The sequence below is a fragment of the Monodelphis domestica genome, chromosome 2 (genome assembly GCF_027887165.1).
Source record: "Monodelphis domestica isolate mMonDom1 chromosome 2, mMonDom1.pri, whole genome shotgun sequence".
Lineage (NCBI taxonomy): Eukaryota > Metazoa > Chordata > Mammalia > Didelphimorphia > Didelphidae > Monodelphis > Monodelphis domestica.
This window is the reverse complement of record NC_077228.1, coordinates 489,817,085-489,889,173: the sequence shown is the minus strand read 5'-3', so window position 1 is coordinate 489,889,173 and position 72,089 is coordinate 489,817,085. Positions and strand designations below refer to the sequence as shown.

Genomic DNA, 72,089 nt, shown 5'->3' with positions numbered 1-72,089 from the left:
AGGAAATCTAGGATTCTCAAACTCAAAAGAGTATCTGCAAACCTGGATCCAGCCACCTCAAGAATCTTTTCTCAGGAAACAAAACACAAGGGGTGAAGGCAGATAAGGCACCATGCACAAGACTCAATGGTTGAGTCTATCCTCCATTTGGGAGTGATAATGGAGCTTGGGGTGGGTTGGGCGGGAAGTGGGGCAGGAGGAACATAGCCTTTATCTTTCCCTAATTGTAAAGCACTTAGTATAGTGCCTGGCTCTTAGAAAAGAAAATGCTATAGAAATGTTAGCTATTATTAAAGTTGTTATTATTATCTCCCTCACTAAGACAAAGCATATTATTTGCTACATGAGGGAATCAAAGCAAAGATGGAGTCAAATGCTTAGCTCTCCTTTTAAAAGGTCCCTCTGAGTCATGAATTCCCCTTCCTTAGAAGCAAATGAGGGCATTAAACCAACATTTAATGCATGCTTGTCCTTTGGTACTACTATATGGCTATGAGCAGCCAAGGACTTTCCCATTTTCAATATGGTCGACCATTAAGTTATCACAAACTATCCTCAGAACCAGAGCCAGGAAGGGCAACTTTGAGCCTGCTCCCTAGGATGGCCATCAGTAGGCACACAATCATGCTTTCCAAAGAATATAGGTGGAATTATTTGTATTCACTGGGAAGATGTAATAAAATCTCATCATATAAAAGTACTACTGAATTAAAAAAAAACATAATTCAAGTACAGTATAATGATTCCAAGTAAAAAAAAAAAGATTTAAATTAATAATAGCTAAGACTGCTATTTGTGGCACATTGTGTAAAATAGACCTACTGTGAAAAGCCCCTTTTTCCTGGAATTTGCCTCATTTTTTATATTATTAATTTGTCTTTTTTTTTCTATTTAGATCTTGAAGTTTGCTAGTCTAGGGAGCTTGCAGTGAGGAAATCCTCTCTCCTAAGTAGAGAATTAATTGTGCTTCAATTTCTTGACTTAAATTTCTGTGGGAAACTGAGATAATCTCTCAGCAATTTATTTGGAATCCCAGAGAGAGAGTACTTGAACCCAGATCTTGCTGACACCAAGGAGGTCTCTATCAGGCAAATCTTATCTATAGGGTAATCTGAAAGTTATAAAATTAAATTTATTTTTAAAATATTCTCTAATTGGACTATCCACAAAGCCAGATATTGATTCCCTCCAACTCTCAGCTTCACAAATTCCATTTCACCTCCGTTATTTATGGCTGAATCTAAGAATGAGAGGGACCTTGGAGTCACCTCCATTCTTTATGGCTGAATCTAAGAATAAGAGAGGGACCTTGGAGATCAACAATTCTCCCTGGACAAGAATCCCCAACATCACACTTCTCCAGCAAGTCATTATCCATCCAAAGCTGGCCCTGAGCCAAGCTCTAAGACCTACAGAGAAGGAGAATGTACTAGATCCAGAGATAGCTCAAGACTATGAGCACCTTGAGAACAGAGAGTGTCCTCTGCCTTTCTTTTATCCCTAAATCTTAGCCCAGTGCTTGGAACAGTAGTTGGTGCTTAATAAATACTCGTTGCTTGGCAATAGACTGACATTTCGATAGCTCTAATTATTATTTACACATCAAACAAAACTAAAGCTGCCTTTGCAATGCCTAGCTATTGCTCCAAGTTCTCTCCTGTGGAGCCAAGTAGAATTGCCCTTTTACATGATAGCCCTTCAAATAATTGAAGAGAATATTTATATTCTCCTTAAATCTTCTCTCCAGGTTAATATCCTCAGCTAATAGGATCATAGATACAAAATTGTAAGGAATTTTATTGATCATTGATTTTTACCCCCTCAGTTTACAGAAGAAGATTCTGAGGTCCAGAGAGGGAGTAAAGGTGGATTGGAACAAGTATTTATTAAGTGTCTATTATGTGCCACAGACTATGTTTATCACTTTCCAAATATTATCTCATTTGTCCCTTACAGAAACCCTGGCAAATTAGATCCTATTATTATCCCATTTTATAACTGAGGAAACTGAGGCAAGCAGTGGTTAAGTGACTTGCCCAGGGTCACACAACAGTAAGTAACTTGTGACTCAATTTGAACTCAGGTCTTCCTTACTCCAGGACTAGCACTGTATCCATTGCATACCCTAGATGCCTAAAAATTATCTCCTTTTATCCTTATGGTACTATTATTATTACCATTTTATAGTTGAGGAAACTGAGGCAGGCAGTGGCTAAGGGACTTGCCTGGGTTCATACAATAAATATCTGTGATAGAATTTGAACCAAGTAGTTCCTGACTGGAGCATTGATTGCCCAATAAGCTTTATTATGCTCTAGGCACTGGGATAAGCAGTGGGAATATTTAAAAAAAAAAAAAAGGAAGGTAGTGGGGTGGCAAAAGCTATCCCTTCCTATCCTCAGGGATATTACATTTTGATAGGAAAGACAGAATATCCATATGAGATTCTAAGTCTAGACTCTTATCCACTATGCCACTGGGACCAGCAATTCCTTCAATTGATCCCCATCTAAACAGTCCCAGGGCTTTTCACCATCCTCTTTGCCCTTCTTTGGGTACTTTCTAGCTTATTGGTGTCTTTCTTATAAGAGGTAGCACCAGAACTGAACATGATACTTGAGATGTACTCTGACAAGGGCAATGTGTATCAAAACCATAACCTCCTTTGTCCTAGACATTGTCCCTTCTCAGTGCAGGCAAAATCACATTAGATTGGGGGAGAGGAGAAGGAAAATGGTGGAAGAACTTCCCTATCATCCTTTTGACTCACATTCTACTTGGTTTACCAAACCCCACCCTTCCATTGCCCTAATCTCTTTCAGAAAAACAATGTTCTAGTCATACCTTCCTGATTTTTTAATTGAGCCCATACTCTAGCTTGTTGAGATTTTTTCAGATTCTCTTTCTAAATCATCCAGTGGATTAGCTACTCCTCCTCACTCTGTGTCATCTGGAAATAAGCATTCCATCTGTATTTTAATCCAAGTCATTAATAAAAATATGAAACAATAAAAGCCAGTTCAGAGATGAGACTTCCAAGAAATGGATTTGGTCAATGCCATCACTGTATCAAGCTAGGCAAAGGCACTGGGGACCAGCTACAGACATGGCTCTTTTCCCTCTACCTCCTTTGCCCTCCTACTTAGACTACTGTAATTTCTTCTTTCTTTCTTTCTTTCTTTCTTTCTTTCTTTCTTTCTTTCTTTCTTTCTTTCTTTCTTTCTTTCTTTCTTTCTTTCTCTTTCTTTCTTTCTCTCTTTCTTTCTTTCTCTTTCTTTCTTTCTTTCTTTCTTTCTTTCTTTCTTTCTTTCTTTCTTTCTTTCTTTCTTTCTTTCTTTCTTTCTTTCTTTCTTTCTTTCTTTCTTTCTTTCTCTCTTCTTTCTTTCCTTTTCTTCCTTCCTTCCTTCCCTCCTTTCTCTTTCTTTCTTTCTTTCTTTGTTTCTTTCTTCCTTCCCTTTCTTTCTTTCTTTCTTTCTTTCTTTCTTTCTTTCTTTCTTTTTCTTTCTTTCTTTCTTTCTTTCTTTCTCTTTCTTTCTTTCTTTCTCTTTCTTTCTTTCTCTCTTTCTTTCTTTCTTTCTTTCTTTCTCTTTCTTTCTTTCTTTCTTTCTTTCTTTCTTTCTCTCTTCTTTCTTTCCTTTTCTTCCTTCCTTCCTTCCCTCCTTTCTCTTTCTTTCTTTCTTTGTTTCTTTCTTCCTTCTCTTTCTTTCTTTCTTTCTTTCTTTCTTTCTTTCTTTCTTTCTTTCTTTCTTTCTTTCTTTCTTTCTTTCTTTCTTTCTTTCTTTCTTTCTTTCTTTCTTTCTTTCTTTCTTTCTTTCTTTCTTTCTTTCTTTCTTTCTTTCTTTCTTTCTTTCCTTCTATCTTAAAATTGTTACTAGGTATCAGTTCCAAGGCAGAAGAGAGGTAAGGCTAAGCAATTGGGATCAAGTGACTTGGTGGAGCCATAGAACTAGGAAGTGTCTGAAGCCAGATTTTAACCCAGGATCTCCTATCTCCAGGCCTGGCTTTCTTCCGCTGAGCCACCTAGCTACCCTGAGATAGTTTTGTAATTGGTGTCCCTTTCTCAAGTCTCTTCCCCACTCTGACTGATCCTTCACTTCCAATACACCTCGCCTATTCCTCAAAAGGATTGATAAATCTGAGCATGTCATCCCTCTAATTGACAAACTCCAGGGGTTCAAGGGTTACCTCAAGGAACAAATATAAACTCCTCTGTGGTGGAATTGAAAATCCTTCATAATCTGAATCCCACCTGTCTTTCTAAATATATTACACATTACATCCCTGTATGTACCCTTATCCAGGGAAACTGGATTTCTTCATGTTTCTCAGATAGCATTGTATCTCTGGTACCTGTACTTTTGCCCGGCCCAGCCCCTATGCCTGCAACACACCTCCTTATTCCCATCACTTAAAACCCTGAATATCCCCAAGACTCACCTCAAAGACAGTAGGACCTCATTTTATACAACCAATACATTCAAATTGAAAATCACACATAGAGTGAACCCCATCTTGAAGTATTTCTTATACTTATACCTAGGCACTTAACAACTTTTCTTAGACTCATCAAAGCTGCCAGTATCACTACTCTTGTTCTTCAGGGCCATTATCAATAACTAAATACCATGAATGAAACAAAAAGAAGCAGCTCTGACTCCCACATGACTTGATACAAGAGAGAACTCTGGACAAAGACTGACATGGGAGTTAATGTTTGGTTTCTTAGAGCAAGAATGACTATAATTGGGTGGACTGCTGTGAGACTTTACACCATTTATCATAAGAGCAGTCATAGAATCATCAGTTTAGAGCTAGAAGGAATCCTAGAGGAATTCAACATGTTCAAAACAGAACTCATTCATTTTCCCCTTACCCCAATAAAATCTACTCTTTTCCCAACTTCCCTATTATGATTAAGAGCACTTCCATCATCCAAGCTTCCAACATGGAGGCCATCCTCATCTCTTCACTCTCATTCATCCCACATATTCAACCCATTGTCAAATCTTCTCATTTATATACTTACATGCTTCCCATTCATCTTCTTCTCTCCTTTGACTTTGTTCAGACATGCATCATCTCTTGCCTGGACTATTAGAATAGCCCTTAGAAAAAAAAGACTCTTACATTCTTTGAATCAATATTGTGTATTGGTTCCAAAGCAGAAAAGCAGTAAGGGTTAGCCAATGGGAGCTAAGTGACTTGCCTAGGGTCAAATAGCTAGGAAGTATCTGAGACCACATTTGAACCCAAGATCTCCCATCCTTAGGCCTGGCTCTCAATCCACAAAGCTATCTAACTTCCCCCTAGGACAGCCTTCTAATTGGCCTACCTTGCCTCAAGTCTCTCTCTAGTCCATCCTCCACTCAGCTGCCAAAGTGATTTACCTAAAGTGCCCTTGGACTCTTCACTGCAGTCTTCCCAATATCACCATCCCTGTCTATTCAATAAATGTTAGGGATTCCTGTTATCGCTAGGACCAAACATACTTTGTCATTTAAAGCTTTATAACCTGGCCTTTTCCTCCTGTAGTGCTGATTCTGGGATTCCAGGGGTAGCCAGGAGGGGTTAGGCTTGGTATCCAACATTATCAATCAGGAGGCTCCACTCCCCCAGTGGACATGCCTCAGTGCCTTCCTTAATTATCAGTTGATATCAATTAGCCAATCAGAGATCATTCATATTTAGAAACATGGGGTAGTATAATAAGAACAATGGGTATAAGAATCTCTCAACGCCTCCCCAAATTAGAACCCATTCTCCCATAATTATATGGAGAGTGCAAGGGAAAGTGGGCTTAGAAATAGAGAGCAATGTGGCAAGGGGGTAGGTCATGGAGATGGAAGTCCTTTTCTCTCTTCCTCCAGTCCTTATGAAGTTTTGAATTCATCCACTCAACCTACTAAGCACTTTGACTGCATTGGCTCAGGGCTCTCCTGAGCTCTCTTCTTTTTCTACACTCAGTAACCTCAGCAGCTTCCATGGATTCCATTTTCACCTCTATAAAAATGATTCCTAAATCTACTTACAGAGACTCATCTCTCTCCTAAACTCCACTCCCAAATCTCTGCCTGCTGGACCCCATTTCTCTCTGGATGTCCCTCATGACATCACCTAGGAAATTTAACATATTCAATCTGTCTATCAGTTAATAAACATTTATTAGGTACTGACTATGTGCCAGACACTGTGCTAAACACTGGAAATACAAAGAAAGGGAAAAGACCGTCCCTGTTCTCAAGAAGCATAAAGTCTAATGGAGGAGACTAGTGGATCAGTGGATAGAGAGCAAGTCCTGGAGTAAGAAAGATGAGTTCAAATCTTGCTTCACATACTTGCGAGATGTGTGACCCTAGGCAAGACATTTGACTTAAATTTCCTTACTTGTAAAATGGGGATAATAATAAGACCTCCCTAAGAGGGTTGTTTTGAAGATCAAATGAGATATTTAATTTTTTTTAAGGCTGAAGAAAGGATTTACTATTTGATCATGGAGGTGATAGGGAGCCACAGGAATTAATTGAGTTCAGGAGTAATATAGTAACATAGGGGAGTAACAATGCTTTAGGAAGACCAGGCAAAGAGATTAAAAAAACAGACTTTTTCCCACTTAAATGGTAACAGACTTCGAATTTTATTTTGTTTTTGTTTTTGTTTTTTGTCATCCAATTACATGTAAAAATAGTTTCCAACATTTTTAAATCAAATTCTCTTCCTCTCTCCCTGCCCCCAACCCCCTGACTTCTTGAGATAGTAAGCTATCTCATGTAGATTTTACATGTGCGATCATATGAAATGTTTTTTACATATTAATCCTTTTGTGGAAGGAAATTCAAAGAAAAAAATTAAGAAAGTGAAAAGCTTGCTGTGGTCTGGATTCAGGATCAATTCTTTTTCCCTGGAAGAAGATGACTAGTCCTTTGGGATAGTTTTGGATCATTGTACTACTGAGAATAGCTATTATACACAGTTATTCATTGTAAAGTATTCCTGTCACTGTACAATGTTCTTCTGGGAAAACATGACTTATCATTTGTTTATATGGGTATATGATTTGGGGTTTTGGTATTAAAAGATTATTACAAAAATGAATAATACAGAAATAGATATTCATATAACTCACTGGAAGGGCTTACTGACCCCAGGAGGGGGAAGGAAAGAAAATGAATCATGTAATATGGAAAATAATTTTAAATAAATAAAAATTTAAAATTAAAAAAAAATCTTCTTTTGGTTCTGTTTATTGCCCTCTGCTTCAGTTTGTGTGTGTGTGTGTGTTTTTTAGTTCCTTCTGCCTGTCATTTCTTATAGCATAATAGTATTCCATTACAATCATATACTATAACTTAGTCATTCCCAAATTGATGGATATCCCCCTTGCTTTCCAAATCTTTCCCCCACTAAAAAGAGCTGCCTTAAATATTTTTGTATATATAGGTGTATGGGGTGTGTGGGGTGCTCAGGGAGGGGTAGTATCTCTGGTATGGAGGGCTTGTCATGCCCTCTTAGGTCAGCTCTCCAGCCTCTGACTCTCACCTGACACCCAGCTCTCACTTGTGGCTCCTAGTAGCTGCTAGCATGTGGCAGCAGCCACACCCCGGGCAACGGCTTCGACAGGCCGGCTAAACCTTGTGAGGGTAGCCATCGGGTCGTTGACCCCTGGTAAACCAGGGCTTTGCTCACCCAGCATGTGAAGACTGCTTCGGCTGAACAGACGGAAGAAACCAATAATAAGGTTCAATGGCTGAGATGGCGACGCAGCAAAGCACTGTGGAGTGCTTAGTGCATGTTGGAGCACAAAGGACAACACGGCCATCCAATGCAGCTGAGGAAGTCTCCAGGTGTAACGATTTTTCGTGTCACTGGACCCAGGCTTCCAACGTCAAGAGAGTGGGACTGTCTCTGTGCATCGACTTTTCCACTTAAATCTCCTTCACGTACAAGTGTCTTTGTGCACACTCATCTATACACCATAGATGAAACCGCACAAAAACAATCGTCATCCTCGGTTACCGAGAGACTACTACTATATATAGGTCCTTCCCCTTTTGTGTTATTTTTTTAAATTTCTTTGGGATACAAACCTAATAATGGTATTGCTGGGTTAAACAGAATATACTTTTTTAGAGCACTGTGGGGATATGTCCAAATTATTTTCCTGAATGATTGAATCAGTTCACAACTTCCCCAACAATGCATTCATGTCACAGCTGTCCCATAATCCCGTCAAGTTTTGTCATTTTCCTTTTCTGTCTTAATAGCCAATCTGATAGATGTGGTTTGGTAACTCAGAGTTGTTTTAATTTGCATTACCCTACTTAATAGTGATTTGGAGCATTTTTTGTTGTTGTTGTTGCAAGACTATACAGAGCTTTAATTACTTTGAGAACTGCCTGTTCATATCCTTTGAGTATTTATCAACTGGGAAACAACTTGAATTCTGATTTATTCAACTCATTTCTCCATGTATTTCAGAAATGAGGCCTTTGTTAGAGAGTTGTAAGTTTTTTTACACCATTATGATTATTGTGTATTGCTTTCCATTATATTTCCCTATTTAGTTTCAGATCTTCACCTCCCCCAATTTTCCTTCTTTTCTATCAGCCCCACCCCCTTGTCTAATTCCCTTGCCCTCCCATTTTCCTGGAGGGTAAGATAGCTTTCCAAACCCAATTGATTATGCATATTCTTTCCTCATTGAACCAATTCCAATGAGAGTAAAGTTCACATACTCTCCTTCCTACCTCTGTCATTCTTCCCCTCCATTGTATATGCTCCTTTATGCCTCTTTTATGTGCAATGATTTGCCCCCATTCTATTTTTCCCTTCCCCCTCCTACCAATACTTTCCCCCTTCTCATGCCTTAATTTATTTTTTTCTATATTGTACCATCATATTCAACTCACGTTCTCACCCTCTGTCTATGTATATGCCTTCTAACTCTTCTAATAATGAATGTTCTTTGACAAACAAGTACAAAAGTCAAACAAGCAAAATCAAAACAGCAAATAACATCAAACAAAAGATGAACATAACTTCCATGCAAATATCAAACTTAAAATACTCATCAGCTAATACAAAACATTGTACTAGGGGGCAGCTGGGTAGCTCAGTGGATTGAGAACAGTTCAAATCTGGCCTCAGCCACTTCCCAGCTGTGTGACCCTGGGCAAGTCACTTGACCCCCATTGCCTAGCCCTTACCACTCTTCTGCCTTGGAACCAATACACAGTATTGACTCCAAGACGGAAGGTAAGGGTTTAAAAAAAAAAATTGTACTACTATTGCAGTACATTAACATTAAACTTAGAGAAAAATTTTTGAAAATTACAATAAACACAAAATTGCATAACTTTTACAATGAAAATCAAACCAAACATTAAACTCACTTATGCAAATACATGCAACAATATTAGTGAGCTACATGCATAATTTACATATATAACACATACACACAATATATGCATATATATACACTTATGTACACTTCATATTTACACAGTTTACATATCAACATACACTATAATACAATTTACAATCCTGTTATACACCCTATTTACATATATTTACATATTCATTTATAATTTTGTTTGATATGTGATGTCATATGTCATTTGTGTTGTGTAATATATGATGTAGTACAAGTCAGTATCTAATTTTCTTATCTTACTTAATTTACCTAACTAATCTTTATCTTCAAAATATTTCTCTTAATTAAATTTCTCTACCTAAACTAAATCTAAGTATGTAACTACATTTTGTTAGTAAATAACATATCTATAGCTAATCATAACACTGTTAGTACCCTAACTATACATTGTTTCACTAATTTAAGTAGTGATTCAATGTAACCTAAGCATGTTTATGTTTTATTATGTTGTTACTTTTGCTATTTTGTCAGTGCTACTGTCATGTAAGAGTTATGTTACCGTTGTATGCAACATACTTACCCCTACTTCGGATCTTTCTTTCTCTTCTCACCTCCTCTTTGAATATCCTTCTGCAATTCCATAGTAGTAAATACATTTGCGTTGGTATGTGAATAAGTGCTATGTTATTAGTTACTATAATCCATTACCCCAAAGTATAAATTCATTAGCCCATTTATCCTATAATCCTCTTCATTGTAAATTTCACAAAGTCTTTTAAATTTATAAATCTTCAGCTTTTTAACAATGTACATCAATTCCTGAATTCTCCTCTTCATCTGCATTGCCCTCTTCTATCCTCTTCCACTGGAATGGTCCTCTCCTTACTGATCTTGACTGCAGTGTCAATTTGACTGATGATTCTATCTTTCTGCAATCTTTTCTTCATTTTCTTCTTCTTCAATGATTTGTACATTTTCATTATTAATACCATGTACTAATTTTATATGTGAACAATGAAACCTGGAATCTCTACCCAAAACTTTTACTGAAGATAGAGAAACTAACACAATAGTGTAAGGACCTAACCAATTTTCTTGTGTTGCTGATGTTTTAGCAAAAAATTTTACATATACCATATCTCCTGGTTCATAATTATGAAGAGAGTAATCCAAAGGACCAGTTTGAATTAATACTCCCATAATGATATTTCTTTTAGTCTTTGTTGTAAAGCACTTAAGAAGCAAGTTGACAATCTCCTCCTCAGAGAGATATATAGATTGTCTTACAAGTTTTTGCTTGTAGTGGAGCATGTCCAAAGAGCATTTCATAGGATGATATATGTAAATTTGCTCTTGGCCTCCTACATAGGTAAAACAAAGCTATGAGAAGAATATCTGGCCATTTGAGATGAGTTTCAGCACAGATCTTCCCCACCATTGTCTTGAGTTCCCTATTTATGTGCTCCACTTGCCCTGAACTTTGTGGAGGATAAGGCACATGATCTTTTGGTGTTATTCCTAGATTTTCATAGACTCTTTTGAGGATGTCATGAGTAAAATGGGATCCTTTATCAGAGTCTATTGTTAATGGTGCTCCAAATCTAGGTATAATTTCCTTAATCAACACTTTCACCATAAAGCTCGCTGTATTTGTATTTGATGGAAAAGCTTCAGGCCATTTGGTTAATCTATCAACAATTACCAAGCAAAACTTGTATCTTCCAGCTTTTGGCATGCTGATGTAATCAATCTGCAGACTCTCAAATGGACAATATGCTAAAGTTCTACCACCTAAAACTTTCTGTCTGAATGCTCCTTGATTGAATTTTTGGCAAACAGAACAGCTTGAGCAGATCTTATTTGCTATAGTACTTATTCCAGGAGCAACTCATTGTCTCTTTACAGTGTCAATTACAAAATGACTTTTTGTGTGAATGGCTTGACACAAATAGGTAGACAGGTCTTTTGGTAACAGCAACTTTCCTATATCTGTTAACCATATACCATATTCTTTTCTTGCTCCAAACTTCTCTTTCCATTTTTGTATTTCTGAGTCTACATAAGCTTTTTCTAGATCATCAGATTATATAATTGATAAGTTCATAATATACACTGGGGCATTTCTGGCAGCAATTTTTGCAGTTATATCAGCTCTATGATTTCCTTTAGCAACTGAATCTCTTCTATTAGTATGACTTCTGCAATGGATTATCGCTAGCTGTTTAGGCTTCTGGAAACCATCCAACAACTCAGTTATTATTTCTGCATGAGCAATTGGTTTTCCAAATGCAGTAACAAAACCTCATTGTTTCCAGATTTTTCCTATAGCATGACAAACAGAAAAAGCATAATGAAAGTCTGTGTAAATGTTAGCACTTTTGCCAGAAGCCAGAAGACTTGCTTGCTTTAAAGTGATCAAATCTGCACTTTGAGCACTAAGGTTACTAGGTAATGATCCATACCACAGTGTCTCAAATTCCGTGACAACTGCAGCACCTGTACATCTAATTCCATTACACAAATATGAAGAACCATCTGTGAATAAAACCAAATCTGGATTTTCATTCAGAGTATCTTTTAAATCCATCCTTCGCATATCCACTAGATCTACTACTTCTAAACATTCATGTAATGGTTTGTCATTCTTTGGCAAATCAGGAAGTATAGCTGGGTTTAATACACTATACTTTTTCAACATGATGTTTTCACTACCTAGAAGTATAATTTCATACTTAGATATTCATTTGTCTGAATATGCTTGAGTATGAAATTTCCTCATTAGTGCTACTAATTGATGTGAACAAAATGCCATCAATGGACATCCCAAAACTAAGCCTGATGACTTCTGAATTAACACAGCTGAAGCAGCTATACCCTTTAAATAAGGAACTGTACTTGAAGCAATTAGATCTAGCTGACAACTATAGTATCCAGTTGGATGATAACTTTGTCCTAAAGTCTGTGTCAGTTCACCAGATGCAATTCCTTTTCATATTGAGAAGATTTAGTATAGTCTGGTATTCCAAGAGCTGGTGCAGATAAAATCACTTCCTTAAGCTTACTTAAGGCTTGAAGATGTTCAGGTTTGAGTTTCAAAGGTTCTGGTTCTATATTCCTGGTTAGATCTGTTAAACATTTAGTAATTTAACTATACCCAGGTATCCGTTGTCTACAAAAATCAGTTGTTCCAAGAACAGCTCTGAGTTGCTTCTTGGTCTTAGGTGCACTCAGTTTCTGGATACCAACTATTCTTTTCTTAGTGATACTTCTGGAACCCTCTGATAATACAAAACCAAGATATTCAATGTGAGGCAAAACCCACTGAAGTTTTGCTTTAGAGATTTTATCCACGTTTATATAATTCAATAAAAAAGAATCTTGCTATCTCTTAAGCACACTTTAGCAGATGGAAATGCTAGGAGGATATCATCTACAAAATGTACTATTTTACTTTCCTTGAATGTTATTGTTTTAAGGTCTCTGTTCAAAATTTGAGAGAATTGGCTTGGGTTATCACAGAAACCTTGTGGAAGATGAGTGAAAATTCACTGGGCACTGTCCCATGTGAAAGCAAAGATCTTTTGAGAATCCTCATGAATCAATAAAAATGCTGAACATAAATCTACCAGGGTGAAATATCTTGCTTGACTTGGAATGGATGAGATTATAGCAGCTGTACTTGGTACTATAGGATGAGTCTTTATTACATGATCATTTACACCTCTCAAAGCCAGTATGAATCTATAGACAATTCTGCCATCTTGATTGAGCTTTTGTTTTTTTATTGGCAGTATGGTAGTATTGTAATCTCAGAAACTTGGTATTATGATCCCTTGTTGAATTAGGGACTCAATAATAAGTCTTATTCCACCTATAGACTCTTTACTCAAACGGTATTGAGGAACACAAGGAACTGGTCCTTCCTTGGTTCTCACTATTACTGGAGTAGCTGATTTCAATAGGCCAACCTATGTGGAAGACTTTGTGCCCATAAATCTTCTGGTATATCGTATATCCTCAGGAATAGGATAGATGGAATTCAACTTATTCTCTACACTGACTGAATCTAAGAACAGCAATGGAAAAGCTTTCAGAGATTCTTCTGGGAGTTGTAATGATATATCCGCTGTGTCAGTACATTGCATTGTTGCTCGTAATTTACAAAGCAAGCCTCTCCTGAGAAGGTTTATTGGACATTCTGGCGTACAAAGAAATGCATGCTCCACAGTCAGTGTTCCTAAAGTAATCATTTTAGGTTGTAGTTTTGCCACTCTCTCTGATTTTACAGTAGATCCAATCACTTCTATAGAATCAACAGCTTTACAATCTTTAGAAATCTTTTGCAAAACTGATTTACTGGCTCCAGTATCCACTTAAAGATTGTATATCTGATCCCCTATAGTTACAGACACATAGGATTCAGTACTATTTGGAGGTAGGAAGGTTTCAAGAATTGGTGCAAGCACAGTAACATCAGTACAAATCTCAGTCATTTCCTGTCCATTCAAGTCTACATCTGCTTGAATTATAAGACTTTTCCAGGATTTTGCATCATCAGCTTTTATATTACTCTCATTGGTCCTTAAATTCTCCATCTCAGTATCATTGTTCCCATTTACAATTTCATTATTATTTAGTTTATATTCTTCATTAATTTCTCTTATTCTACAATTCATTAGTATTTTCTATTAAATTTATATTACAATGTTCCTTCTCTGTACAATTATTTACACTAATTGTATCCTCCTTTGATTCAATTAATTCATTTGTATCATCATGTATTTTATTTACATTACTCCCAATTTCATTAATCCCCAACTCATTTTAAATTCCTTGATTCATTTTCCTGTGTTCCTAGAGGAAGACTTCATAAGGCACTAGTGTTCTTACTCTGGTCACCCTTCACTACTTGACTGTATTTAGATCTAGCTCCAGCATTTACCCAAGACTGCATAGTATTTAAATCTGGTGCTTGTTGTCCCTGGCAACAGGCATTCTGACATTGATTTGCATACCTATTTTGATTATTGTTATTATTATTTTTATTAGTGTTCCATCTGTTATTATAATTATTATTACTACTTCAATTATTGTATTTATTAAAGCCATTATTTAATTGTCTTCTAATCTGATTCCTGAATCTGCAGTCCCTGTACAGATGTCCAATATGATCACAAAGGAAACAGCGCCTAGGGCCTGATCTCCTCTCATTGGGTTATATAATTGTTATTATTATAGCTTGACTGTACACATCTAAATGCAGACACAGTCTTTATTTCTTTAATTTCACTGTCTTTAGCCTTCATTTCAGCTTCCTTTAATTTCCTTTTGAAGTCCTCAACAATGATATCTCTCTCATCATTTTTATCCTATAAGTCATTTGTCAAATATGTGGCTTTTCTCCTTAAGTCATCAAGATCTAACTCTTCTCAGTTGGGGTAATTTGTTTTAAAAAATTGTCTGACATTTGGGAGTGCATTCTTTACAAAGACCCTTTTGATGTGTACGATTGAGTTTTCTTCCAATGAATCCATCCCTAATAAAGTTTTAGCTGCCTCAGTTATCCTTTCCAGGAAAACCACAGGAGCTTCAGAGATCTTCTGATTTATAGCCTCAAATTTTGACTATGAATTGGGCCTTTTAGTATATTTCTGCATTATCTCTAGGATGGCATCATTAGCTTCTATTAATGTATCATAAACCCCTTCACCTGACGTATCCAGCTTTAAGTCCTCAGGCCAAGATTGTAATAAAGGATCTGTTCTTGTCTCCTGTATTAATTTTGTTCTCTCTCTCTCTCTTTGTCAAGACCTCCTTCATCAATAGGGCAAAATCATTGAAATTAGGATCATATAAATCAATTGCCCTACACATCTCTTTATTTACTTTATTTGGTTCATCATTGAAATTTGGGGTCCTCCTTTTGATGGATTCAAGGTCCTCTGGGGAAAATCTCTTATGCATCTTTACCTTATGTATCTCATTTTGCTTAACCACTGGCATATCTCTTAATGGGCATAAATTAACTATTCCTGCTTCTTCTTCTTTTTCTAGTCTTTTTAGATTTTCCCTTTTCCCCTTTAATTTGTTATTATCATGTGCATAGCCTTGATTCATATTCATGTTTATAAATTGCTCCAATGTATCCAGTTGAGTTTTCATTTGTATAACCATCAGCTTTAAGTCAGAATCCATTCTGAACCAGGTTACCAGATCTTTAAGATGATTTACACAAAGGCACACAGAGGCATGGGACTTATATACAATACACCCACAGATCACAGTAAGGGGTACATATGCCATAATATCACAGAGCTTTAAGTCCATCAATGGCTTCATACAGTCCATAGTAAAAACATAATGTCAGTAACTAAGGAATGACACAAATACAAAATATGGAATATACATAAAATAGTTGAAAAACATCACTAGCATATTGCTAAACATGTCTATTGACATGCCAGCTTCCATTGTCAAATTATTAGAAAAAACAATATTATTACCCTGTAACTTGTACATATAACAAAGAAAACAAACAAAAAGTACATTTAAAAATTTAAAAACTGTTTTTCCCAAGATGGCTGCTGGTGGTCTGTGGTGCAGCTTCACTAACCCCCTTTAGCAAGCCAAGTCCTTAGAATTCTATTTTAAGAAATATCTATACAATAAACAGACTCTTTAACCTAGCTGGCTCAGCCAAACTGTTATGGTAGGATTTGGGGTGAGGAAAGAACAAGAGGGAAACATAAATAAATTCTGATTTATTGTTTGAGAAGGGTAGGAAGGAATAAGGGTTTAGGAATAAACTTTTACTTAATTTAAAAGCTAATATCTACAACTAACTAAACTATATTACTAAGCTAAACATTAACTTCCCAATATCCAAGCCTCATACCAGGAGTTCAATTCAAATAGGACCAGGATCTTAAGTTGATAGATGTCCAAGTAGGTCCAGGGATCTTCTCACTGATGCTGCCAGCAGAACAGACTCAGAAAACCTCTTTCCTCTGTTGATCACAGGAGAAAATCCTCTTCCAGCCTTAATCTCAAATCCTTCAGGAGAGAAGACTCTGAGATGAAGCAACCATTGGGCAAATATAATTTTCTCAGATCCCAAGGCTCAGGTTCCCATGTGACCCTAAAGCACATGCTCCTGTCAATCATTCTCTAAGGTTTGCATCTCTCAGTTTTTGCAAACCTTTCATCCTTTATCACAATTGAATACCCATTTTTTCCTCTGAAGGATTATGTTCAGTTTTGCTGGGTAAGTGATTCTTGGTTGAAGTCCTAGCTATTCTGTGCCCTTTGGAATATCATATTCCAGCCCCTCCAGTCCTTTAATGTAGGAGTTGCTAAGTCTCGTGTTATCCTGACTATGAATTCATGATATGTAGATTGTTTCTTTCTAGCTGCTTTCAATATTTTCTGCTTGACCTGGGAGTTTCAGAATTTGGCTCTAATATTCCTGGTACACTAGATCCCTTGTGCTGGTCTTTGTCAACTTGAAATCTGAAGACCCCAATTCTGCCTGGTCCCCTGAGAACTCACCCCAAGGGAAGTCCCAGACTCACCCATTTCAGACTGAACAATAGACCTTAAAGTACTTGATGATCCCAACTTAGATGGGGCTAACAGACCTAAACAGATCACAAACAAATGCTGAGCACCATTTTAGTCTTAGAAGTTTTCCCCATTGTATCAAAGATCTATTTCCAAGAAGACCAACACCTGTGTAGGAACCCTCCTCTTAGTATCCATTGTAAGTAGATCACTCCTGGATACTTCAGGCTCTGGCTATAGCCTCTTTCCCAAGCCTGCTTACAACCTGTCAGTATATGTTTGATGCCTTAAGTTCCCCAAAAGGTATAAAAAATTTCTATGTTCTATTGTTTCTTAGGAGAATCTTCTAGCATGTTGATCCTTCCAGAGATACTGTCCCCAGAGCACCAGGGTTTTGATTCTACATAGTATTTGGTGGTTGGCTCTGTGTTGATTATTATGGACCTATTTCCTTCCCAATTAAATACTTGGTTTTTCTGACTACTTTAGTAGTTCTGTGTTTTTCCAAATTGACACTTACTAAGTTGTTTTGGGCTGAAAATGTATTTTACCTTATCTTTTTGTGGCTTATATTGTTCTAGAATTCATTTTGAGGAGTTATATCATTATTTTTTGGAGAGTGATCTGTTAGAAATCAGATGGGTCCCTGTACCTTCTCTACCATTTTGGCTCCATCTCCTCCATTGAAATAGGTTATTTCAATGGTTCAAATATGAAGTGATGATGGCAAACAGCAGAGATGACCATGGCAGAAAAGAAATATATGTGAGAGAGAGAAGAAATGCTCTTTAAATAAAATAAACAGACCTGGGCAATAGATGATCTTTTCCCCTAAATGTCTCCCTCTTCCTAACCCCAATTGCTATGGAAGGTCCCTCGGTCAACCTTGGGGTCATCCTCAACTTTGTACTTTCCCTCACTTCCATAACCAATCAATTGCTAAATCTCATCAATCCCACCCCCTTGATACTTCTCACATTATTCTCCTCATTTATCCTCACACAACTGTTCCAGTTTAAACCCTAATCAATTTTTGTCTGGATCCATGCAACATAATCCTAAATGATCTCTCTCCTCATTTTGACCCCTTTCTCCAGTGGATCCCTCATACAACTGCTGACCTGGTCTTCCTAATGTGTGGGACTGACCAGATCAGAAGCTTCAGTGACTGCTCTTTGGACTTAAGAACAGGATACAAATTCCTCTGCTTGCCACTTAAATTCCTTTACAATCTGGCTCCAGCCTATCTTTCCAGGCTGATTACCCACTATTATTGCTTTTTCTATACTCTGCTCAAGCCCTCTGAGCCTACTTTGCTGTTCCCCTTCAATGTCATCTCTTTTCTCATCTCCCCACTTTTGTAGGGGGCTATTTGTTTCTCCTTCTTTGAATGCTTCTTGGAATCACTGGCTCTCTTCAAACCAATTAATAAATGTTTATTAAATAGGTGCCAGTTACTATACACAGTCCTGCTCTCTAGATATTTGTGATCTAAAAGGAGAAGACAACACAGAAAAGGAAGCTGGAAACTGAGGCAAAGTGTGTGTGGGGGGGGAGATACCAGGGGTTACCTACCTGGTGGGGAACATCTTATGGAGTTGAAAACAAGTAGGGCTGCAGATAGAGAACAGACTCCATCTTCAAGGCTTAGCTCAAGTGCTTTCTCCTTCAAGAAGTTTTTTCCTGATTCTCCTAGTTTTTAGTCAGCCATCCCCCCCCCCCACCTCCATCACAGTATAAAGAAAGCTAAGCAGTACAGTGGATAAAGCACCAGGCCTGGAGTCAGGAAGACCTGAATTCAAATGCAGGCTCAGATATATATTAACTGTGTAACCCTGGGCAAGTCATTTTAAGCTGGAGAAGGAAATGGCAAATCACTCCATGATCTTTGCTAAGAAAATCCCAAATGGGGTCACGGAGAGTCAGACATGACTGAAACAACTGAACAACCAAGCAACATCACAATACAATTATTTCATATATACTCTATATCTATGAACATGCAATATTCCACTCCATTCTCTCAAGAATCTAAGCCCCTTGAGAGGAGGGATCATCTCACTTCTGTATTTATTTCCCCAGTGTCTAGCAACCTTTAGTCTTAAAAAGTTGTTTTGGGTAAGAGAGAAAGAAAGGGTAAGGGAGAAAGAGGGAAAGAAGGAGAAAGAGAGAAGGGGGAAAGACAGAGAGAGAAGGGAGAGAGACAGAGAGAGAAGGAGGAGAACAGAGAAGAGGAGAGATAGAGAGAAGGGAGAGAGGAGAGAGAAGGGAGAGGGTGAGAAACAGAAAGAGAGATGGGGAGAAAGAGAGGAGAGGGAGAGAGAGAGAAGGGAAGAGAGAGACAGAGAGAAAGAGAAGAGGAGAGAGAGAGAGAAACAGAGGAGGCGGGGGAGAGAGAGAGAGAGAGAGAGAGAGAGAGAGAGAGAGAGAGAGAGAGAGAGAGAGAGAGAGAGAGAGAGAGAGAGAGAGAGAGAGATCAACTCTTTTGTAGAGGGAACTAGGAAGTTTGGGGCTACCTCTTTGGTACAGTCCAGACATGGTTTCCAAATTGCCCCGCACCCCAGGTTTACCTGTGCACATTCTTGAATACACAGGGGATAAAGTAGAGATAGTATCAGCTCAGATAGTGTTTGATATTCAATATTAATGGGTTCCATCCTGTGAGCAGCTCTGGGCCAGGTAGGTAAGCCCCCAAAGTATGTAACTCAGTATTTCATGGACACTTATGGAAAGGGTCAATTTCCATAAGCAAAGGGATTGCCAACTGCTAGGAAGATAGCTCTCCATGGAGCACATCTTCAGAGTGTGTCCCCTTGTACCAAAGAATCACATCTTGCCTCTTGCTGGTTGAGTTCTAATAGGGTCCCAAGGGGCAGGTTGTCCACTTATCTGTGCTTCCAGAAGAGGAGAAACTTAGCAGGCTAGCCAAAGGCTTCATTTAGCCTTATCACACATACCAGGTCTTCTAGTAACTTCTGCAAAAGTTCACTAATATGCTGGCAAGCTTGAATGTGCTCATGTCTTAGTCATGTTTGGTTTTCATATTTCTTATTTTTCAACAATTCCCCTAATTGTCACAGGATTCCAAATATTAGGATGGCTCCATAGTTTTTTTTTTTTAAAAACTCTTACCTTATGACTTAGAAAAGATATTAAATATCAGTTCCAAGGCAGAAGAACCCTAAGGGCTAGGCAAATAAGTGACTTGCCCAGGATTGCATAACGAGGGAGTGTCCAAGGATAGATTTGAACCCAGGAACTCCTATCTTCAGCCACCTAGCTGCCCCTGAGATGGCCCCATTTAGTCACTGTTCCAAGTACCGTCTTTGGATTCCTGCTACATCTTGCGTCCTTTACAGGTACAAAAATAAAATAAGACATAAACTCTATTCAAGAAATGCCCAATCTAATTAGGGATAGGTTCATTCATCAGTGGATTGGCCAAAAAGTGATTCATTGGTTGGCTCAAGTAACTCCTATGAACCATCTTCTCTACTAAATCACAAAGTTGTGATATATGTTGATGGAGGGAGTACCAGTACCAGGAAGATTACTTATCCTGTAAGTACTATTTATGAAGAAAAAATATATAAATATATAGAGAGATATAATTAAAAGGATGGATCATCTTCCAATGCTTTCTAATGGCATAGAAGCAGAAATTATAAACAAACCAAAAACTTCCCTGGTCCAGACTAGGTCTTCACCTTTTACACTATTCTATTTACCTCTTGTTCCTTAGGCCTAGAATGACCCATGATTTCCTCACAACCTTCGAAGTCCATTCCTTCATGGGATGCTCACAAAAATGTCCTAGAAAAGGATACCTAGTGCCAAACTGGGATTGGTTCCTACGTGGGTCCACCCAACAATCCAAGATCACTCAGCCAATCAGAAAGTTTCCTCATTGTAAATCAGGTATTGTGCCCAGATTCTCTTTATAATCACTGAGTTAATTTTTACTTCTCTCCCGTGGTGTGGGATTAGGAATGGGGAAGAAGGGTCAGTTTGTACAGCCTTTAAGGTACAAACAAGGAAACCCAACTAGGGAAATTAGATAACATTCCTAGCACTCCCCAAATCATAACAATTTGACCTAATACACAGCTGGCAACCGCACAGGACAGAGTTCCTTTACATGAGTTGAGGAGCCTGGAGAGGAAGGAAAAAAGGCTAGTAATACAATAAATAACAGAAATTTTATTTATCCTTGGATGACTTAAATGAGCAGCTGTTATATACCAGTGATTCTATAGTATAGTATATATTTGTATTTCTCGGCCTCGGTTTCCTCATCTATAATGTGGATAAAATTGTGTAGTACATAGATTTGTTCTGAGGCTCAAAAGAGATAATAGGTGTAAAGTGCTTTTGAAAACCTTAAAACACCATATAAATGTTAGCTGTTATTATTTGATAGTATCCTTCCTGTCTTGTAACTAAGGATTCGTGACTACAATAAGTCTGCTAGGGAGATGACTGAGTTCTCCATAGCTATGCCAGTGGAATACAAGGAATACCTCTGGAAGGTTTTACCATCAATCATTTTTATATCCTTAGCACCTAACATGATGCCTGGCACATAATATTTATTTAGCACCTATTGTGTTATATAGCCAGGCATCATGTTAGGTGCTAAGGATATAAAAGCAAAAATGAAACCAGTTCTTGTTTTAAAGGAGTGTGTGTACATTAAATCATTCTGGGAAAAAATGCGAGATTAGAGATGGATCGTTGACCAAGTGAAGGTCTATTGTCCAAGAACCAATCTCAGATAGATGTAGAAAGGCTCATTTCCAGATGGTTACATACAAGTGATCTTTTTTTGTTCAGTCACAGTAACTTACAAAATATGCAAAGGTTTCAGTCTCTCTCTATTTCTATGTAAGGAGTGCCCACAAGGAGGATGGAATCAAGGCTCTTTCAAAGTCTTAAAGATTGCTAACGTAGGGATCAAATAATAGTGGTGTGTGTGTGTGTGTGTGTGTGTGTGTGTGTGTGTGTGTGTGTGGAGAGAAGGAGGAGTGTCCTGAGCTATAATCAGCTGTTTTCCTATTTCAAGGTCCCTGAGTCACAAAGGTCACTATGGCATTGTCCAGTAATTGCCTGGGCAACAGTGGTCAGCTCTGCACCAAGATGTCTTAAGCCATAAATGATTAGCTCTGGGGAAGGATATTAAATAACATCTCAGTTCAAGAACCAGCATCTCATTAAGGCCATGTGACCTATCCAAGGTCTTCTGACCCCTAGCCTCATTATTGCTCATTCAACTTTCAGATGATATAAAATGGAACCCATGAAAAACAGGTGACTTTTTTCCCCAATAAAGTGAGCACTTCCTTTCCAACTATAACCCATTTTATTTCCCCTTCCTTCCCATAATTTCACTTTTACTCTAATTTTCTTTACTAATCCTCTGTACCACTCTATCCTAAACCTTTCGAACCCTTAGGGGTAGAAACCCAGATACTGTGCTTCTCTCCTCTCTTCTCTTCTCCTCTCCTCTCCTTCCTTCTCTCCTTTCTGTCCATCATAGCTTCAGTTCTGTGATTCTCTGCTGGCCGGGGATCTAGCCAATGAAGAAGTAAATAGCACCTTTGTTTAAGCTGACCTCCTTTTTGACACAGGAAAATGCCTTACCAGGTTGGCAGTGTATTTAGCCGGAGACCAGATTTTTCATGTTAATGCAAACTTCTTAAACTATGGCATTTTTTTTTATCTGCTTCAGGGGTTGCTGTGGTCACAAAGCAGGTTTCCAAGATGATCTGTATGCCAAGGAATGGTGTAAAAGGCATCATGCAATGTGATGAGAAAGGAATTGGACTGGTCATGGAATGAGAAAGAGAAGTGACAGATGGATAGCTCCAGTGGCACACAGGTATTTCTGAGATGTTAGAAGAACCCAAGGGAAATCTCCAAAGCATAAGATGGATCCCCTATGGAGGACTAACGGGAAGACATGGCTAAGAATTACATGGGATGGAGAGCTACAGAAGTTATGGTCTGAACTAGTGGGGTGAAGTTCCCACATGGATTCCCCAAGGCAACAAAGAACCAAAACCAAAGGGTAAGACATCTCCCATTGATATTGATGAAGGAAAGTAGGTTGGAATCTTTTTTTTCCTAGAATTATAATGAAAATAATGAAAACAGATTGGAGTCTATTTTCTTGGAGTCCCCCGTTACTGCATAATTATAATACTCCTGGCAAAGCTGAAAAAGAAGACCAGGGGAATAGAATATAATGTGTGATGAGCAGGGCACTAAATTCAAGCTTGAAAATCCTGAGTGGCCCGTCTCCCCAGGTACATTTGTGGCAACTCTTTGAGTTGGTGTTTCACACTTCAAGCAACCATAAAATCTTAGAAACAAAAGAGACCTTAGCAGTCATTTTCTATACATTCCTACTTAAAAAACAAACAAACAAATATACTTACAATTAGAATCAATACTATGTATTGGCTTCTAGGCAGAAGAGTGGTAAGGGTTAGGCAAAAAGGGTTAAGTGACTCACCCAGGGTCACACAGATAGGAAGTATCTGAGGCCACATTTGAACCCAGAGGCACCCTCCCCCCCCATCTCTGGACCTGCCTCTCAAAACACTGAGCCACCTATATGGCCCCTATATCTCCCTACTTTGAACAAGAATTCCTTCTACAATACTCCAATAAGATGCTTATCCAGCCACTTTCTGCGTATTTCCAGGGATGGGGAAGACACTACTTACCAAGAACAGTCATTCCATTTATGAAGAACACTAATTATTAACAAGCACTTCCTTATAATCAGGCCAAAATCTACTTAGTGATCCTAGTTCTGATCTTTTAAGGGACGAGCGTTTTGAAAGGCAGGGTCTTTTAAGTGAGACAGTGCCAGACTTAGGCCTGGAAGCCCTGGGTTGGAGACCCACCTTCAACAGTTACAACTTACATGACTTAGGGCAAGTCACAACTCTTTTTAAAAAAGAGCTTGGACTCAAATGATCTCAAAGGACTTTTCTGCCTCTAAATCTACATTCCTATGATCCTACAAGGAGAGCTGAAATGGAAGGTTCATGGGATCTGAAGTCAGAAGATTTGATTCAGGTCCTGATTGAGCCATGGCCGGTCACTTCCTCTGAGGCTCAGTTGGCTCATCAGTACAAGAGGAACGACAAAACCTCCATTATCAACATCATGGAGGAGGAGGGGTGTTAGGAGGAGGATCAAGTGAAATATTGTAGGTAAAGAGCTGTTTGCCTGCAGAATGCAGCATAAAGGTAAATTATTACACAGCCTAAGCTAACTGTCCCTCTTCTCCTTGACAGCTCTTTGCATATCTGATGCCACAGATCATGCTCATGTTCTCTTTTCTAAATTAAATAATCTCAGTTCCTGTAATCATTCCTAATATGACATGGTTTACAGATGAGCTTAGAGTGGAACTAATACCTTTCTTCACCTAGATGCACCATATTTCTGTTGCTGCAGTGTTTTTGCAGCAGTCATATTAGTTTTTTGCTTATTTGGAGCTAGAAGTGATCTAAACTAATCACTTGAGTCTTTTATGTATTCCCATTAATCTATACCTTCTCCATCTATCCTGTATTTGTGAGACTGGTTTTTTTTAACCCTTACCTTTGGTCTTAGTAACAATTCCAAAGGAAAAAAAGGCAAGGTTTAGGTAAATGGGTAAGTGACTCATCCAGCGTCACATAGCTAGGAAGTATCTGAGTACAGATTTGAGCCCAGGTCCTCCTAACTCTAACCCTGGCATTCTATCCACTGTGCCACCTAGCTGGTCCCTGTGTAAATGATATTTAAAAACTACATCTGGCCTCATACACATCCTAGCTGTGTGACTCTAGGCAAGTCACTTATTCCCAATTGCCTAGCCTTTGCCACTTTTTTCATAGAATTGATACTAAGAGGGAGGGTGCAGGTAGATGACTCAATGGATTGAGAGCCAGGCCTAGAGATGGGAGATCCTGGGATCAAATCTGACCTCAGACTCTTCTTAGCTATGTGACCCTAGGCCAGTCACTTAATTCCCATTGACTAGTCCTCACCACTCTTCTGCCTTGGAACCAATTGACTATATTGATTCCAAGATGGATGGAAGGAAGGAAGGAAGGAAGGAAGGAAGGAAGGAAGGAAGGAAGGAAGGAAGGAAGGAAGGAAGGAAGGAAGGAAGGAAGGGAGAAAACTTCTTAAATATGTGATCCTGGGCCAATCACTTAATCCCCATTGACTAGCCCTCCCCACTCTTCTGCCTTGGAACCAATCAACTATATTGATTCCAAGATGGAAGGTGTGTGTGTGAGAGAGAGAGAGAGAGATCCACAAATCAGCCAGTTAGGCTGGACTGTAGGATTCATTAGGGAGACCTTCAGCTAACCTGAAAAAGTGAGCTGACATCACATTGTGAAAGGTTATTTAGATTCTGGGTGGAGACTGGATTCTATTCTGGAGGTAAGGAGGAGACATCAGCAATTCCTGATTAGTGGAATGATTGCTTTAAGAATATCAAATTGGAGGCCATGTGGAAGATGAATAGGAGAGGGGAAAGGAAGGAGACCAATCAGGAAATTATTGCCAGAATTTTGGCTAGAGATGCTGAAGGCATGAACTAGGGCAGTGATAGAGTTAAGGAAGAAGAGGAAGCAAATTCTATCAGAGGGGGAATCTGAGGTGGAGGTAGAATTAGCAACATTTGGGAACTGATTGGATAAGAGAGGTAGTGCCAAATGAAAAGTTGAGTATGATCCTGGGGGAGTATACCTGGTAACTAGAAAGATAATAGCCCCTGGGAAGAACAAGGAAGCAATGAAGATTGGAGGATTCATCACAATGTTTTCATCCTATCGTTTTAGCTGGTTATAAAAATTTTTAATCTTTTTTTTTTAAACCCTTACCTTCCATCTTGGAGTCAATACTGTGTATTGGCTCCAAGGCAGAAGAGTGGTAAGGGCTAGGCAATGGGGGTCAAGTGACTTGCCCAGGGTCACACAGCTGGGAAGTGTCTGAGGCCAGATTTGAACCTAGGACCTCCCATCTCTAGGCCTGGCTCTCAATCCACTGAACTACCCAGCTGCCCCCAAAATTTTTTAATCTTAATCATCACTTCATCTATTTCAGCTTGGTGCCATCTGCAGATTTGGTGAGAATATTTTATTTTCATCCAAATCATTTTCAAAAATGCTTAATGGAAAAGAGACAAATATAGAGCACTTTTAGGGGAACTAAAAAGTTTCTGCTAGTTAGACACCAATCCATTTAATCATCAATCATTGGATATCAATCACTATTTTTGTTTTTTAAAAATCCTTACCTTCCATCTTGGAGTCAATACTGTGTATTGGCTCCAAGGCAGAAGAGTGGTAAGGGCTAGGCAATGGGGGTCAAGTGACTTGCCCAGGGTCACACAGCTAGGAAGTGGCTGAGGCCAGATTTGAACCTAGGACCTCCCATCTCTAGGCCTGGTTTTCAATCCACTGAGCTACCCAGCTGCCCCCACAATCACTATTTCTATTAATAGGAGATAGCATTTATATAATACCTTATGAATGTTATCTCTTTTGATCCTCACAACAACTTGAGAAGTAGGTGCTATTATTATCTTCATTTAACAGTTGAGGAAACTGAGGCAGGCAATGATTAAGTGACTTGCTGAGGCTGGATTTGAACTCATCTTCCTGACTCTAGACCTAGTGCTTTATCCATTGTGTCACCTGGTTGTTACACCTGAGGATGATGCCAGGAAGAGGAAGTAACCTCTTCAAGATTCCACCAACACCACCACTACCCCCTTTACTCACTTCCTTCAGGAGCTTGAGACTTAACCTGTGTATGATGGGTCTGTCAAGAACACCAGAATGAAGAAGGGGATGGGGGAGGGAGAGAAGGAGAAGTGTACAAGTCTGTGTGTGGTCATAGATCAGAGGCAGAGTAGGTGGCTCAGTGGTAGAATTCTCACTTGGAACACTTTGGTTAAATTCCTGGCCAGTTTACACATGTCTTTATTATATAACCAAGTCCACCTCTCTCCGTCTTGTTCAAAAGGATTTTTTAAAAAGAGATTTTGCCCAAAGCCTTACTAAATCCACATATACTGTGTTACTCCAACTTATTAATATAGAAAACTTATCAAAAAAGGAAATGAGGTTGGTTTGAGAAGATGGCTTCTTAGAGAGCCAAACTGGCCTAGCAATCATATCTTTTCAAAGTGTTCACAAATTTAATAACTTAATTATCCATCTTATAATTTTCTCCAGAGATCAACAGAAAGCCTTATTGTCTTTTTTAAATTGGTTCATTTGAACTTTTTCAAATCCTCCAACTTTCCTATTCATCATAATTTCTTTTTTTATCTACAAGTGTCCTTGCCCCTCTCCCTGCTCCCTACATCACAGAAGGCATTATCCGGGAGACAGGCATGTTCATACAAATTAAGTCTTTCTTCCACCTTTCGGTTCACTCTCTGGAGGTAATTCACAATTTACTCAAGTATTAAATCTGCAGCTGTGTACGATGCTCTCTTGGTTCTATTCATTATCCTGTGTAGTTCTTTCCAACATGGGTTTGGTTTTGTTTTGTTTTTTACTAACACTGGTTTTAAAATTTCCTCTAAGGTCTTTGGGCGCCCTGGGAAGTTTGTATCTGGGCCCAAAGATCTGAATATATTGAAAGCTGTTTTTCCTATTATCTCCCCATCTAACTTTGATTTTGATGACTACTTCTTTGTATTTTCTCGAACCTTCCAAGTTTGAAGATTGGTTTCCTTTATTGAGAAGTCTTAAAACAAGAAACTAAGTAAGTACTTCTGCTTTTTATTATCTATTAATATAGCATCCAAACAAAAGGCCCATCCCTTCCTTATTTTTCTTGGTCTGGACATTTTGTCATCTTTACTATATTCAAAAGATACAATTTGTTCTGAGTTTTAGCTTTCCTATATTCTTCTTAAAGATATATGTCATTATTTCCTATTACCATTAACTATACATTTCTGTTTCCTTCCATTGTACGTATCCCGTACAATCACAAACTCCTCTTAATCCTACTTCCCCATGGCTTTCAAAAAATATTATAATTTCTATGATTTTTTGAAAATTACTTTGGCTAAAATCAAAAATAGATGCCACACCATATGTCAGGTTCTCTTCTTTGACTTCAGCATGTCCATTTTTCCTAAAGTCATCCCCATTGCTTCTCTATTTAATTCAATTAATACATATTACTTACAATGTGCAAGACAATACTTGTATACCCAAAGGTTCTTAATCCTTGGTAATCTGCAGAAGCCAATAGACCCCTTCCCCCTTCTGTCTGTTTTTTTTTTTTTTTTTTTAACTTTTTTCTGTCTTAGTAACAACTAGGACAAAAGGGCAAAGGCTAGGCAAATAGGGGTGACTGGCCCAGGACTACATAGCTAGGAAGTGTCTGATGTCAAATTTGAACCCAGGTCCTCCCAACTCCAACCCTAGTTCTCTTAGCTGCCCGCTTCTTCCCTATTTGTAAACATATAAAATAAAATACCGAGGATTACATAGAAAATCAATTATATTGAAATAATTATTGAAATTTTTAAAAATAAGTTCATAGATGCTAAGTTAAGGATCTCCATTCTAATGCCTTCATTCAGCAGGCTCTCAAAAATGTATGTTGATTATGATAATTAAAGGGGGATTGTGATAATTATAGTATTTGTATTAAATTATGAATTATAGTTATTATTAAAGGAGATCAATATGGTCCTATATGGACTGGATGGAGGTTTTTTCCTCTCCAGGATCCTTCATCTTTGGGAAGCAGGAGGCTGTCCAAAGAACAGCCGTCATGGACCTTGCAGAAGGAAAGGCTCATTGCCTTTCCAGGAGCCTCTTGAAGAAGTCTCCAGTTGGGTAGGGCTTGTCACAGTATTTTTGATCTTCCATGTACTACTCTGCCAGACATTGCCAGGGGCAGCAGAAAGTGGGAGACAAGAAATAAATAAAATAGTTGCCCTCAAGTAGTTTATAATCTGGAGTTGAGGACAAATGAATTGGATACTGTGTTATACTCTCAATAGAGCATCCCTTCCTATTCCTCCTTTTCACCACTGATAATTGCCCTTATTTTCATTTCAAAGTAATAAACTAAAAAGGAATGGGAGACTGGGGTGTCTTGAAAACATGTTTAATAACAGGAAAAAGAAAAAAGCATCACACAAGTTTAATCCTACATTTTTAACATTTTCTCTATTGATTTCTTTTCTATTTTTAATAAACCTTTACCTTCCATCTTAGAATCAATACTATACATTTGATTCCAAGGCAGAAGGGTGGTAAAGGCTAGGCAAGGGGATGAAGTGACTTGCCAAGGGTCACACGTCTGCAACATGTCTGAGGTTAAATTTGAACCCAGGTCCCCTCATCTCTAAACCTGACTCTCAATCCATTAAACCACCACACTACCCCCTCCTCCATCACTCTCTTAAGCCTGAGCAATCAACAAAACAGTAAATCAAGCCTGATTTGTAGCATTTGCTAATTCTGTTCGGCGTAAATGCTGACACTGAACATTTAACAGTTCTCTAAAAGCTGGCTCCGACTCACCACCGATGATGGGAGGTTAAAAGGAGAAACAATCTTTTTCAAAAACCTCCCTCCAGTTCTTGATAAGGATCCTGATCTGAGACTAGAAGATCTTCCAACCTGAATCTGGGATTTCACTGTGCTCTAACTGCCTAACTACCACCTTGGCTCTTCGGACAGCTGATCAGCCACAGTAGGGAGCTAAAAGGCTTACTTCTGGCTCTGAAGTAGGCAGTTGTGCTCTGGTATTTGACTTGAGGCTGCAAAGAGGAAGGAGACACTGACCATTGAACTTTGAGGAGGAAATAGTCTTGCCAAATGCAAAGCAATGGTTGTTTGCTGTTGCCATTATTAGAAATGTACATTTGAAAGCAAAGGCTGCTGGTCACAGAATCACTGAGTCCATCACACAGATCAGTGGAGTGCAGTGTTTTTGCAACATGTCAATTGTACTCTTGGCAAAGGAAAGTTGTTCCGCAAAAGAAAAAAAAGAATAAATGACCCTACTGTATTCCGTCTATCCTGGCCCAAAACAATATCCTCCATTTGATCTTTGTTGCAGTTACTGCTGCTAGCCTTGAAGAAGTAAGCTTACCTAAGGACTGGGAAGCAGCAGGAAGCACCTCTCCAGCGGTGTCCATAATGGCTGTCACACTTCCTCTGACCAATGAGGAATGTTGCCTCCTGCCAGGAACAGAACTTGAACCATGATAGCAGACAGCTCTGACAGCTCTGACGCATGTGGCTCTCAGCCTCAACAAGGACAAGCATTGTGTGCACCCCAACCCAGATCATTGCTCCAGGTTTGATACTGGCTAACCCTAAGTAGATCTCTTTCTTTCCAGATGGACGATAGTGTTTAGGAGATTGAACCATATAATTGAGAGCTTCCATATTTATTATCTTATATGTCAATGTGATAGTATAGTGGCTACAAGAGTTGGATTTAAGAGTTTCAGAGACCTGGATTTGAATCTACCTTAGACATGACATTAATTGGGTACTCGATGACAAACCAATTCTCTGAAGCCTGGGGTTGGGAGGAAGGAGGAGGGAATAACACCTACCACATAGATTGTTGTGAGATCAAATGACAAGGACAGATAGATAGCATTTGTAGAGCACTTTTAAGTGCATAGAGCTTTACAGGTTATCTCACTTATATGCATTATCTCAAAGGAGAGGAGGCCAAGTGCTTTACAAACTTTAAAACTTCACATAAAGTGTGCTTCATTATTACTGTTTCCCTGCCTACATGAGTGTTTCTTTAGGGACACAGATGATGTCACGTTCTCTAGGATCTCCACAACCACACGCTGTAATGTAACAGGAGGAGCTCAGTAACTTTAGAACTGCTTGACCCAAGATCTGTGAACTCTCAAATGAAGAGAGCATACTGGAAGTGCCATTCAAGCAACTAATGTTCGCCAAGCACTAAGTCCAAGTTCCAGGAAAGTCGTGTCACCAAAATGTAAGTTGTGGCTAGAAGGGCTTGGAATGCAAACCCAAGTAGTCAACTAGACCATAAGTGTACATTTGGAGAAGCAGCTCCTCCCCCAGCCTGGAAACATTTGGTAGCATTTGACCTCTCCTTTTAGATTGTAAAATCCTAGAGGGCAGGGTCTTTTTTTTTTTAACCCTTACCTTCTGTCTTAGAATCAAAACTGTGTATTGGTTCCAAGACAGAAGAGCAGTAAAGGCTATGAAATGAGGAGCTAGGAAGTGTTGGAGGTCAAATTTGAACCCAAGACCTAAGTCTCTAAACCTGGCTCCCAGGACACTTAGCCACCTAGCTGCCACACAGGGATTGTCCTTTGTTTCTTATGTATCTTCAGCTTTAACACAGTGTTTACTGAATGAATATCTCGAAAGGGTTGGCCCCAAATTGGTAGCTCTTTTTATGAGAGTGGAGGGAGGAGGTTTAGCAACTCATTAAATCATCTGGAGGGGTTTCAAATTGCAAAGGAGAAAGAAGTATTCGCTCTAATGAAATCAAGAACCCTAGAAGGAAATGGATCTTTTAGAGTGATTTGTAAGGAAAAGCTTTGTAAGTCTTTAAGTGATGGGAAATGAGACCTCACCTGCCATGTTGCTTTCCAGCCTCCAGCACTACTACCATAATTCTGCTTGCACTCTACTGTATGTACATTTGCTGAAATAAGATCATGGGATCAAATAGTTAAGAGCTGGCCAGTCTATCTAGTCCAGCGCCTTCATTCTACAAATGGGAAAACAGAGGCCCAAAGAAACTAAGTGGCTGGTCTAGAGACACACAGGTCATATGTATCGGAGTTGTGACAGATCCATCCAGAACAGCGAAAATTCTGGAGGCAAAATCAAATATGGAATAACTTTTTTGGAAACAGCAAAACGACAATGTAAAAAAGTCATCTAGGAAGTGAGAACAAAAGAAACTTAAGAAAAAAAGGACCTTGACTTGACCACATTTGAATCATGTGAAGGTCAAAGAAACCAATATTTCATAAGGGGGGAAGGAAGGAAAGCTTGACAGTGAGCTGGCTCTATGGCCCAAATCCAAGGGAGAATTTTTAAACAGTGAAAGTTTGGCATGAGAACTTTTTTTTTTTAGAATTTGTAAACTCTTACCTCCCATCGTAGAATCAATATTGTGTTTTGGTTCCAAGGCAGAAGAGACATAAGGGTCAAATGGCTTGCTCAGGATCGCCTTATAGCTTATGGTGCCTCTGATATTTCCTAGCTGGGTGACCCTGGACAAGTCACTTTGGCCCCCATTGCCTAGCCTTTATGTCTCTTCTGCCTTGGAACCAAACACAATATTGAAGAATAGGTCCTTTAGCACGTGTCCTTCAATGTCTTTAAATATTGAGCTCTGCCACTGACTCCTGAAGTGCTTTAGTTCTGTTTAAACCTTAAAGGAGTTGTCTGGTTTCCTCCTTCCCATCCCAGCCTATGGAGACTGACGGAGCTTTTCCAGAAGCGACAATTGTTAGAGGAGATTGTTGGTCTATGAAAGGAATTCATATCATGCCAAGGGAATCTGTTCTATTTTACGTGCATTAGTGGTCATTTCATTCTCTAATCAGCAGAGGCCTCATATAAACCATGTTACTCTGGGAATGGATTAAAGTCCAGGAGTTTCGATACCGCCGAATTGGGGACTGGGAGGAGGGGGATGCACTGGTAGATACGGACGTTTATTTCTCTCACAGGACTATCAGAATGTCAATCTGAGAGACTAAAAGAAAGTGCCCAGATAAGCATTTAGAACGAACAGGCAGATGCTGTACCTGCTCTGCTTTAGGGCAGTCTGAACAACACAGGTTTGGATGATAAAGACAGCCCCTTCTCAGAACTGTCAAGCAATAACTGGGACTTCATCTGCCCTTTTTATCATGGAGGTACAGGAAAAAGAATACTATGGGTTAGAATAAGTTTGTTACAGTCTCCATTTCAGTTCATCTGTAAAATGGAAATAATGCTATACTACTACCTTACAAGATGGGGTGAGGATCTCAGAATTCTAAGAGTCTCCTCTGCACATTCTATCTTCTGTTATCCATCCAACTCCTGCATCTTCACTCTGCAAATGTGCATTTTCCCCAAATGTATTCATTTCTTGCTTTCAAGGGTCAACAGACCAAAAGGGACAAGAAAATCACCATGCTCTCAAAGCTTCATAGTGTAGCAGCTAGGGGTTCAGTGGAGTCAGACCCAGTGATGGGAATCTTGAGTTCAAATTTGACCTCAGATACTTTCTAGCTGTGCGACTCTTGACAAGTCACTTAACCCCCATTGCCTATCCTAACCCTTACCACTCTTCCACTTTGGAACTTACCTTCTATCTTAGAATTGATACTAAATGTAAGAGTTGTTTTTTTTAAATGAGGAAATCATAGTGATGACAATTGGCATTTAGGTAGCACTGTAGCGTCTTTGTATCTACATCATCTTATTTTTGTCAAGAAAAGTTATTATAGTGACATCCTTTAAGCTTATGCCTATTTTTCCTAAACAGGATGTAGAGGTTCAGGACAACACCAATAACCAGACAAAACAAACTTTGAGGAGGATTTCTCCTGCTGCCATTAGCAAGTCAGTTTGAAGGTGGTAAGAAGGTATAATTATTTTAGTTGGGGAATATTTGGAATAATGGCTTCTAGGAGTATGATCTCCAAGTTTCCAAGTGGCCAGCTATGGGTCTGTTCTCCCTTCATCTCATGCCAATGAAAGACAGTCGAGAACTTTAAACTCCCCAATACAATGAGAATTGGCTGTTGGGTGAAGAGTACTACACAGTAGAAACAAGTAGGCTATCACCATAGTCTACACAGTGGTAAGAAAAGGGCTAACAAAAATGTAGCCACAGAATTGGTAGCTGGAATAGAGGTCAGAACAGTTGCATATAAAAGCTTTTGTAACCAGCTGTTGTTAATCTTCTGCCAGGACATAAGCAACAGTTCACTGCAGCAAGTTTCCCAGCAACACTTAGGTACTTATTAACAGTCAAAGGATTTGTTTCTGCCAGCCAAAGTAGGAGGCACTTGAGATGTATACAATACCTAGAATCCAAACTGTTGTATCCCAATAACACCAGTCAGTGCCTTCCTTACTAGCTACATGATTCCATGAGGCACATAGTCTTCCTGATTTAGAATAATGTCTATTCACAATAAAAATGCTTCTTAGTATTTGCCCATTATATTCACATCAGTTAAAAACACAACTGACAAGTCTTTAAAATATATCTTTATTTCTCAATAAACTCAAAGCTTTTTTTTTTATAAAGTTTTAACACATTTTGCATTGACAAAAGAAAGTGATTTCATCCACATTGACTGAGAAGGCTAGTGACCATTAATAAAGAAGTAATCCTACACATCTTGAATTGCCAAAAAATCAAAAATTCCAATGGCTAAATGCTACGCAAATTTAGAAAACTGAAAAGAATTTCCTGTTTTGTCTAATAGACTAAAGGTGGGTTTTTTCTGTATATATATTAATTTGGAAAGAAAAGTTTAAAAAAACTACTTTTAAAAAGTTAGGAGTTTCTTCATCCTTAAATAAGATAAGTTTTAGACAAAAAGAAAACCCACACAAACCCACATCATTTAATTTATCTACTTCATTAGTGAATGGTCTTTTAACCTTCCCATTCATACACAGGTGTAGATGAGTGCTCTGAACCTTGGTTTGTTCCAACTATCACATTTGGCTTTTTTTTTTTTAATTAGAAAAATAAGAGAAACAGGATTTAGGCACTTGAAATATTTGGTTTTAGCAATAGTAGCCTTTCTTCTTGCTAATTTGCTCTATTACCCCTCTGGAAACATTTTCTAGTATCTTGGCCCGGTTTCCCCTTGGTCCTCTAAATGTTAATTAGGTGAACTGAATTTGTTCCAAAGCCAGCCATGACCAGAGTAGATACTATATTCTGGCCTTTGCCAGCTTAAGGATATCTGGCTTTAAGCTTGGAAATCTGAGTGTTTCTTTTCTCAACTTCTAAGAAAGGATGTTTATACCTAAAATAGGTTTATACACACACCAGTAGATTCTTTCAGGTTCAGAGTCAAAAATCAACTGCAAGTGGTAATGGCTCATAATATATACTTTCTTCCACTCTGTGGTAACATTTTAATTATGTCTTAACATCACCCAATGGAAGAAAGGGTTAGAAGAATCTAAACTTGGGCCCCAAACAAAGACATTATATAGTCCATGGGGGGGGGGGGGGGGAGGGAAGCACTAGTCAAAAGGGAATTATTGTTCCTAAAAGGAAGGGAATATCTGATACCTTGAGTGGCACTCCTCTAGCTAAAAACAAAGTGATACTAGCAAAACTCCTATCCAACTATTACTATTACTACTGCTACTACTACTACTACTAACTGCTGTTGCTACTACTACTACTACTACAAAAGTAAATACCAGATGTAGGTGTAAGGAGGCTACCACAGTGGAGGAGAATGAATTCAATTCAGGCCTTTGGCCACTGGACTTATAGATAACCATGAAAAGCAAAGATTCAGAAGAAAGTCAAGTTCAAAATTTAATGCTCCAACAGCAAGCTGCCCAATTGCTTCTGTACCACAATCCAAGCAACATCTCTTCTTTTCTACACCCATAAATGGAAGTCTATCTCTTATAGGTTGGGAACCATACCCAGTTTCTCCACATTGTGCCCAATTAGATTGAGAGGGTAGAGTGTTCCTGTGAAATGTTTTGTCAATGAATTTGAAGTATTTGCCAAAGACTTTGAATGTGAGATAACAATTTCCAAAGTAAGATTTAAAGGAGATCTGAAAGCTTGTGGCCGAGAATCTGGTGCAGATGCCTCTGTCAACATGAAGAAAAAGGTAAAATTCTTGGGCTAATCACTCAACTCATAGCACACAAAACACTACATGTTTTCAAAAAACAAACAAAAAAATCTTAGGGACCCAATGTAAATGAAGTACTATTTAAATTTAGAATTTATACTTGAACTTTAATTCCCTCTGTGACTACTACATTTCATATTACTCCACACTAGAAAGAAAAAAAAAATACAGATCATCATGCCTAGTTCTATGGCACACCAAAGGCACATTTTAAGTAGAATGTCTAGATACCTGAATTTAGAGGTTATTTCACATATCATCAAACTGGTTCAGGGCTATCTTAGCAGGCAACTGCATAACTGAGCCAGGGATTAGGTTTTAGTGACCCACTTTTGCTCTCCACTATCCAAACAATCTGCACCACATGGCGCACTTAACTTGGAGTGGGTGGGCTGCAGCCTATGCAGCTTTGCTAGCTCCTGAACAAACATCTACTTGTAACTACAAAAGACGTTGGGTATGATCTCAGGTAAGATATTCCACAAGGGGGGCCCCCAATGTGTTTTGGGGGTGGGGTGATGAGAAAGAGGAGCCAAAAGCTCCAGAAATGTTCTTAACAGGGTCCCTTGTGGCCTCTCCAAGACTCCTACTACGAGAGCACCAGTTGAGACAGAAGACAAGAGTGCACAATGGCTAGCTGTAAGTTTTCTCCTCATATAAAGTCCTACACATTCTAGATTATCTGACATGGCACCACTGCACACATTTTGGATGATCTAAGATGGCAGTACTCCCTCAAGGAGCCAGAATAAAAAGCAAACTTGCAGAAGGGTTAGAAGAAGTGGTCCTCTGTCCACTCACCCCCCACCCAAACTACCCTGCAGTCAGGACATTAATCAATACTAGAGAGAAATAAGAGGTATAAGCAGAATGAGCTTTCAAAAAAGACAAACTGGGAATTTAATTATTTTAACTACAAGTGTAGTCCTGAGGTTTCCCACCACCACCATCAGCCCTAAACTTATCTGCAAGCAAATTGAAACCAGCCACTGCTTATTTTTGATTTGATACTTCCAAAGCTTTGCTTAACATTCTGCCATAAATGAATAATTTTAGGGCAGAAATGTTGACATCCAAGTCTCAGACAATCAAGTGGCTGGATAAATTCATATTCAGCCTGTTATACCTGAAATGCAAAGGGATCTCAAAGCAATCCCATTCACACAGAGAACTAAGCATTGATTTAAAAACAAGAAATTCAACATAATTTTTCAAGGTCTTCTAAAGAAGTAAATGCAAATTATACTGCTAAGGTGTTTTTTTTTATTCACTAAAGTTAACACATGAGCGACACCCAAGGGGGAAAACAAAACCAACCTCACCCATCTGTTTCACTTTAAAAAGAGACTAAGATATCACATTCCAAACAGAGCATACCTAAAAATCTCTTAGATAGAGAAGTCATTGATTTTCAAGTATTCTTTCATTAAGTTAAGTTTTGTCAGGGCCCAGAATTTCTATGGCCCTATAGCACAGTGTCAGATTCAGGAACTTGGATTTGAATAAATTCCTTTCAAATCTGCCAACTGGGCTATTATCATTTTCCTAATCAACTAAAATTGTTTCTCTGAAGTGGGAGGCCTTATAAAAAGCTGCAATATGTAATTCCTTGTCCAACAGAGAATGCAGGAAACAATCTGCAGTGGTCTCTACACCTAGATGATCCTAGAACTTTTAACTAAGTTGCACAACAACTCACTAAACTTATTTTTAAAGATAAACACTGTCTTTCCCTAAAGTGCAGATACAAGATAAGAATGGTCAAGTCAACAAAATGGCAAAGGAACATCCAGGAGCTCTACATTCTCTAAGCCAGTTCCTAACTGGGAACTTCCTTTACAAAACATTACCCAAATTAGGAGTCTTCGCCACTGCCATGCTAGACTTCTTACTAAACTAAGCCTTCATCCAGAGGTAATTGCAGCCTCAAGAAAAAAAAGACTCAGAATAGCAGTCTAAATTCTATTGCAATTCCTTGAAGCCATAAGCATCTACTTACTTAAAGCAGCCTGTCCCCACATTATTTGGAATTACAAATGAAGCTATCCTACTAGCCCCAATTCCAAGCCAAGTAAGCATCCTGAACTCATTTGCTGTGAATAGAAAGTTTAAGGGAATAGTTACACTATTGAAATTTTTCAGGAGGAAAAAACATTAACATTCAACATATTTCAAATAAAGAAATAAACTGTCACATTTGGCTTGTGATCAAAAAGGGTATCTCATCCTACTACAACAAAGACATGGGTAAGTCTGCATAGGTCATAAGACTGCCCAACTTAAGTTTTAAAAACTGGACAACAAAAGTCAGCCATGAGAAAAAGACGAATGGGGGGGAACAACCAAAAGTTCCATTCATTAAGAATGCCTTAAAGAAAGTGTCATTTGAACATTAATTCTCTAGTCACAACCATCACCCACCACCACCATTTTTTTTCTACTTTAACATTGTCTTGCATTTTATTTTGTTTTTAAGTTACATTTCCAAGAAACCTTTTAGGTCATGCTTTAGTAGTAACCTCTCACATTTCTTTGGGATAGCACAGAATCTTAGCCACATATGCCACTTCTTACCAGACCTCAATTCTGAAGCTCTTGGCTTTGATTTAATCGATGAAGGAAACCTTCAGCTCTGCTGAAAGGGGATAAGTCAGCAAACATAAGCAATTTAGCCTTTACTCAAAATCCCCTTGGAACAAGAACAAAAGCACCCAAGAAGACCCTCACCTTTGTCATTCTGAATGGATTCAAGAAAACAGTTTTGCCCAAGCGTTAGCTGCTAAGGACTCTGGACTAGGGCTAAAACACAGCCTAGTTTAGATGCAAGATTGAAGTGAGAAGACAGTTGGCTTAAGGCTTCTCATACACAGCCCAAGCTATTTCCCATTCTAAGTTACTGCACGGGGCTCAAATCCACAAGTGCATAAGGTTCGGGACCATGAAGTGTTAAGTGTGTTTTGGATAGGTCAGTTTCCAAAGTGGCACTGTAATAAGGGTCCCTTTAAAAGTTTTCTCATGCTAGACTGTAGACCCATTCGATGGGTACACAAAGAAAATAAGCAGAATCAGAGCTGAGTTCCCCTTTAAAAGCCAAACACCTGCATCTAGAAAGGCATCCCTACCTCCTGTAAGTCCTTGCCCTTTTGAGGTTTCCTTTCAGAAATCCTCAAGTCAAGAGATGAGTTAATTACAGGGCAGCCAGGTGGGATACGGCTGGCTGTAGGGCATTGGAGTATTAGCGACATAGTAGTTGTTGAAGTTGCCATCACTGACGTAGGGAGCGGGCTGGTAGTAGCATGTAACATTGGTGGCATTCGGGATGATGTTCTGCTCTGCCAGCACACGCAGGGCCAGGAGGGAGATGAGGTTGAGTGTCTGCCTCCGTTCATGTCCCATGAGGCACACAGTGCTCTCATTCACGACCCGACGAAGGATCATGAGGTAGTCGTACTTGCTTCTCTCCTCTTCAGCGAAGTGGTTCTGGAGGTAGGTCTCCAATTTTCTCTGCTGCTCCAGAATGTCTGGAAAGTCGATGAAGAACCTGGAACACATGTAACGCTCTAGGGTCTTGATTTCTTCTTGGTCTGTGGGTCTGAAATCCCGTACCAGAAGGTTACTATACTTCAGGAGTCCCCCGCCCCTGATTTCTTCTGGGTTCTTGGTAGCAATCAGTCTGTTCTGGAGGTGGTCAAAGGCTGCCTCGAAGTCGCCGTACACACTCTCCCCAATCACAGTGGGGTGGAAGTGTTCAGACATGGGATTGCTTGAACAGTCATAGTACAAAAGCAAAGAGTCCAGAATGATTTGGAAGGAGTCCACGCTAAACTCAAACTGACGGCGAATGGAATCTACAAACTTCAATTCCACATTCCTTCCATTCTTGTTGGAGAGGGAGATCAAACTCCAACGGTCAGTATCTGTGCAGACCTTTACCAGCTTCTGGACATAGGCCTCCTTAAGAGTCACTGGACTGATTTTTAGCTTGTTGACTCCCTCGGGCAAGAAGTTCAGAAGAGAACACAGAACAACATCTCGGACAAGCTGAAACTCTGCCTCTGTTGGAAGAGCCACATGAAAAATTAGGTCCAGGTCTTTACAACCCAAGCCATTGTCTTTGACCAAGACGTGACCGGCTGCAGAGCCATTCAGTCGAACATCCTGCACCTTGATTCCTGCCTCCTCCAGCCTGTTTCGGACAGTCTGAACAATATCCTTCAGTGTGATCTTCAGGGTAGGAAAGTTGCCCCGTCCATGGATTGGTACAACTTCAGTCAAAACTTCATTCAGCCGACTGACCTGATCCCAGTTCAGCACACTGAAGGACATGCAATCCCTGGTGTTTGTCTCATCTGCCATCTTGGGGTTTAGTCTTTCCAGGGAAACTGAAAGGAGGGGTGAGAAATGAAAGTTAGCATTCATTTCCATGCAGCAAAAAAGCTCAAATACACTTAATAGTTGGTCATGACACATTCATCTCCTTCTGACACTATCTTAAATTGAGATTATTTCCTCAGGGATGGAGAGCAATGAATGGGGAGTGGCAACTTAAGAGGTTAAGAAAACTACGCATACATTAACTAGAACCTCAGCAAATAAGATGGCTCATTGCCATCCTTTCCCTCTTTTCTCATGAAACAAAAAAGTTCCCAGGAGTGACCTTGCACTTCTCCCACTAAAAGGTCAATTCTATTCCTCTACTGTTCTGGCCCACCAAATCCTTATCTTCTTATGTTATATTCTGAAATAGTAGGTAACTTGGCTATAACCTCTCCAGGCTATTTTAGAGCAATTAGAGAAAAACAGGGTCACACGTCGACTCTTACTTGGGTATAAGCCAGCATAAGAATTAGAGTCAGAGACCTGGGTTCAAAATCTGGACCATATAACCTCTTGGGAACTCAAGTCTCCTCATCTGTCAAATAGATATAACACTATTTTCTCTTATTTGCAAGTGCCTCCTCCAACATCTTTCCTTACAATCTTCCCTTCTAATCAATCCTATATATGCCATCTATATATTATGATGAGGGTAGTACTTGTTAAAAAGTGCTGATTCTAGAATCAATGGACTTATCATCAAATCCCACTTATGACCAGGAATTGCCATTGCTTGGACAAATCACAACCTCCCAGGATCATAGTTTCTTCATCTATTTAAAAACAATGGGACAGTTAGAGTAAACTGATATCCCATCCAAAATCCAGATGTGTGATCCAGTTAGAGCCTGGGAATGGTGGTCAACTCAATCAAGTATTCTTGTTAACTGTTGGTCATCGATCCATGTACAAAGTCAAATTTCCATATCAAGAATCCTCTACCATAAAAGGTCCAGTACTTTTGGTGCCACTGAGGTATGACTATCACAGAATGATTCTGTTTGATCTTCTAACTATTATTTTGAGAAATTATAGAAATTAAAAGGTAAATTTGTCTCTAGGAATTAAGCAGAATGGATCTAGAAAGAAAATGAAGGTTATTCTCCCAAAACTGTGCATAGAAAATTCCACTACTCACTAAAAAATGACAAGTTATTTAAAAAATAAGCTCAAGATGGTTCTGAAAAAAAACAGTGAGGAACTGCAAAAAACTTGGTAAAGTAGTATTAAAGTAATTAATGGTTTAAAAAAACAGTAAATCTCATATTGCCTCTATATATCTCAGCTTGCTGAATAATCCTTGACTATCAAATCAGCAAATAGGTTATAGTGTATGTAGCTAATCTGACCTGCAAATACCTTATAATGATTTTACTATACTTGCTGTGAACAACAGAGAGTAAGTTTCCCACCCTGCTCAGTCTAATTTAGGGTTCAACTGATAATATGCAAAACCTTTCCAGGATTTCTAAAACATTTTATTTTTCCTTTTGTTGGAATCCTGTGACTAAGTATCAATCTTCAGGTTAAGGTTATCTCAAACTGTTTACTCTGACCATGGTGCTACTTATTCTGATTTTGAAAATGGCTATGAAGCAAATGAAATGATGACTGGAGTATACCTATATTCTCCATGAGACACTGTTTTAGGTATCCTATGAATATAAAGTCTTACAAGAGGGGGCCTCTGCCTCAAAGAATTTACCATATGACAGCACAGAGGGTACATGCTTATCAGCAACATGAAATTATATATGACAAATGCCATGAGTGACACAAAATTAATGAAAAAGAAAAGTATTTCCAGCTGGGGTGGTCAGAAAAAGCAAGGTGAAAATAGCAGCATTTGGGATTGGCTGGAAAAGATGAGAGGGAAGGGCAATTAGTGATGTAGAAGAGCAACACATGTTGAGAGGATTCCTTGAGGAGTGGAAGATAAATCCAGAAAGGTAGGTTGCTACCAAATTATGTTTTGGCATGAGGGAGGTCTCAAATGCCAGCCTAAATTATTTGGACTTTAATTCAGTTGGCAATGAAGGGAAAGCTGATGAAGATTTTTGAACAAGGGAATACCATTATCAGAATCATGCTTCAAGATCATCTGAAAGCAGATGAATTTATCAAGGTTTAAAAAAAGTGAAATTTCTCTAGAATGTTTTGTTTTATAACTGTTTTTAATGAAACCTGGATCATCCAAAATCATCAGTATCATACCCTTCCCCCCCCAAAAAAAACCCTTTAATTATAAAGGAGCCAACGAAAATATCAAATATTTAGCTATTTAAAACAAATCAATGTATTTTCTTTTTACTATAGGCACAAGATTGTAACAAGAGAACCACTACTGTTATTAAAAATATATACAAAACTATATTATTCTCCAGTTTGTTTTTGGTGTCATATCTAAGATCTGATGGCAAGTCACTAGTGAGGAATCCATAGGCAGAACACTAACCACAAGTCATTACTATCTTCCTATCCATTTCATACCAATTTCTAGGATGGTGTTAAAATTTAAAGTAGGGATTTGCCATTTACCTCAATTTCTTGGGATGATTATGCCAAGGATCAATGAAGAAAAGAACAGCTTACTCCTGCCCAACAGACTCCACTTGGCTATTCTTTGTATGATCATATTCCTGCCCTCCATAAGTCCCATCAGGGCAGGAACTTGGTCTAATCAGTGCTTCACACTCAAGTACTCTGCTGAAGTAAGTATGTTTTAAATGTCTAGTGAAAAGGTATTTAAATAAGGCAGGTAGGTACCTCAGTGGATAGAGAGAGCCAGGCCTGGAGTTGAGAAGACCTGTTTTCAAACCTTGCCTGAGACACTTTCTAACTGTGTGATCCTGGACAAATCACTTAACCACAATTTCCTAGCCCTTACTGCTCTTCTGCCTTGGAATTGATAGTATTGAGTCTAAGAGAGGAGAGAAGGAAGGAGGGAAAGAAGGAGAGAGAGAGAGAGAGAGAGAGAGAGAGAGAGAGAGAGAGAGAGAGAGAGAGAGAGAGAGAGAGAGAGAGAGAGAGAGAGAGAGAGAGAAAGAGAGAGAGAGAAAGAGAGAGAGAGAACTTAAAAGAATTCAAAATGTTAAACACATCATGGATTTAGTTCTAATCTCCCCACTGAGGAATAGAAACACTGAGACTTTGTACATCCTAATGCCTTTGGAGAGAAAGCAGTATAGTATAATAGAAAGAACTTGGGACTTATAGGAAGATGGACATTTTATTTCTGGCTCTACCTCTAGGTCTGGTGACCCTGGATTAACGTCATGGAAGGAAGGAGGCATTCACCTAATACACAATCCACTTCAGTACTCTAATGCCGCAAATTAAGATTACACTAAAAAAAAAAAAAAAACACCTGAGTAATAATTTTAGAGCAGAAACTATCTGAAGAGGTGGCGTACCATCAGAGGCTTAAGAAAATATTTAATAAGTAACTTCAGTGCTGGGATTCAAGGCCTTTCCCTTCTAAAATCAACTAGAAAGACCTCCTTTGGGCTTCTTTGAAGTGTTTGATACTACTGAACAGCCTTCTCACCTTATTCTCCTCTTTCATCATTTTCTTAAGGTTTATCCTACTAGCCTAGAAGGTTGGATAAAGAGGAAACAAGAGAAGGAATGTGGAAGCCGCATAGTCTTTTCAATAATCTCTCTAGATGGTTACATTCACTTGCATGATTTCCAACAGTCACTACAGATGGCTCTCACATGTAGTTAAGACTCCTCCATCAGTAATATTTTTAACTGTTTGCTTGACAATTTAAAAACTATATTTGAAAAAAAAAGCTAAGTTCCAAATTCTGTCTCCCTATAGGCTCCTCCCCCCTTACCCACTAAAAAGATTTGCTTGACATTAATAGAATGTTGCCCTACATAGTCAAACTCAAACTTTAACCCAAATCCCAACTTTCCTATTTTTGTTGATGGTATGTACATATCAATTTCCTATCCCAGCATCCTCTTTCACACATCCCACATCTAATCAGTTGCTAAGCCTTTTCCATTTTAATTGCAGAATACCTTTTCTCTTTCCCACCTTTTCATTTGCTGCCACTACCAATCACCCTAGTCTAAGCCTCCAACTCCTTGCCTTTTGTAATAGTCTCCTAATTTGTCTGTCTTCTCCAATCTATCCTTCACAGAACTGACAAACTAATCTTCCTAATACAAAAATCTTACTATGTTACCTTCCTGTACTTTAAAATCCTTCATGTATAGGATGCATAAAATACTCCATTCCTCAGCCTGGCATTTAAGGTCTTTTAATATACTGCAACCTACTTTTCCAGCCAAACTGGACTACTAGCTATTTCTTATCTTATCCTGTACAAGATTATCCCTCTACTTCCCTCCCCACCCCCATACTTGGGATAATGTGCCTTCTACATCTCAACAAGCATTATTTCAAACCAATATAAGCATTTGATAAATGCCAACTACATGCACAGTACACTGATGAGCTTTAAAGACCCAAAGACAAAATTACAGCCACTCCATTCCCCATTCACAGAGCTCCTCTTTCAAGGTCCTTGACTGATAGTAATATAGCCTCCACAAAGCCTTCCTGGCCTTTTTGTGTCCTCCCTCCCCACACTTCCACATTAGCCTTAAGTGCTTGCTCCAAATTTCTACAGCACTGTAAGTCTCCTCCCTCACCCCCTCATTTGCTCCCTAATAAAACTTTGGGTACATATGTATTTCCTTTACCACTTCCTCTCTCATGGGGAGGAAAAGACCAGAACCTTTAATGCCTAAATGTTTTTTACTGAAATGCTATCTTTTTGAAGAAAGAGACCATTTATCTTTGTATCTAGTATAGGACCTAAAACATAGCTTGGGTTGTAATGTATGTGGGACTGAATTTCCTATTCCCACACTTCATAACAAATAGATTACTTGCTCTCACACTGATCCCCTCCACACACACACCAAATAATTATTTGGGGTCAAAATTCTTTTTTAACCAGAATGGTCTCTGATCAAGTTTTCATTTGTGTATTCAATACTGCTTTTAAAGCAAGATACCTTCTTTTTTATTAAAACAATACAAAACAAAACAACCAACAACCTTTACCTTCCATCTTAGAATCAATTCTGTGTATTGGTTCCAAGGCAGGATGGTAAGGACTAGGCAATGGAGGTTAAGTGACTTGCCCGGGGTCACACAGATAGGAAGTGTGTGAGGGCAGATTTGAGCCCAGGACCTCCTGGCTCTCTGTCCAGCTAGCTCTCCCTCACCTTTTCTCTTTTATCTACCTTGTTTTTTTAAACTCTTAACTTCCATCTTGGAATCAATACTGTGTATTAGTTCCAAGGCAGAAGGATGGTAAGGACTAGGCAATGGAGGTTAACTGACTTGCCCAGGGTCACACAGATAGGAAGTGTGTGAGGGCAGATTTGAACCCAGGGCCTCCCATGTCTAGGTGTGACTCTCAATCCACTGAGCCACCCAGCTGGCCCCTTTTGTGAATATTTTTAAAGAGTCATTTTTCAATGAAAGAATAAGCTATCTCACAGGTACTAATAAATTGTTATGGGTATATTAAGGGTAAAGGGACAAGAACACTGGACCTCAAGAGTTCAGATACTTACCAGCTGTGTGAACTCCTAAGTCACTTAAACCTCTGTTTGCCACAATTTTCTCAAGAGTAAAAATGGGGATGATAACAGCACCTACATAACAGGGTGGTTATGACGATCAAATTAGATTAATATTTGTAAAGCACTCAGCATAGTGCCTGGCACACAATAGACACTGAATAATAATACTGTTCAAATGAAATTCTATTTATTAGAGGATAAATGGTTCCAAGATGGCTTCTTTTGATTCCCAAAGAATGATTTTGCAGGTCATAGCTAACCTTTCATAACTATATTACTAATAAGAGTATAAGTAGCTTCTAACCACTGTCAAGTTGCCTTTCCTAGTTTCTCATCATTGCCAAGAAGTATTTACAGTCCAAAAGCTGCTCAAGAATTAAGGTTGCATCCCACTAAGCTATTAACTTAATCTTACTATTGTTACTATAGTATTAATTATTACTAATAATACAATTAACAATTATTAACTCATCTCCACAAGGAGAAAAATTATTTCTCTAATAATATCCATTCTCCCCCCTCACCGTATGGTAAAATTTCACATTAGGGCAATAAAGATAAATTTAGGGTAGATTTTAGGATACATGTCAAAGAACTGAATTTATTTGACAGTTTTGGTTCTAACTACTTTAGGTCAACACTTAAATAATCCCTACATAAAAGAGTTATGTGAAGCACTCCAATACTCCCAACCCATAAATAGTTCTGTTCACTAATAGGGGAATTCCAATGAGCAGGATTAATATTTGAAATTAGTGACCAGATTAAGAGTCTGAAGTCAAGTAGATTCACATGAACCAAAATGTCCACTGCTATTTCCATGCTGTTTAAAAGAATATTTAAAGAATATCCATAATCAAATTAAAAATACACTTCAAATTACTCCCAATAAGGTGGGAAGAAGGAGAGGCCATTGATTCAATTCATGGATCTTTACTAGATATAGCATCTTTCTCTTATAAAGTCAGAATCACTCACCAAGCTTCAAGCTCAGTGGTCAAATAACCATAGATCCTACCAGAGTTGATACTACTCTGGGTGAATTTGTTTAGGCAGAAGTCAGGCAGTTTGGAGTTCAAATCCAGCCTCAGACACTTACTAGCTGGGTAACCCTGATAAAGTCATTAATCTCTGACTGCCTCAGTTTATTCACATGTAATAATGGCATCCACCTCCAAATATTGTGCTGATAAAATGAGATGTTTGTAAAGCACTTAATATAAGTCCTGGAATGTACTAGGTACTTAGTAAGTGCTTATTTCTTTCCTTCCTCTCTGTCCTCTTGCATAATTGTACCATCACTTCCCCTCACTCATTTAGTATCGCCCTCCTATGGTAGTAAAGCAAATTATCATATATAAGAGATTTAGCCACAAAAAAAGTAGGAGTAGGTTTTCTGGCTTTAGAAAGAGCCTTTGTAGGGGGTACTATGACATTTTCCCCACTATTTGTCCTTAAAATCTGAATATAAACTTTATAAGTTTTAAGGGGATTACACAGGGATAGAAAGGATAGAGAGGATTGAGATGCAAGATGGCAGGTGTTAATAATGTATAAATCCTTCAATCAGGAGACTAGATCCAGTCAAAAAGTATTTGAGTAGCATCTACTGTCAATCAAATACTTTGGATGATAAAAGAGAGGGGGGGTGGTCTTTGCAGCCATTATACTATTACATACAAATACTATTATATAACATTTTATTAGATTTTTTATTGTATGTATATGTGTCTTTTATAATGACCTGAGCAATATGGAAATAGGCATTGCATGGAAGTACATCTGACCTAGAGCAGACTGTTTCTCTCCTAAGATGGTGGGGGGGGGAGTAAATAGGGAGAAAATCTGAATTCTAAAATGTCATAAAGCAGTTGTCAAAGATTATTTCTACATGTTACTGAAAAGATAAACATTTATTTTTAAAATAACAAGAGAGAAGATCCATCCATGTACATGAAATCAGAAAGAGTATATAAACCCTTGATTTCACAGATTCTAAATTATGCTACAGGAATTTAGTCTCTGATTATAGCTCAGGGATGAGACAAGTTTATACTGGCAATAAAGCTGTTTCAGAATATTCAGTTACATCAGCAACTAAAGGGTTCAATAAATCTTTTTATATTTTTAATCAATGCAAACATACACATAACAAACATCCACCATATGTTCAACACTGTATCAGATGCTTCATTGGTCATAGAAAGAAGATATAAACCTTTTCAGAAGGAACTTACGGTCTAGTAGAGAACACTAAGCATGAGTAGAAAATACTTAAGACACAAATATAAGCACCAGTTTCTACATAAAGGAGCTTAGAAGGCTAGATCACAAAATCACTGAGATCCCTAGTGATCAGAGAGGACTTATTAAAGAAGTGGTATTTGAATCAAGCCAGTCAAATTTTGGAGAGGTAGGGAATGGGAACATTCTAGGTCTAAATGGGAACAAGGAAGAATGAATTCTGTAACAAACTAGGGTGCAAGTGAAGATGGGAAAGTATTTTCTAAGCTTTAAATAAACCTACATGTAAATTGATAATAATGAGCATAATGACAATACTAGTAAAATGAAAAGACAAACTCATCTGTGAGAGGGTTTGTATAAGGAAAGAATAGGGAAAACAGAGTTAAATAAGGATACTAAGGTCATACTATGGAGAGGGCTTTAAAAACCAGGTAGAGCAGCTGAGATTTGATACTGTAGATAACAGGAAGCTATTGAAAGTTTCAAAGAGCTCCTTCCCCCCATAGTAAAAAAAAAATTCTCTTCTAAGAACAAAACAAAACACAAGATCTGGGGGCATATCCAGTCTAGCTGGAGCCAGAAAATTTGACTATAATTAGAAATAGAGATGTGAGTCAGGTCTCAAAACCTAAGTCCCTTTAAAAGAACATATGAGAAACCCCAAAAAGAGCAGCAAATCATTCAGGAAAGTTCATTTAAAAGACTTTAGGGCTCTTTTAGAGACAATGGGCTCAGTAAGAAGCAAGAGAAGGGGTCCAGGATGACCAGATAATGAACAAAGGGGCAGGGATAATTTGCCTTCTATGAAAGCAATCAGAAAGAAAACAAAGCTCAGAGAAATTTGGGGATTAAGATGGATTGATTAGATTATTTGTGGAAAATGAGTAAGGTGCTATGAGTTCTAAATAAGAAAGTAAGAATTATTATGGGTACAATCTTTGAGACACCCAATACCAGCTGAATTAGAGTATTTATCTGAGGTAAAGGTAATGGACCTAAGGCCTAAATAGAAAATGACCCTAAATCAGAGGCAAGAGGAAACAGATTCAACCAGAGTATTATTCAACTTGAATCATTAAGAATGAACAGGGAACCCAAAGGTGACAGCTAATGGAAAACCAACTATAAAATGAAAATAAAGGGAGTTTAGAGGAGACTACTGAATACTTTAAATTGCATGAAGTTAAACAGATGAGATTATATATCTATAACTCACTTCACACATTATTATATAGTTTTTACTATAAACTATATGAGAAACCCTCATATGACAGTAAAATTAAGCATATACTTGAAAAATGTTGTAGAATAAATAGGGGCTTGGGGATGAAGATAGAAAGATTACTCTATAGGAAAAATAAGCCAGACCAGATTCAGTCCCTAGACTAAGTTCACTCCTTTTAAGAACCTTATATGGTGATTGCTAAAAGTTATCTATAGGGAGGTAATAGCAGAAGAAATGTTTCTGCTTTTAAAGGCTGCCCTGGTGCCCATCCCTACCCTCATGGCTTTAGTACCACATTGCAAACCAAACTCCACCTCCACATACCCCCCACCCAGTCTTACTTATATTGTACAGGCTATATAATCATGCTCTTGTTAAGAGATTAAGGCTCCCTTACTATTTATTCAACTTGTTATTCCCATATATCCTGTGGATTGACAGGAATAAGAGCTATACACTAGAACAGTGATGAACTTATGGCACACATGACAGAGGGGGGCACTCAGAGCCCTGTTGGTGGGTACATGTGCCATCAAACCAGCACAGAGTTTGCCAGCGTTCATTAGTAGAAAGCCAGAGGGACGTGGGTCCAAGATGCTCCCCTCCCCCTCTCCAGAGGCACCTGACCGTAACTACACTAGGAGAAATATCATTGGAAAACAAGAGATTCTCTTTTTTTCCCCCCTCTCATTTTCACACTTCCAGTCACTGCTCATAGAGATCTCATTCCAAAAGCCATCAATTCTTCCTCCCTTTCCCTATTCTTTTTTTCTTTTTAAATCTAAAAAGGAGGGGGCAGCTGGGTTGCTCAGTGGATTGAGAGCCAGGCCTAGAGACGGGAGGTCCTAGGTTCAAATCTGACCTCAGACACTTCCCAGCTGGGTGACCCTGGGCAAGTCACTTGACCCCCATTGCCTAGCCCTTACCACTCTTCTGCCTTGGAGCCAATACATAGTAATGACTCCAAGACAGAAGGTAAGGATTTAAAAATAAATAATCTAAAAAAGGTCCACTCAGGGTAAGTGGATGATCAGGAGTCTTCCTCCAAAAATTATTTGCTGTGTTCTCTAGCCCCACCTATCTGAGGAATCTGGGGGTTAGTCACCCCTTAGTGCTATAGAAATAACTCCCTAGAGTCCAGTGAAAAAGGGGAGGAAAATGGAATCTGGGAATGGAAGTGGTGACTCTGGGGACAGAGAAGACACAGAAAGCAATAGGCCTAAAGTTCCAAACTCTGGCATCCAAGCCTTCAATTTGGAAAATAAGGATAGTGATAGAGAAGGTGGTAGTTGATGTTATTGTTTTTTAGCCCATGCTGAGGGCAAGTGTAGGCAGAGCACAAAAGTTTACACTTGCTACTTGGGCTGAGATATCTATCCAGCTTGTGGTGGTGACAACAGGGTGATCTTTGCAAAACATTATGAGAATGCTGTGACTAGGAGAGGAAGTGGGGAACAAGGAAGAGGATGAAAAGTCTTGATTTCCCTATTCTGTTCGTTGGGGGGAAGGGTTAAGGGGAAGGGAGAGTTGGCAAAACATTTTTTCCAAAGCATATCTCCCTGATTCCTCTCCTCACTTCTACCCCTACCGACATACTTTTTATACTTCAAATTCCCAATTTCTCTGACTTTTAAACTTGCATTGCCTGCTTCTGTGGCAGAAGTTAATAACAACAATTATAGCCAACATTTATATGGTGCTTACTAAATGTCTAACACTGTGCTAAAAAAGGCTTTACAATTATCTCACTGAGATTATTTGCCTTTAGTAAAAGAGATTTCTTCCCAATAACTTTTTAGTATTGTGTTTTTACTTAAATTACTGTCAGTATATAAGTTCAATGCTTTTTTTTTCTTTCAGAAAAGTCATTTTAGGGAGTGTAGCCTATTAGTCATACCAATTTAGTATCTGACTAATCTCTGCCCCCCCCAGCCCCCACCCCTGCCAATTCACCTATAGTCTTCAATAGTTTTAGTGACTGCAATGAACACTAAATTTCTAGTATGAGTGACTTGGGGATATAATGCTAGCCTTTTTATATACAACAAGACAAAGTATTTTGATTATCAGAATTAAAGGAGCAAAAATAGCACACTAGGTACCCCTCCCTCCACTATACTTTTTAAAAAATTAACTGACCCATTCTGAATGAAAATTCCTCACCACTGTTTTCCAGGAAGCTCATATTTCACAGTTACCCACCTGAATGTCTTAAACTCACGTTCTACAACCACAGGAAGCAGTTCTTCATATTATAAAGCAATGCATTACGGAAAGAAAAAAAAGGTCTACCTAAAGGACAGGCCACAGATGGTCCTTTTCTCACTCAAACCTTTTACGGAATTCAGTCATCAGTCAATTTTCTCAGACTTATCAGACTTTCTTCCACCATTTAATATCAATGTGTACTGAAGAGTCAAACAAGTCAGTTACATTCCCATAGCAATTGAGATACTGCCTGGTTTCATGGAGGATTCTATGCCAGAACTAAATCCAGCCAGTTGGACCCAAAAGTGGTATAATTTTATCTGTTCAAAGTTAGAGGAGTTGGCTAAGCAATGTCAAATGTAGTAGATGAAATGACTTATTTCACACAGAACTAGTTGGATCTTAAAAGTTCTAGCAAAGAATATTTGTGTTTGTGTATGTGTTTTTAAACTGTTGGAACCACACCCTCTACAGAGATACCCTAGAAGGCCTCTTAGCCAGCTTAGAGTTGTGTTCCACTAAGTTCTAAAATGGTATCTAACCAGTCCCTCAAAATACCATGCCCAAAGTAACATGGTAAAAGAGATAAGACTGGAAGGAATTTCAGCACTGTGGGCTGTAGGATGTCGATTTGGGGTGCATTCTGAGGAATGAAAACAGAATCAGCAACAAATCCAGCAACATGATTGAGTGACACTACAGAAATTAAAGTGCTCAGATTAGCTTTTCCAGGTTTCAAATTAGCTGCTAGTCAATAAACATTTATCAAGCACCTACTAAGTTGCCAAGGACTGTGCTAAATAAATACTGAGCATTCAAAGAGACAGATCCTACACTCAACGAGCTCAGTCTAATGGAAGCAAAAGCATGCAAAACAACTATGTTCAATTTTGCTATATTCAAGATAAATAAGACAAAATCAACAGGCACTAGATCCAAGGAGCATCAGGAAAAGGTTCCTGGGGAAGGTGAGATTTTAGCTGGAACTTTAAGAAACCCTGGAAAACTAGGAGGTAAAAAGGAGGAGGGAGAGGATTTTCAGGCATGAGGGGCGGCTAGTGAAAACGCCCAAAGTTGGAAGATGGAATGTCTTGTTCAGTGCCAAAGCGTATTAGGTGTTTCAATGAGAGAAGATGCCAAGATCTGAAAAATTCTCAAGTAAATTTTGATTATGAAGAGTACTGGCAATAAGATTCACAAACATAGTTTATATGAGACATGTGAAAAAAACGAGAAAGAACATCTCCATGTGCTTATTTGGTAGAGGAAAAAAGCTGTGTTTCTAACAGAAGATAACTGGCATTTAAAAGTATGTTAATAACATTAAGACAATGGCAAGGCTTTCCCAAAGAATTTGAATATCTTGAGAAAAATACATGAGAACCAAACTGTAATGACACACCATCTCTCTCTCCAAGTGTATATATGTGCTTATATACACACCCCACAAATTTCTTGGAAGAGCATGATAAAATTTTAGTACTTGAAGTCTCTTTATAGAATCCCTCACTTAACAAGAAGTTCCTTAACATTAGGGTTTACTCAAGGGCTTGAGTGAAATACTCTAATAATAACTGGAGTGAAATACTCTAATAATAACTGGTTTTCAATCAAACAAAGTGCCTCATTAATGTCTCCCTTCCCATGCTATAATTTTCTAAAAAAAAAAAGCATGAATGGTTAAGAAAAAAAGAGGATTTTGGGCACATGAGAGCCACGGTCCATTGCTACCAAATGTCCTCTTGACTGTGCTAAAAATTTGGGCCTCCCATTCAAGTTAACACTTCCATCATTTCTCAATTCTTCACATCTGCTTAGAACACAAGAAAGTGAAGCAAGTAAAGGAGAAGGGGAGAGAGAGAGGAGGGGATGGGGGGAGCAAAGAGACAGAGAGGGTAACTTGGTGGTACAGATGATAAAAGCACTGGGCCTGGAATCAAAAAGACCAAGTTTAACTCTGGCCTCAGATAACTTATTAGCTAAGGCACTGGGGGGCAAGCCATTTAATCTGTCTGCCTCAGTTTCTTCAACTGTGAAATGGGGATTGCATCTATCTCACAGGTTTGTGTAGTTCAAATATGATATAAATGATGTATATGAATAATATACATAAAGCATTTAGCATAATTACTAGCACAGAGTAGGTATTTCAATAAATGTTTGCTTCTTTCTCTTCCCCTTCTTATTGTAGTCTTGCACTGGACAGGTAACAATGAGTTCAACTCTGGGGTCACATTTTAAAACAGAAGAAAGCAACCAGGCATTCTGAGAAGTCTAGAGCATAGAGCATGGGAATTATGGTGTTTAGCTTAAAAAACAGATAATTCAGGAGCAAGTAGGTGGCAGCATGATTATTGTCCTCCAGTATTAGAAGGGTTGTCAGGTTGAGAAGTTCCTCAAGGGCAAGGATTCATATGCCCCCCCCCTTGATTGCCTAACTCCTAGCCCAATAACTAATATTTCATGAATACCAAATTGCATTGAATTGTTTGATGGTGTCCCAAAATGGCTACGGGGTAATTAAGAAAAACTAGGCTCTGCATAAAGAAGTTATCAAACAACAGTTTGAAGAGACTGTCTTTTTTGGAAATACTTATCACTGTAGTTAAAGAAGGATAATACTTGATGGGCCACAGAAGGAAGGAACTTTTCAATTCTGTGTTCTAGATTGGGCCAAAATGCTATGGTTTGCACACAACTGAGAGGTAGAGAAGCCACTCAAGTCATAGATCCATGGGCTGGGGGTGGGGGTGGGGGGGAGAAGAGGTGTCTCCAGAATCCCAAAAGAAATCAAAAGGCCTTAAGATTAGAAGAGTGAGGAATGAGGCAGACAGAAGTTGGAGAAGTGAATGCTGACTAGCTCTCACTCCCCCACCCTGACCAGTGGCAAGCTGCCAACCACGCCTTTAATAACCCTTTGTCTACCCTAGCAAGACATGTTCTGCTTAGAGAAGCCTCTGCTGGCACACAACTGTGGTTTCAATGGGGGGGGGGGGGAGAGATAGTATATGGATAGAAGGATATCAAGTAGGAGAAAAGTTTTCAATTTTCTTCTCAAAATGTTAGGGAGAAGGACCAAATATGTAAATGTGGGATTCCTACTCCCCTTTATAGTCAGGACAAGAATATATACACCTATGGGAAAAACTAGAGAATTCTAATGCAAAAAGAACCTTAACCAACTGAGGGAAACATGGACTAAGAAAAGCATTAGGCAAAGACATTTTGAAATAAGACTAAAAGATGAAAAGCAAGAAAAGGGATTATTAGTATGAACAAAGAACATATGAAAGATAGTTATTAGTGAGGTGTGTGTAAGGGATGGCAGACAGATTAAAGACGATAATCACCTGCAATAGGGAGTTAATTGAGATTGATTAGGTTGAGATTAACTAGCCAGCCTTCAGTAAAACAGATGAGAAGCAAGGAACTCAACTAGCTTTTTTAATTTTTTAAACAGTTAATGGGTGAGTTTAAGACAAATGAATGGCAGTAAGAATTAGGAAGAGGAGTCAAATATTCAAGAAGACACAGAGGAAGAGTCCGTAATAACAATAGGTAGCATTTACATACTGCTTAAAAAGGTTTGCCAGGTACTTTACATACATTATCTATTGTATTAGGTCCTTACAGCAAGCAGGTGAGGTAGATGTTGTTATTATCCCCATTTTACAGATGAAGAAAATAAGTCTGAAAGTAGCCAAGTGATAATCCCAGGGCCAAACAGTTAATATGTGTCTGAGGCAGGATTTGAAATTAAGTCAAGTCTTCTTGAGTCCAAGTCCATTGCTTTATTCACAGTGCCAACTAGTGAAGGAGCCTAGAACAAAGAAAAGGGTTCCAAGATAACCTCACCAATAAAGAAAAGCTGAATGACATGGATAGGAATGTAAAGAAGGACTTGGTACGGGCTCTTTAACAGGTAAGTTTGCAAAAGGGGCTGTGGCAAGTTTAGCAGTGAAGGGACCAAGGAAGGGGAAGAGGGCAATAGCAAAATAATAATGGGTAAAACTACTCCAAAACTCAAACAGGGTCAGCCAAAAAATGTTCATTATCCTCATTATTTTTTTTAGTCCATCACTTTTGTCTCAACAACCCTAAGCAGTGTTATGATAATAATTCCACTCCCAAGAAATAAATGATCTATGAAATATGAATGGCCCTAATCTTGCTCCCATGGATTGCAAATGTAAGGATAAACAGGTGAACAAGAGATTAGGCTCCAAAATGCTTTATTTTACATACGTTAACATTCTATAAAAGCAAACCATAATTAACATAAAGATCATTAGTGATTCCCCCCCCCCACTAAAGGGCAATTTGCAATTTTAGCCATAATGGTAGACTGAGTTTTGTTTTTTAAGGGTTTTTTTAATCAGCTCAACTTTAGTACTTTTCCTACCATGGCTTCTCTTTAGAGCAAAGCTTTATAATACATTTGTTATTCTTGTGCCAGTAGTCTACAGTGGCTGTTATATAAATTCAATAGTTTATCTGTATAATGAAATATAGATGTGAAAAGGTAGGCTTTTTTTTTTAAGAGAGCACAGGTTTCTTTAAAATTCTTCCTAAAGATGTTTACTTCAGGCTAACATTTAAATTCCAGATATACGAGCAATTCTATGCATGCCAGATAAAATAACAAAGTACTTCTAAAGAAATCTGATTGACAAGTCTCTTACATATTAACACTGTTGCCTCATCTAAGCTCATAGCAACTTAAAAACTTTTTTGACAATTAATGGTAGCATAATATGTTTGATTCCTCATATTGAAAGGTTTATCCAAAGTAACACTTGTCTCCTTGTAGGTACAGTGTAACTCTTCTTTCTAGTATCTTACAAATTATCTTTGTAACAATCCCAGGATCTAGCGCAATGCTTTTCTAGGAAGTTCTTAAATGGCTATTGAATTAGTTAATACAATAAAATTTGGACATTTCTTAAACACTTACTAATATCAAAGTACTGTGCCAGGTTTTTAGAGATACAAAAAGATGACAGTCCAGAAACCATTATATAATCCTTCCTTGTTAGCATTTACACAAAGGGTTCAGTGAAGACTCAGGAAAACAATATCAACAGTACCCCCATTAAATCAAGTAATCATTAAAGAATTGGAGTGCTTTATGTACAAACCCATCACAACAGCAGACCCAGTACTAGCAGGAAGGAGATAAGTGAGCTTAAGTCTTCACAAGAGAACCCAGCCTTACTCAGCTGTCAAAACCACGACATATATAAGTTGACTAGTATTGAAACTTATGTAGAAACTCCTCTTTTTCACATGGTTTTAATTGGATGATGGCTTTCAACACATTAACAGCTAATTGTTTCATCATTTCTAAGTATTCAGACTGTTGTTTCACTAGTGCTAATTTCAAAGAAACTTATAAAGAAGAGTGGTGAAAATTTCTAACATGACCTCACTGAATCTAGTACATCTATAAATCTTTGAACTTTATGTAGCACTTCTTCCTTTTCCTTGATTGCTAATACTTGGGAAATATATAGAGGGAATTTATTGTTTGATCAACCTCTGACCTGGAATGGACCTCCAACTTATCAGCCTGGCATATATCAACCACCATTTCTACACATCCTGAATACTTGTGTTTCTGTAGTTTAGGATAAGCTCTTAAAAGTCATATAATCATATGATTGAGAAGAGTAATAAAAAAAAGTGACAGGATGCTAGTACTCTTGCACATGTTATTACTCAAAGCCTCCATAAACTATGCAGGATCTAAACCTTTCACTAATAAAACACAAGTTTCTAGAAACTGGAGATTGTCTCAATTTTGTATCCTGAAAATACAGTGTAGGTATCCTAGATACCTCAGTAGCTAGCTCATAAATTACTCTTAATAAATATGATTGCTTCATTAGGGTTCTCAGGTGCTAAAATCATTGAGAAAGGACAAGTCTCCCTCATTATATAGGAACTTAACAAAATTTTATCATGGTTATGTAGATTCTGTACATTAAAACTCAAATCCTTCTGAACCATATTTGCAATAATATTCTGGGATCCTATGAATGGGAAACAAACCAGCATTTTAAAAACTCAAATTAAGCTGGTTTGTATACTGAATACATATAGTCCAACCCCTCTCATTTTACAGATTAAAGAAAGTTAAGTAGGGAATTGAAGTGACTTCTAGGGTAGCACAGGTATTACAAAAGACAAGCTTTGGACCTAGGTCCTGTTGGCAGTCTGGAATTTGAAGAGAATCAAGTGAAAAAAGCATGTTATTTTTACTGTTTAAAATATAGTAATGTTGCTCTCCTTTCCTTACTACCCCCTTCCTCTTCCCATCTTTTCTCTCACACTTCCAAATGAAAAAAAGTTACCATGCCAGAAAACTAAAAGATATACTGAAACCACTTTACTTAAAAAATGTTTATAATCCAGTGCTAATTCCATGCCAGAAGGTAGAATAGGTTAAGAGTCATTTCTCCCACTACCCGAATTTTTTCCTGGAGCCAAGATGTGATAATGCAAGACAATCACACAGAAAATTGGGCTTTACTTTAAAAGTTTACCTCTGAGTAGAAATGAATCATTGCCATAGCCTGAAAGATCTAGTTCTCAGATCTTACGCTTATTTAAAAGAGTAAAGAGGTTGAGAAGATGGTTGATCTTTCTTGGTCTGTTCCTTCCAGAGCTAATATTCTATGGTTCTATAAGGACAGGGTCAGAAACTACCATTTAATTTAAGCGGGGGGGGGGGGGGGGGGAGGGACTTTTTCCCTAGAAGGTGAAATAACAGCTTCCTAAAACATATCGCAGTTTGAAATCCTTTTGTTTCTTCATTCAGAGCCACAGTCAAAAATGTTCATTCAGATAAATTAGCTTTAGGGTTTGATTTTTGTTGAGGGAGGGGGAGGGGATGTTTGTTTTTACCAAGTGCTACTTTTTTTTACTCTCCCCTTCTCATCACTAATGATGTAAGCCCCTCTCTGCTCTCCCAACTACTAAACCTAGATACCTAAGCAAGAAATGTAGCCTGAGCAAACAATATCTAACTTCCGCAACGTAGAAAACGGCGATTAATTCTCCTAATAGATTTATCTCTACAGATTCCTAATCAAGTTAGGTTTGGGCTGTATTTGATGAGCAGGTAGCTACAGCTGACAGCACAAAATAAAACAAAACAAAAAATCCGTGTTCAAAGAGGAAAAAAAAATTGAGAGGTCTCATTCTTCCCCCACTAGTTTCCACAGAAGCTGGAGATCATCCGGTAAATAGCATTTTTCTATTGCAGTGTTGTTTTTAAAACTTTCGAACCCCGCACAGTACCAAGAGCACAACCACCTACAGTCAGCAGTTTCTTTTCTTTCTTTTGTGGTCCTGACCTGCAATTGCGGTTTAGGGAACTCCCAGTGAGAAAATTCCATCCACCAAGTCAGAACAACAACTGTTTCATAGCTAGTAATGCTAAATCGTCTGGAAGTAGCGAAAAGTTAAGTCACTTGCTCACAAATACCCCAGCCAGAGTTGGAGGCAAGTACACGAAAACCCAGGTCTTCCTAATTCGAGACCGGCTGGATTCAATTCTCTCATCTGTCATTCGGGGGAAGGAAAGTGACCATGCCCGAGCCGGATGTCTTGGAACTAGGGAAAGGTCTGGGTAGGAAAAGAGGGCAGTGCTCAAGGGAGGGCAGCAGCAAAATCCCAGAAAAAGTTGGTGCCGCTCACATCTCGAAAGCGCAGGAAGACTTTTCAAAGCACTTTCTCTACAGAGCCCTAAGAGGCAGTTAGTAATAACTCCCCTCCCCCAAGCGCCAAACCCAGTGTGGAGCACTTAGGTACCCAATGGTTTAAAAGTTTGCCAACTCAGAGGCGCAGTTTCGTCTCGGTTTTAGGAGTAGCGGAAAGTCTTGGAGAGACGCCGCCAGCCCCCAGCCAAGGGAGAGAGGGTGGAGGGCAACCCTCCAGCGGGTCGCACCAACCCCAGAAGCCCCTTCCTGAGCGCTCTGCACCTGTCTACCCCTACCGTACCCCTCACCCCCGGGGCTCGCAGCAGCTAACCCCTGCCGCCCCCCTAGGGCTTGCAGCAGTCAGCCCCAGACTCAGCTTCTCTCAGACACTTCCAACCTCTCTCGCTGCCCCACCCCCCCCATCCCCATTTGCCAGGGGGCAAAGCAGAGGGTACAATTAAGGGTGGAAAACACCTGACAACCCGGGTCTCGCTCACCTGGACGGTGGGTGGAGTTGTTGTTAGGAGGAGGAGGAGGGCGAGGAGGAGACGGCGATGATGGTATTAGCACGTCTTAGCCGTCGGCAGCCCCGGCGGGAGGGGCTCGGTCACTACAAACCCCGGGCACCGGCACCGAGTGAGCCGCTCCGCCGCCGCCCCCTCCGCTCTTATACCGGTCTCAGCACGCCCCGCCCCGCCACTGCTGCCTCCGCCTCTAACTCGGCCTTACCGAAGTTACCCAAAGGCGGGACTAGGGCGGAGCTGAGCAAAAAGGGATCCTTCCGCAGGGGGACTGACGGAGTAGGGGCGCAGAGACAAATAACCTCTCTGATTGGCTGCACGAGATCAATGGTTGCCCAGAAACGAGTAAATCATCGTGACTTGTAGGGTGAGGAGGGGGAAAGACAGGAGAAATAGGGTTGTGTATGAAAATGTTCTTGAGGGTCCTAGATATGGAATGCGGTGTTTCTGAGTCGTAACGCTAACCTATAGCCATTTTCCCTCATTTAGCTCTTGTGAAATCTATTATATACTAAGTTTAGCCTCATCTTAGTTCTATTCTTTTCTATTTCTAGCTCTTTCCCCATTCCCTTTCTCTTTCTCCCTATTTAAATTCATTCTTTGTCCCACAAATCGAGTTAGAAATGGCAGGACCTTAAAAGAATCCAGAGATTATAGCGATTTTAAGATTTTAAAAGGGAAAAGAGTCTTTAAGACCTATTTTCATGCCCACCCCCTTTTTAATTAAAAAGTACTATAAGCTTCCTTTAAGGATACATTGATTCAGAAAATACATAATAAAAAGATACTACGAATTCAGTAACTTTTAAGGGTTTTTTATTTTATTTTTCGTTGTTAAATTGTGTTTGAACACAGCTGACAAACATAATCACAGAGGTCACAGCCCCAGTGTACTTTCGCAAAACCCTTACTACTTAAGACAGTTCTTTTGAATTTAGTTTGTTGGAAAGAGATTCCGCCTTGACTTAATTTTTAATTCAAATACTTGTTTTTTGTAGAAGTCACACTCCTCAAAACCATCCCTGCCCCATACGATCCCATTCACTTAAAAACCGCTCTTATAATAAAGAAAAACAATGTAAACAAATGGCATATTAGTGTAGTAAGTGTATATCCGTTGTTTGGGGAAAGGTGGCTTTCTTGAATCTTCATCCTTTGGTACTAATCTCAAAATTCTTTTAATTTTTGTTTTCAAATTTCTTTATACTACAAAAAATATTCTAGTATATTTGTATATCATGATTTATTCATGATTTCCCCAACTGTTGACTATAGTTGGTTTCCAAATTTCTCCTATAACTAATAGTTTTCCTATGTGTATTTTTGTAAAAATAAACATTTTCTTTCTGGTGGAAAGGTGGTTAGTTACTTTGTATTCTTTTATTTTATAAAGAAGAAAACAACCCCAAAGAGGTTGAAGACTAGCATTAGAGAGAAGATACCTTCTAAGGCACTTCATTCCTCTTTTGGATACCTGTAACTGTGAAATTTTTCCTTACAACCAAACCTAAATCAAACTTTTTGAAGCTCCTATCTCCTATCACTAGTTCTGTCCTCTGGAGTCAAGTTTGTATAACAAGACTATTTCCTTTTCCTTATGACAGTCCTTGATAAATACTTGAAGATACTTCTCATGTCTCTCTCAAGTCTTCTCTCTTCCATAGATTTTTCAAACATTTTATTTATCATCATCTTGAAGACTTTCATTCTTGTCATATATCCAGGGGTGTGCTGAGAAATGTTTAACAACCTGCTGAGGGGAGGGAAATATTAACAAAACACTTAAAAAAAAAACTCCTCCTTTCTCTCTTAGTAAAAACTCTAAGACAGGACAAGGTCTAGGCAAATGAGGTTAAGTGACTTGCCCAGGGCCACACAGCTAGGAAGAATCAGAGATCAGAGTTGAACCCAGGTTCTCTAGATTCCAGGCCTGGAGCTCTATCTGCTGTGCCTTCTACCGGCACCTACAAAACACTTTAAAACCCAGCACATTATTAAAACTTAGCTAAGTCTAAACCAACAAAACAAACCAAGTTCTGATCTACATCATTTGCAGATTTCTAGAGTGTAAATGCTTACATTGAAAATACAATAGCTGACTTTTGAGAACCTGTTAGAGCTTTCTCCAGCACACCCTTGAATCTATATTATCCTTCCTCTGCTCTCCAGTCAATATTCTACCTAAAATGTACCATTCAAAACTTAACATTCCAATATGGACTGATCAGAGTAGAGTATAATGCCCTGGAAACTCATTAATTCAGCAATCACTGCTTAAAATCATATTCGCATATTTGGTTTCCATATTACACCATTTAATCATTCATTTTTAACTTACACACCACTAAAACCTCCAGGTTTATTGTTGTTTTTTTTTTTTTCAGAAGAGTTTGTGCTTTTTCAGAAGAGCATGCTTCCTCCATCTTGTTCTTCTGGAGTTGATCCCATGATCCTTTAAATTGACTTTCTGAACCCAAGTCTGACTTTAATCTCTATTAAATTTCATCTTATTAGATTTGGCCCAATATTTTAGCCTATGAAGATCTTTCTGGATTCTGATTATTACCCAGTGTACTAACTGTCCCTCTTAGCTTTGTACCATTTACAAATTTAATAAGCATGAAATCTATGTCCTTTTTCCAAGTCATTGATACAAATGATTAACAGCACTACTAATCCTTAGCAAGCCTTCCATCTGGTAGTATCATGCCTTTTCATATGAATCATCCCAGTGCAGTGAAGGCAAACCTTTTAGAGATGGAATACTGTGCCCCTCCCCCTACCAAGTACCAGGAGTGCTCTGCTTTCCCCTTACCCCACACAGCGGAGGGAGAAAGTGCTCCCACTGGGCTGCTGGGCAAAGGGGCAGGTAATAGGAAAAAAATGTAAAAATCTAAAAAAATCTAATAAGGAACTCTTGTGGAGGGTGGAACAGGTGCCCACAGAGAGTGCTTTGTGTGCCATCGTTGGTATGCATGCCATAGGTTCACCATCACTGCCCTAGTGCATAGTAATTCTTTAAGCTTTTTAGGATGACATTTTGGAGAATATTTCCCTATCTAGGAAGTCTAGTTTGACCACTTACTTGGCACATTTCAAGAGGGAATTCTTATTCATATCTGAGGTGGGCTAGATCCCTGCTGTCAAACTTATATAGGAACAGACCCTTACAGACTGTATATTGACTAAGAAAACCACAAACTAACATGATCTTTGCTATATTGAATTTTTATTATTTTGTTTAACATTTCCCAATCTCATTTTAATCTAGGCCAGGCCACACTCCAGAGTTTTGCTGACCAGGAGTTTGCCTTATCTGGTGGCCAGTAAGATCCCTTCCAACTCTGAGATTCTATGATTCTGAAGATTAAGTGATTCATCCAAGAGCAATGTCAGATGTAGGAATTCAAACCTAGGTTATCCCAGGTCTTTTGACACCAAATCTAGGATTCTCTCCACTATACATATCACAGCTATTTTGGGGAAGTAAAGAGTCTCCCCAAAGAGTAGTTATCAATACATTTTTTGTTGATTAATTGAGCAAAGGGCAGAGAAGATAGAATGTGTATTTCATTTTTGATCAGAGCTACAAGTTGAGGACAGATTCCTATCTCTGAGTCACTTTGATAAACAGTTTTTCATATGTCAAACAAAGAATTATTTTGAAGCTCATTTTTTTAAAAACACTTGGATTTTTAAATATTAGATTACCTTAAAGCTGGCACCCCTGTGTAAGAAAACTTCTGCTGAAATATATCTTCCCCTTCTTAAAAATAATGAAACATTTTCCAAAGAGTTCCTTGTCTTTTTGTAAATAGTATGTTGGCATTATAAAACTGCTACAAAGCTGCCTTTCATTATCCCCATTTTATAGGTGGAACACAGGAAGCACAGAGACTCACCCAAGCATGCCAGGGAGTCATTGGCAAGGCCTGGGCTGGATTCTGAGCTTTCTGTTCTGGGTCTCTAGTGTGCCCGTGCTGCTACTTGCCATGCCTCCTCTGGATAGGAACTACCTCATCCCTTTGTTTTCTAGCACACCTCCAAGGAGGCATACACATCTGTATGCTCACTTTATACAACAACAAATATTCACTGAGTCCCATACAGGGCACTTTCTCAGTGATGGTGATACAGTGGACATATGTCGTGGTCCCTGCCCTAAAGGACTTAGAATATTCTTGGGAAAAACAAGACATAAATATAGAGAGATTAAAAACAATATAGGAGAGCCAAGATTTAGTGGTAAGTGAATGGTGTTGCTGTTCAGTCATTCGGTCATATTTGATTCTTTGTGACTCCATCTGGCATTTTCCTGGCAAAGATACTGGAGTGGTTTGCCATTTCATTCTCCAGTAGATTAAGGCAAACAGTGTTAAGTGACTTGCCCAGAGTCACATCATTTCTGAAGCCAAATTTGCACTCAGGTCTTCCTGACTCAACGCCTAGCATGCTATTCAGTGAGCCATCTAGGTGCCCCAGGTGAGTGGGACAGGCCATAAATGTTGTAAAAGCTCAAAGGAAAGAAGGCATGATCATTGGAGACTGGGGAAATCAGAGAAGGTCTTAAGAAGGAGCTGTGACTTCACTGAATGGTGAACTGGAAGAAGCCTAATGTTGGTTTAGTGATACCAGGAAGCCATTTATTCCAACCAGTACCAGAACTAGACAACATACATTCAAAGTATTAAAGATAGCCAAGTGGCTCAGTCAATAGAACAGCAGGCTTAGAGAGTCAGGAGGACCTGAATTCAAGTCTGGCCTCAGACACTTATTAGGTGTATTACCCTGGGCAAATTACTTCACCTATACTTGCCTCAGTTTCTGAATCACTGAAATGGGGATAATAGCTCCTGCTTTTCAAGGTCGTTGTGAGGATCCAATGAGATAATATTTATAAAAAGCTTTTAGCACAGTACCCGATACATAGTAAACACTATATAATTGTCAGTTTGTATTATCTTTATTCAAGTCTGCTTGATGACTTCTATCTAGTGCAAACTCATAAGCACAGCAGGCCAGTCATTCCACTTTAGGATAGGTCTAAGCTCAACCTCTTTTTCTGACATAAACCACTTTTGAAGCCTGGTAAAGCCTACAGACACAATCTAGGAATAAATACGTGAAGTAGTGAAACAATGAACTATGTGCTGTCTGCCTTACCCTGGATACCCAGATTATAATTTGAAATCTGCTAATGCTTATGCAGACTAGGACCAGTCACTTCCCTTTACTTTTTCTGGAGCACAGTTTATTTGACAAAATGAAGGTGTTAGACTAGATGATCTTTCATCTCTAATATGTTATGATTGATCTCCTCCATAAACCTATCACAATGCCTGAAATCTCCCTCATTATTATTTCTTTGGATATTTATTGGATTACCTTCAGAAGACTCCTGATAGCTAGCTCATTAGATAGAGAGCCAGGCCTGCATATGGGAGACCCTGGGTTCAAATCCAGCCTCAGATACTCTCTACTGGGTGACCCTCCTCTCCATCCCTCCAGGGAATTCAATTAAACCCCATTGCCTAGCCCTTTCTCCTCTTCTCCCTTGGAACCAGTACTTAGTATCAAAGACAGAAGGTAAGAGTTAAAAGAAGAAGATCCCTAAATCCAGAGCCTTAACTAGGAATTCCATCACCTATCATCTGAATCAAAGGGAAGAGGACTTGGTGAGAAACCAGAAGATGAACCTCTGACCCTGTAGCCCTCCAACCCCTGGGAGAGTGAGGTGGCAGAAGAGTAGGGGAAGAAGATTTCCAGGAAAGGAATGGGACCCTCAGAGGTAATGCCACATGGCACATGGCCAATGGCATATGACACATGGCAGGTAGAGGATTACCATAGGGAAGAATCATACTTCTTGGATATTGGTTCTATGGGACAAAGCTCAAGTGGCCCTGGGATCTTTATATCTCTGAGCAGGTATCCCTGAAGCCCTTGGTCCTCAAACCCTATACCTAGAATGGGAAAACTATGGAAGTCTCCTTTAACCCTGGGGTTACCCCAAGAATATATGACATATAAAGGGCTTGCTGGTGGGGGCTCTTCTAGGACTTATAAGAAACTAAGGTAGAAATACTTTACAATGATAAGGATTTTTAAAATCTTGGTTCAAATCCCAATCTGGCTTAGTTGATAAGATAATGGGGCTTGGAGAAGAATCTTTAGGCAGGCCTGAATTGGCCAATAGGGACAATTCAGGAACCTTGCTTCCAAAGATCTCTTAGAAACTTTCTGGAGACTCCAAGGATACCATCATCATTTGGGCCTTTTGGGAATGACAAACTTCCTGCCTTTTGGGGCCATATGGTGGCTCAGTGCTGAAAGACTTGGAATTTTAGGTTGCCATGGCAAATTATCATGGACTAAGGTCCATTCTTCCCCACAACATGACAGCATTGGGTGATTGGGGTAAAGAGGGAAATATTTTTCATCTGTTCAAGGAAAAGAAAGCTTTCTCCTCAATGTCTTTGGATATGACTGGCATCCTATAACTCCAAAGAGGAATGCAGAAGAATGGGTCATTTCTCTAGCCAGTATCAACCTGTTGATATTTCCCATATAGAGATCATAGCCTAAACTAAGTGGATCTTCTCCTGGGGTCATGGCTGCCTTTGTTCCTTTTCTGATTTTAAGTTAATTAGAATCCCAGGACACGTATTTCCAGGATTGGCAATAATCTTTTAAGTCTGAAAGATCCAGAGGTCCCAGGTTGGATCTGGCTGGAGGCAGGAGAAGCTTTAGCAGTGTAGAGATAAGCCATCAAGAAAAGCCAAGCCAACATAAAATATAAACTGACTAATTAACAGGCTTGCAAAACTACTTTATATTCCAGAGGCTTGAATTTGAGCATGCCAAACAATTGTAAACATGGCTATAAGTTAAGTCATTGAATCATGTTGATCTATTTAATTGTGCTAATGTACTTTGTTATTCTTTATAATTCCTTTTTTTGTGTGTGTGTGGGAATACATTAGCTTTCCAGCAGCCAATTCAGATTGCACATTGAATACTTTCTTAAAAAATTCCTTCCTTTTGAAGAATCCCTTAGACTTGTGAATTATAGGTTATTATAGTTTGTACTTTAATTGACTATAAATTAAAATTGGCCCCAGGATGCTGGAGTGAGGAATTTAAAGAGCACTGAGTGTGAGAAAAAGAAGGCCCCCCTCACCATGGGCAAGTCCCAGACCAAGCCACATGGCTAGGCATAGAAGAGAGATGGCCAAAGTTATCTAGATATTGCAACTGAATTATACTTCAATATTTGATTGATAAGAATCATTCAATGAATAAATTAACATGCAAGTATTAAGTGCCTACTATGTACCAAGCACTGTTTTAGGAGTAGGGGGCAAAGACAAAATGAAATGGAAGCAGCTTATATTCTGACGGAGAGAAGAGAAGTCACCATGGGCATAAATATATAAGTATATGCTAATATAATATAAAGTATATAAAAATATACCCTTAAGAAATCCTACTGTACAAGGCAGTTAAAGAAGTAGTAGCAACTGGGTGGGGGAAGTGAGGCTTCATCCAGAAATGACAATTAACAGATGACATTGAGTTTTGAAGGAAATGAAAGATTCTAAGATGTAGAAGTGAGAAAGGAATATATTTCAAGCCTGATTATCCACAGTGGCTTAAATAAATATTTATTAAAATGAGCCAAATTTAATATTGAGGGTAAATCCAGGAAGACTTTAAACTTTATGAGGTAGAGCAATAAATTATTCCTGTTTTACAGAGGAAGAAACTGAGTCTAAGAGGGATATAGTGACTTACCCAAGATCAAACAACTGGTAAATAAAATAGAATTGACTAAATCTGAATATCCTCCCATTCTCTCGAGTTTACAACCTAGGAATCATCTTGGATTCCTAATTCTCTTTCACACATACCCCCCCCCAACATCCAAACGTTTGTCAAGGTGTTATGATTTTACCTATACAGCATCTCTTGAATATAACCCTCTCTTCTCTGGCAGTATCACCACATTAGTGCAGGCTCTTATCCCTTCATACTTGGAGTAGAGAAAGGGGGAGGTAGGTGGGGGTGGAGAAGAGGAGGAGGAGGAGAAGGAGGAGAAGGAAGAGAGAGAGAGAGAGAGAGAGAGAGAGAGAGAGAGAGAGAGAGAGAGAGAGAGAGAGAGAGAGAGAGAGAAAGAGAGAGAGAGAGAGAATCAGTCTGCTATAGTTTGAAAAAAGTGACTCTGCCTGCCTCAAGGCTTTCCCCACTCCAATTTATCCTTCATTCAGCCACTGAAGTTATTTTCCTAAAATCTAGATCTGATCGTTCCCAGCCAATTTCAGTGACTCTATGATGCTTTTGGGAGCAAATACAAAAATGTTTTTCTTTTAATAATTCAAAACCCTTTATAACGTAGCCCCCTCCTATCTTTACAGTCTTCTTATACCTTACTCTGCCACATACTCCTCAATCCAGTGACTATCCCTCTGGTTGTTACTTCTACAAGATATTCCATCTCTCTGCTCCAGGTATTTTCTCTGATTGTTCCCCATACCTGGAACACTCTTCTTCTTCTGTTCTGACTACTGACTTCCCTGGCTTCCTTTCAGGCCCAATTAAAATCTTACCTTCTACAGGGGGAAGCCTTCCCCAACCCCTCTTAATTCCAGTGCCTTCCCTCTGTTAATAATTTATTTTTTATCCTGTATAGTTTTCCTTGTATATATTTGTTGGCATGTTGTCTCTCCCATTAAACTGTAAGCTTCTCAAGGCCAGGGATTGTCTTTTACCTATTTTCTATCTATAGTACTTAGAACAGTGCCTGATTCATAGGAGATATTTAATAAATGTTTATTGATTGATTGAATATCCAGATTCCAAATAACCGTATGCTCTTCTGTCTACACCACAAATTACCTCATTACCAATTGGCCAGCCTTACAAAGCACAGAGCACTTTCAGGTGGGGATAAGGCAAAAATCTGCTTTAATGCTGGTATGGAAGGTTTGAGTAGCTTAGATCCATATTCATCCATTCATTTAACCAACCTACTAATTAGCTCCTACTAATGAGAGTACCTAGAGGAGACACAAGTTGCTTGTCCTTGAGAAGCGGGCACTTAGTAGCAGTGATAAGGCATGTACATCCTAAAGAAAGAAAGAAAATAATAGAATGACCATGGGCAGATTATTCCCTTCCTCAACCTCAGTTTCCTAATCTGTAAAATAATACTTGCACTGTCTTTCTTCAGGAGCTGGTTTGTAAAATTTAAGGTACTGGACAAATGTGAGTTTTTATTGATTATTGTTTAATGGGAAAATACAGTGAGATGAGTTCCGGTAAGGGAGAGATCATTTCCAGGTGGGAGGATGGAGAAGGAGCAGACAATGGACAGGCAATATGAAAGTACTACACATTTTTCCCCCAAACATGAAGGAGGCGGGCACTCACCTTGCACTTAGTAGTGACTCAATAAATATCTGTCCAATTGACAAGATCCCAAGTGGCACCACTAGGGAAAGGGGATTGCCCAAAGACAAACTCTCACTACTGAATTTCTCCAAGCCCAAGTCCCCAGAGACTCTTCCCCCAACCCTCCACAGTGTAGTATGTGATGAACAGGGTCCTCCTGCCAACTTCCGCTTACCTTTCTTTCCCTCACTTCCAGTAAGGAGAGACCTGGGGAAAGAAAGCTTTTATCACTGACCATGGCTAACTAAATCCCTTTGATCCCTCAGGTTTCCGATCTGAGGATTAATGGCTTTCAAATCCTCCTACTGGGAAGAGAGATGCCATGACAGTATAAGCTACAAGGCCTGTTTATTATTGTTTGTTCACTTCATATCTCATAAGTGACAACTGAGGCCATTCAGGAAGGGCCTGACATATACCCAGCACCTAACACACAGTGAATAAATGTTTGTTAAATTGAATGACATTCAGGTTCCCAAATGGCTCTCCCACTAGCTTGTCCCAAAGCCTAGAATTCAAGCCATTCCCCAATGTTAAGAGCTGTCTCATAGTATTCCTCTGTTTCAATACTAATACCCCTAGAAGAGAGAAAATATTAAATCCTTAGAATGCCATGACTCAAGTTCCTATAAGGGACCTTAGATATTATCTAGATATTTAAGATTGACCTCATCTTACAGAGGAAGAAACTGAGGCTCAAAGACTTGTCAACAGACAAATTTACACAGCTAGACAACAGCCAAATTGGGCACTAGAATTCAGTTAATTAATGTCAGAGGCAAATTCAAATCTATCTCTTAATCAGGGCTAGAAGTCATCCACTTGAGGCGTCCATCATCAAGCCTCCCAGTGTCCCTAAAAGGAAAGATTTGAGCTCTCCCTATTAAAAAAAATTGTGCTTGGACATGCCCTACAATTTCTTTTGGCAACTGTGCATATGGATAGGGATAAGGATTGGTCCTGTGATTTCACTGACTCTGGGCATTCCTCCGGAAGGAAACTACCTTTACTGCAGTAGGCAGATACCTTCTCAGAGCACTGAGAACTTAGTGATCCAACCCAGAATTCCACAGCCAGTATGTCAGACCTGAAGCTCTCACTTTGGCAATTTCCCCCAACCAACTTCAAGATTTCTCTCAGCATGTCCCTGAACAACTTGCAGGGATCCAGGAGAAAAAAACACCATTCATAAGCAAAGGATAAACTATGGGAGTGGAAACACCGAGAAAAAGCAACTGCCTGAATACAGAGGTTGAGGGGACATGACAGAGGATAGACTCTAAATGAACACTCTAATGCAAATACTATCAACAAAGCAATGGGTTCAAATCAAGAAAACATCTAATGCCCAGTGGACTTACGCGTCGGCTATGGGGGGTGCGGGGTGGGGGGGAGGAAAAGAAAATGATCTATGTCTTTAACGAATAATGCTTGGAAATGATCAAATAAAATATATTTTAAAAAAAAAAGGAAAAAAAAAGATTTCTCTCAGCTTCACCCTTTCTACCTCCCATTAAAGCTTATTCTATGGTGTTCTCTTTCCTCAACACTTCTCAGGATGCCTTGCTAACTCAATATGATAACATAAGAAGTGAAAGCCCAGATTTTCCTGGTTCTGAGGTCAGCTCTCTAACCATTATGTTATGCTGCTTCTTGTTGGACTGTGAGAAACAGAAAGATATCATTCTAGTTCTAAAATCATTTGGGGTAGCTAGGTAGCACAGTGAGTAGAAAGTTGGACCTGGAGTCAGGAAGACCTGCATTCAAATCTAGACTCAGATACTTACTAGCTGTATGACACTAGACAAATCACTTAATGCTGTTTGCCTCAGTTTCCTCATCTGTCAAATGAGTTGGGAGAAGGAAATGGCAAACTACTCCAGTATTTTTGCCATTCAAACTCCAAATAGGATCAAGAATAGTCAGATACAACTGAAACATCTCAACAACAAAAAACTCATTTGACTATTTGTATTTCTTTCAACCTTCCAGGTGGCACTGCCATGTCTCCTAAAGAGAAAGACTGGCAGAGAGAAATTAGTGCTAGGCTTAAATCTGGACTCTGTCCCCTATTAGTCCTCTCCTTTAGTGAGTCCCTTAAACACCCTGTGTCTCTACTTTCTCATCTGTTAAACAAGAGGTTTGACTTGCATCCATCATGGTGAACCTATGCCAAAGATAGCACAGAGACATCTCTAAGGGCATGTGCACCATCACCCACCAGAGTTAGTTACTAGATGGGCAGAGGGATTTGGGAGAAGTTGCTCCCTTCCCCCTCTCCACTGTACCTCCCCATCCCTCTGCCCAGTAGTTCAATGGAATCTCTTACTCCCTCCCCTGAGCAAAATGTTGGGACCACTCACCTCCCTTTCTCCTTCCCCTGTCTGGAGTAAGGTGGGGGGTTGGGGTAAAGGGAGGCATAGCATGCAGTCTGAGAGTTGGGGGGAGGAGGGACCCAGCACATGGTCTCTAAAAGGTTCACCATCACTGACCTAGATGAACTTATATAAATGGCAGGAAATCTGAAGTCTGGTCCTTAATCTTCTACTTACTGGTGCACCCTAGGTGAATCACTTTACCTCTCTGGCCTCATCTTCTACATCTATACAATGGAAATAGAAACATTTGCAATATTGCCTCCCTGGGCTTTTCTGAAAAAATATTATGTAAACTTTAAAATATTCTAAAAATGTGAGTTATTGTTTTAAGGTTATTTCCCTTCTCATATACTCTGATTCTGTAAGCTCAACTGAGCAGGAGTGCCCTCCTTTGGCACACTATAAGCTCAGGCTCTGTTTTTATCATGACAAAATCTCAAAGCAGGGTTTTTGCATTATAAGCAGACTTTGCAAAAGGGGATGGCTGTTTGCTAAGTGGGAGAGAAGTCTATAATTAGTCTGTCATA

At 38.9% G+C, this 72,089-nt stretch overlaps 1 protein-coding gene and 1 long non-coding RNA gene across 3 annotated transcripts; one reads left to right on the top strand and one right to left on the bottom strand.

The window, feature by feature from the left end:
- Positions 1–21,995: 21,995 nt before the first annotated feature.
- On the top strand, positions 21,996–23,084 carry LOC103101376 (uncharacterized). Its single transcript, XR_001627315.2, has 2 exons — positions 21,996–22,237; positions 22,659–23,084. It is a non-coding gene; the product is annotated as an uncharacterized LOC103101376 (long non-coding RNA).
- Positions 23,085–34,199: 11,115 nt separating this feature from the next.
- On the bottom strand, positions 34,200–59,880 carry TENT5C (terminal nucleotidyltransferase 5C). Of its 2 annotated transcripts, XR_463354.3 has the most exons (3): positions 59,711–59,880; positions 38,966–40,225; positions 34,200–35,799 (listed from the first exon to the last, which is right to left on the bottom strand). XR_463354.3 is itself a non-coding variant. In XM_001362828.5 (2 exons), exon 2 carries the CDS (start codon positions 40,197–40,199, stop codon positions 39,027–39,029), a length of 1,173 nt encoding a protein of 390 aa, XP_001362865.1. In that variant the 5' UTR covers positions 40,200–40,225; positions 59,711–59,879; the 3' UTR covers positions 38,909–39,026. The 2 variants fall into 2 exon arrangements, 1 of the variants encoding a protein (XP_001362865.1); XM_001362828.5 differs by lacking the exon at positions 34,200–35,799 and having other exon boundaries at positions 38,909–40,225; positions 59,711–59,879.
- Between the last annotated feature and the right edge of the window lie 12,209 nt (positions 59,881–72,089).

Excerpts from the sequence above, each read along its gene's own strand:
- TENT5C (XM_001362828.5), bottom strand. The coding sequence starts at position 40,199 with ATGGCAGATGAGACAAACACCAGGGATTGCATGTCCTTCAGTGTGCTG.